Source organism: Lucilia sericata, unplaced genomic scaffold, assembly GCF_015586225.1.
Source record: "Lucilia sericata isolate MDLA Ls3-8-SP2 unplaced genomic scaffold, ASM1558622v1 Contig000930F_arrow, whole genome shotgun sequence".
Lineage (NCBI taxonomy): Eukaryota > Metazoa > Arthropoda > Insecta > Diptera > Calliphoridae > Lucilia > Lucilia sericata.
Window position 1 is genome coordinate 67,043 of NW_023994917.1, and position 72,089 is coordinate 139,131.

The window sequence follows — 72,089 nt, forward strand, 5'->3', positions numbered from 1 at the left end:
CGAAAATTGTATGATGTTAATTGAATTTGTTATAGTGTCGTTTTTGTTTTGCTTTTTGGCCAATTCGATATTGAATTTCCACCTTGAGGACAATAATATTGTTATATAAAAATTTTCAAAAGAAAGCGGATCTAATGTTGTGTATTTATTTTAGACCATCAGATCATAATGAAACAGTTTATATTTCCTTATTTGGCGTTTCAAGAATTTTCTAGATCATTGTAGACTTACAAGATCTTTCGTGGTAAAAGAAGAAGTACTTAGTAGAATATAAAAGATCTCTCCCCTGATCAAAAAAAATTTACGAAATTTATTCTGGACCAAACAACTGCCACGATTGAATTTGAAAATACAGCTGCCGGTTTCCCAATCAATTGATTTTATCACAAGTTTAACTTATCTTTAAAATCATGTCTCTTGATAGTTCAAATCCTAGTTCATATCCAGTTTCCGTATACAAATATCTTTTCCGCCTGCTCATTCCTCTAGCTCAAGATTTTCTCTCGTACATAAGTTTTAATATGAGAATCTTGATTTCTCTATTCCCTTTGAGAAGATCTCAACATCTTGAGTTTTCTCAACAGCTTAAGTTTTCTATATAAAGATCTCTTAAACAACTTTAAGTTTTCCTCCCATTTACTATCAAACATTTTCCTATAAGAAGATCTTTATCTATCCCGAGTTTCTTATAGAAATATTTCGATCTCTAGCTCAATTTCCAAAGCACAAGATCACTCACAAATTTATGCTTTCTAATAGAAATGATGATACAATTTCCCTATGAAAAGATCTCTAAAACAACATCAGGTTTTTCTATAAGGCGATCTTAATCTAACCGGAGTTTCTTATTGATATATTTCGATCTCAAGAAAAAGATCCTAAGGTCAAGATCTCTAAAACAACATCAAGTTTTCCTCCCATCAAGCTTTCCCATAGAAAAACCTTAAACTAGCCTTAGTTTCTTATTGAAATATTTCGATATCTAGCTCAAGTTTCCAAAGGACAAGATCACTTACAAGTTTAGCCCTAGTTTCTTATTGAAATATTTCGATCTCTAGCTCAAGTTTCCAAAGGACAAGATCACTTAAACCTAGTGTCCTATTAAAATATTTCGATCTCTAGTTCAAGTTTCCAAAGGACAAGATCACTTACAAGTTTAGCCCTAGTTTCATATTGAAATATTTCGATCTCTAGCTCAAATTTTCAAAGGACAAGATCACTTACAAGTTTAGCCCTAGTTTCATATTGAAATATTTCGATCTCTAGCTCAAGTTTTCAAAGGACAAGATCAGTCACAAATTTTGTTAACGCATGTCTTCATATGGAAATTTCTCCTTTTATAGAAAGCTTTCTTTCTCTAACTTAGTTGTCATATGACAAGATCGCTTATATGTTTAAGTTGTGTCATAGAAGTGTGTCTTTCACTTACATAAGCCTTAAAAAAAATGATCATTCCATAGTTCAAATAATATCACTATATCTCTCTCTTCTTTAGCTCAGGTAATTACTATGAAATGCTATCTCTCTCACGCAGCCTGGAGTTTATTTATCAAAAGCTCTATCCTTTAAAGAAAATATCCCTTTCCATAGGAAAAAAACTAAGACAGAACTTTTAAAGAAAATTCTTAAACATTCGCTCCTTCTAAGATCTCTCCTATATAAATATATATTTTACCTTTCAAGTTTTCTTTTAGAAAGCTCAATCTCTTTTGATTATCTATAGAAAGCTCTTTATTTGAAAATCACTTCTATGTTAAGAGCTTTCCAGTTAGTTCTTTATCTAATAAAGATGATTAATAATTGACAAAGCAACTTTCATTGCTGAATATTTGCTCACAATCTGCTGCTATTTTCCACTGGGTCTCAAATTAAGCTCTTTTGTTACAAATTTCCAACTGGGTTATTAATATTTTTATTGCTATGTTAAACTAAAAAAAAAATATTAATAAATAAAATTACCTATCCCGCTGTTTTGTTCTACATTGTAAATTTATTAACACCGAATGCTACACAATGATCATTTTCCACTATTCAAGTCATGGAATAGCATTTAAAAATGTATGTTTTATGCTTCGCTCCCCCCTAAACGCCCCAACATGTTCAGCTTGAAAGAAATATTAAAAGCAAATATTAATATTTATATAACGGAAAAATTGGCATGCCAATGTAAATTAGCCATGTTTAGAAGACGGACAGACGGACGGACCAACCAAGAGACCAGATCAAACAACACCATGTATATAGACTATTAATTGTTAATTTACATGTTAAAACATTGGCAACATGAAATAGGCATATTTTATAAATGAAACTGGTTGATAAAGTTTTCTTCTTTGGAATGGAAAGAAGTTGGAGGAAAAATAAATAAATCTAGAGAAACTCTTAAGAAGAGCAAGAAGACAGAGAGAGAGAGATAAGGGGACTTTAGTAAATAGTTTTCAACAAGTACTTTCCAGCACATAAGTAATACGATTCATAAACTAGTCATTTGTTAAAATTATAACTTTTCAAGGGTCTATTTCACACATTTTTCCATATGACCACTTGCACTTCAAAAGTCAAAAATGAGTGGAGTGCCTTATCTTTAAAAACACACATTCTTTATGTTTCTAGAAATAGAAGAGTATGTATGTAATGCAACTAAAAATGTATGTAAATCATCACTTTACAATTACATGTTTTAGTCACAGCTGTAATCGGATACTACTAAGTAAATATCTTTTTTATTTTCCATAAAATTTAAAATTGTCAAATACTGAGAGAATATTTAAAAGTGTTTCTTTTTGTTTTATCACATAAAGGAATAAATACTTTTGTATAGAGTTCTACATGTTTACAAGTATTCTTTGGTAGAAGAATAGAACATAAACAAAGTGTTTTTTGAAAAGGAAACAACGTCATCATTATCATTTTACATTTTCTATGAGATTATATGAGTATGAATGAAAGATGAGTAAAACAAAAAAATTCAGTAACTAAAAATTATTCTAATATTAAATTACTATCTGTAGTTAATAACTGACAACACCATTTCCAAGAGCTACTTTTACCAGATTATGTTTTATTAACAAAGGATTCACAATGAGCTGAGAGAAAGTTTTTTCATCTCTTTCTCTCACTCATATTTTAAGTTCCCCTTTAAACTACTCTTATTGCTCAAGCTTCCGTATAGAAAGATCTCTTGCCAAAATGCTCAAGTTGCGCTATAGCAAGATCAGGTTCAGTTCCTCAAATTTTTATCGAAAAGGATTTATCTGTTTGTTCTAGGTTGGCTGTAGAAAGATCTCTCTATAGCTCAAGTTTTCCCGTAGAAAACTTACTTTCTAACTCTGACTTTCCTTTGGAAAAATATCTCACAATAACAAAAATTTGCTTCATCATATCTCTCATCTCATCAGATTTTGCTCTTTGAAAAGATATACATATATGTCTCTTAGTTTATGTTATTCTCCTTATAAAAATGTCTATTCAAATAGAACTTTCTACAAGGAGGAGCTCTCTAGAAGGCTGCTCTCTTTGAATACTTCAAGTTTTTTTATGGAAAGATCTCTCATAGGTTAAGTTTTCCTGTGAAAAGCTTCCTTTCCTTAAACAAAATATCTCTCAATGGCAAAAATGTCCTTCTTCACCAACAGCTTTTGCTCTTTGAAAAGATAACTCTCTTCTAGTTTATATTACTATCCTTATAGAGAGTTCTATTCAAACTTTCTTCAGAAAAAACATCATTCACATGTGTTAAAATTTTCATAGTGATCGGTCTCAAAAAAATCAGGTAAATTTTTCCTCAATAAGCTTTCTCTCTTTGTTGAATTCAGTTCCTTTTCAATTTCTCTTGCAGAAAGCTTTATTTCACTACCTTTGGCAGATCTCTCTCAATAGATCAAGTTTCTATAAGGAAAGATCAGTCATATTTTTTTCCCATGGAATGGTCGATATCTTTTTGTACTTTAAGTTTTCTAAAAAAAAGTTTCTCAGGAACTCATGTTTCCCTGTGAAAAGCTCTCTCTCCAACTCTTTTTTTCTATTAAAGAAATATCTCCCAATTGCTTAAGTTTGCCCAAAAAACAGCTCAATTATTTCTATAAAAAGCGTTTACTTTCTGTTGAATTAGGTTCCCTTCTCTCTCTCTCTCTCATTCTCACCCTCTCTCTTGCAGAAAGCTCTGGTTCATAAGCTTAAGATTCCATGTATTTGGAAAAGTCTTTTGATTTCTCGAGTTTTCTTAGAAAATATTTTCTAATTGAAAATTTCTTCCAGTTTTCCTATGGAGAGATCTTTCCCAAAAACTTAAGTTTTCTAAGAAAAATGTCTTTCCATATTTTTCTATATTCGCTTCTCATGACTTCTTACTCTCATTAGCTCAAGTTTGCTGCGGAAAGATCTCTCTCCATCTAGCCGAAGTTGTTATAAGTTCTGCCGCTTTCTTATAGAAATCTAGCTTCTTTAGAGAAATGTTTCCCCAACTTAAATTTCATTATTAACATGAACAGATCTCTCTTGCGAGAGACATCTAGCTTTACTTTAGAACGGCCTCTCGCTTGTTCATTTTTCGTTGTATAAAGCTCTAGCGAACTTTTATTTACCTAGAATAGATCTCTCATGCTAGCTCATAGAAAGATCTACTCTCTAAAGAAAGAGCTACCTCTAGTTCTAGGTGTCTTATAGGTAAATCTGTCATATTAGCAAATGTTTCCTTATTATACGAACTCTCTATGATGTGAACACTTTTGATAGCTTAAGTTTATCCATGGAAAGCTCTTTTCCGCTAACTCTTAATCTATACTCTTATCTATACATCTCGCTCTTGTTAAATCTAGCTTAACTTTAAAATGGTCTCTCTAGTTAGAAAGCTCTCCCATATTTTCTTATAAAAATATATCTCTCCCGGTAGCTTTTCTATGGAAATATCTAGGTCAAGCTTAAGTTTAACTCATGTTTCCTTAAACAAAGTTCTCCCTATGAACACTTTTGATTGTTTGGAAAGCTCTCTCCCGCTATTCTAAACTTTTTACCCGGAAATAGTGTAATTGCCATCTTACTAGATTTTATCTTTCAAAAAGTAAACATTAATAGAAAATTGTTAAACATTTCTTTGCTCTAAATACACAATTAATAATAATTTACTATACACACTTAAACAAACTAAATGGACATACAGACAACAACTTTGTAACATGAGCCTATATACTCAAACATTTTTGCACAAATACACACAAAGAAATCTTTGTTTTATAAATTTATACTGTTATTGTGATGAAATAAACGCTTTTTAAACACCACCTGAGCAACACTTGCCACAATAACAACTTGCTTCAACAACATAAAACATAAAAAAAGCATAGATGGCATGATGCCTCGTTTTTGAATTTGGTTATTAGAAACATTACAACATCTACTATATAATAACTCTTAAGAGTTCTAAACATGAGTGTAGCACAACATCTAATAACTCGTCAATCAAGTTAAAAACTTCTAACAACTAAAACAAAACAGATGATTCAACCAGGGCCCACCAGCATACCATCCATCTAACAAACTATGTATAAGTCCAACCATCCATTCAATCTTTTAGCTATTCATTCATTCAGTCAGTCAGCCATCTGACCATACCAACAACTAACAAACCATTTGAAACAACAACCAGTCGTCTAAAACTAGACATGCATCACTACATCATGGCTACAATTAAGATGGTCAATAATGGGCGATCTTCCTTGTTTATCAAAGAGATAGAGAGTAGTAGAAGGAAAAAACTATATGCACACATTTATTATTGGTAATTTTGATTTTTTTTTTATCTTTTATACAACATGTTGGTCCATTTTTTTTTGTCTTCTATTTTGTATAATCTGGAAAAAATGTGTGTCCATAGAGTTTTCTTAATAACTTCCATGTTTAACTATGTCCTCCATAGAAACAGATAAACAAAAATGTTACGAGTTATTTTAATCCATTGGAGAGCGTTGGGGATTTAAGGAACTATAAGTATTCTTATGGGTATAAGAAACAGCGACAATGGTCGCTGATATTAAATTGGAATCATAAGATAGCATCACGGTAATCATCTCCAACTACTCTCATCTCCGGATGTTTAATAGAATATTAGAGAGGACCAATACTTATGAGATTTCAGGGACAATTTTGTTCTCTGGAGAAGGAATACCATAATTTCTTTCTCATTCCGACAACTTTAACTTAAGGCTAACACACCGAAACCCCAACAATCATCCAATATGCACCAATATCTCAAGATCGTTAGAAATTAAGATCGTTTATTGCAAGCTAAAGTTTAACTATAGGAAGATCTCTATTTGTCTATGAAATTATCACTTCTATATTAATCTTTTTTACATAAAACTTGGTCGGGGTTTCCTATGTTCAGATCGAAATTCCCAAAAGAATATCTTCACCAAAGTTAACTGCTTCTCTCTATAGATTACAGATGAAGTCAAATGATTTAAAACTAAAAACCTTTCACCACTTCCAAGACCCTTTTATATCTGTTAAATTCAAATGATCGTCAACATCAACAGCATTGCAAAGATTAACTGCGAAACTCTTTCAAAATCAAGTTTCAAGGCGTCATTCCATTCTGCGAATATTGTACACGAATCTATCGACATCATTCCACACTAATTGAGTGCGATGGTTGTGCACATTGGGAGTCGATTACTCTTGATAACCGAGAGAGAGGGAAGTACATTTTGAAGCCGCAGATTTCCACGAATTAAACTCCACCCCGCAATCATATATTACTGAGGTAGTCCATCAACATTATTGTAATGCAAAAATAAACGATGGAATTCCTTTAAAACCAAGTTCCAAGTGGTCTATGAAATCACGATTTCAATGACTTTATAACTGCATATATTGCCCAAATATCTGTCTATATTAAGCCACAGTAATTGAGAGAGAACGAAGTGTATTTTGGAGTTAAACTGTTCATATTTCCAGGAATAAAACTGCTCTCATGAAATAAAGAGGTAGTCCACACGATTTAAAGCTGAAAACCTTTCGCCATTTCCAAAATCCTTTAATATCTGTGGAATTTAACCTCTAAACTCCTTCAAAACCCAGTTTGAATTGATTTTTGATAACGTCATTCCATTGTTTACGTATCTATGCATATTACGCGAGGATCTGTTGATATCAGTCCACAGTAATTGGGATAGAAGAAAGTGCATTTTGGAGACCTGCCCAAGGAACATTGCCAGCATTGAAGCCATGTATTCTCCACCGAATTTCGCTGCTTAAAGGCTCGATTGCAGTTGGTATTCCTAACTCGATGTTTATACAACCGTCAACATTAGTAGGTGGTCTTTGAAATCGTTATTTCATTAGAAGAAGGAAGTTTATAGGATACTTTCCCCACCGTATTTTCCGGCTTACAAGTTTCAATTGCAGTTCTTATTCCTAAGATAACATAGGCTGACAAAATTTGAAAAAAGTCGAAACCCGGAGGATTTCTAATGGATTGAGCAGCGTTGAATACGAATCTGATATATCGTGTATTGAAATTTGAAAAACGCCATTTTTGGTCAGCGCCAAGACAACTTTATTTATAAAATGTTGTATGTTAGGTGAAGAATCTCGAAGAAGAAGGAAGATATGTCAGATATCAAGCCTATAATTTACAACATAGTGGACTTTCAGATGACATACAACAGTTTATAAAAAAAGTTTTCTTGGCGCTGTTGTTATGTATCAAAAAGGTCCAAAAATATCGTTTTTAAACTTCAGGACACGATATAACGAATACCAGATGTGATAGTTAAATTCCGAGATTGAGATTCAGCTAGTTAGCTTTGTACATTCCTTGTAAAGAAATGGACCTGGATGGACAGTTTCACTATTTCAATAGGCATAACTGATGCAACAACTATCTCTATTCAAGTTTGTTGGTTTCCGAAATATAGAGTTTTTAACCGATCGAATACATTCTCGGATCTGTGAAGCTTTTCAAGAACTATCAGGTGATAGCAGAGGCATACAGAGATATTTGATCAAGATCATGTTATTCTTTAATATTTAGCTACTTTATGTCCCGAGTTAACGTCTTCAGACATTAGCAGCTAACAGATGAGCCAGTCATGGAGCTGCTCTTTAACTACTTCGCTTTCCAGTAGAATTGTAATCGAATTCATTCTCGGATCTATGAAGCTTTTCGAGAACTATCAGGTGATTGCAGAGATATTTGATCAAGATAATGTTATTCTTTAATATTTAGCTACTTTATGTCCCGAGTTAACGTCTTCAGACATTAGCAGTTAACAGATTAGCCACTCATGGAGCTGCTCTCCAACTACTTCGCTTTTCAGTAGAATTGTAATCGAATTCATTCTCGGATCTGTGAAGCTTTTCAAGAACTATCAGGTGTTTGCAGAGGCGTACAGAGATATTTGATCAAGATCATGTTATTCTTTAATATTTAGCTACTTTATGTCCCGAGTTAAAGTCTTGAGACATTAGCAGTTAACAGTTGAGCCAGTCATGGAGCTGCTCTCTAACTACTTCGCTTTCCAGTAGAATTGTAATCGAATTCATTCTCGGATCTGTGAAGCTTTTCAAGAACTATCAGGTGATTGCAGAGGCGTACAGAGATATTTGATCGAGATCATGTCATTCTTTAATATTTAGCTACTTTATGTCCCGAGTTAAAGTCTTCAGACATTAACAGCTAACAGATTAGCCAGTCATGGAGCTGCTCTCCAACTACTTCTCTTTCCAGTTGATTTGTAATAATAATAATAAGTTCTATAAGGCTTAGCAAACAGCCTACACAGAAGTCCTAGAATAACATATTAAATAAAATTTGTTGCAACATTTTTCAATTTCGCCAATTGCGTACGGAAATGGATTAACACAAACTCACGATTTCACTTAAAACGTATGAGCAATTAATTTCCCAAGAAAATTGATCCAATAATTAAGAAAAAAAAATATCAATTTGGTAAAAGTGTAACAAATATTAAAGAATTATAGTTAGAATACGCAAAATAGGCATAAATCGATTAAATGAAAAACGAAAAAACATGAAACGTAACAAAACTTGTTACCAAATACAAGTAAAGGCTATAATTTTAAAGATGCAAGTTAATATCCATGATCTTAAACATAAATTTCTTATGGGGATTTTGTGCTAAAACAAGCAACAACACACAAAAATTATGCTTTTATATGACAAAAACCTCATAAATTTATGAACAAGTAATAGGCCAAGTCAGGCGGACGGACGGACAGACAGACAGACGTGCGGAGAGATATACAGGCGGACAGACAGACAGACTTTAGGGAGGTGTGGCCTGTGTAACCAAATGGTGTAATTTATGTATCACATGCAACAAATAACATGCGTGCAGGTGCGTTTATTTTTTAACTGCCGCATTACTCCCATTAAAAAAATTTGTGTTTTTATGATGTTTTTCTTGTGTTTTTTTTTTTTGCTGGAGAGAGAGTGAGTTGAGGCGAGGAAGTTTTTTTTGTTTCTACTTTTTTCAATTTTCCATCAATTTTGGTGTCGTCTGTCCCCTAAAGGCCTTTAAAAGCTTGATTTTAAATACAAGTGTTTCCATGTTAAAACTGATTTTTGTTTGTGTGTGAAAATATTTGGCTTTTAGTTATTGTTGTTGTTTTTATTATGGATTTTTGAAAATTAGGTCAGTAAACTCATTCATATAAAAAAAAATTAAAAAAAAAAAAAATATTATTTAAAGTTGAAAATCAAAGCAAATATGTTGGGTTATTAAGAGAAGGAAGGAGTTGTACAACATATACATTTACGGCTAACAGAAACGAACAAGCCAAAAACTAAACCACACCATACAACTACTCCACTCCAACCACGCCATAATCTCCAGATTAAGACACTATTCATCTTTGCCAATTTCAATTGCAGCAACAACAACAAAAACACACACACAAATAAAAAAAACCCGATTAGTGGCATTTTTCTTAAGTGATTTTTATATATTTTTTAATTTTTTCCACAAAACTTTCGCACTTTAAAAAGTTTTTTTTTGGTATAAATTGCTTTTGTTTATTTTATTTTGCTGTGAGTATAGGAATTTCCATTTAATTACACCATTTAATCTTGGATTCAAGAAATACTTATGGAAATCGTTGACTATATTTCAAAAACTAAATAAAAATGAGAGGAAACATAGTTTTTTTTTCGTAATTAAGATTCACATATTTGTACGTTTATGAAGTAATTAAAAGTGGTCAAAGAAATACGAGTAAAAACTTTTCCATTTATGAAATATGAAGCGATGATCAGAGAGCATCATAGTGTTGTACTATTTTTGGTTTTGAATAATGTTCGTCAAGTGGGTCAAATCTAAGAGCTTAACGTGTGATATGAGTATTTTATGATTTACACTTGGTGGTATTTTAAACATAAGGCGAGAAATAGTAGTGACAGTGACAGTATGAAATTGAAGACAAAGAAATTGTAGTGTTTTTATTTTTAAAAATGGAAGTAGAACGTTTTGTTTTCGAAAATATGATGTGTTTAAAAGTATTAATTTTTTTAACTAGATCACTGTCTACGGACTGAATTAGTGTCTAGGCTATAGACAGGATCGCTCTCCTGTTTATAGACTTGATCAAACTCTAGTCTACAGACATGATCACTATCTAGTATATAAACAAGATCACTATCTAATCTATAGAAATTATCACTATCTATCACTATCTAGTCTATAGACTTGATCACTATCTATTATATAGACAGGGTCACTATCTAACCTTTAGACTTGATCACTACGTATTCTATAGACTTGATCACTATCTAGTCTATAGACTTGATCACTACTAACTAGCCTATAGACTTGATCACTATCAGGTCTATAGACTTGATCACTATCTGGTCTATAGACTTGATCACTATCTAGTCTACAGACTTGATCACTATCTAGTCTACAGACTAGATCACTATCTGGCCTATATACTGGATCACTGTCTAATCTCTAGACTAAGACTATTGTCTATAATTTAGACAAGATCAGTCTTGTCATTTTACTAGTACAGATCGCTGTCTAGTCTACATCACAGTAAAGTCCAGATGTTTCTTTAGCCTAGATCACTGTTTGATGTATGAAATAAACTAAGCAAATAGACTTAAGATTTGAACATTCTAGACTTTAAACTAGATTACTGTAGTCTTTAGATTAGAACTATCTAGTCTTTAGATTCTATTCTTTAGATTAGAGCAGTCCTATCTTTAGACTAGATCATTCTAGTCATTAGAGCAGTCCTATCTTTAGACTAGATCATTCTAGTCATTGGACTAGATCAGTTTAGGCTTTAGACTAGATCAGTTTAGTCTATAGAGTAGATCATTCTAGTCTTTATACTAGATCAATCTAGTCTTTATACTAGATCAATCTAATCTTTAGACTAGATCAATCAAGTCTCTAGACTAAATCAGTCTAGTCATTGAACTAGATCAGTATAATCTTTAGACTGGATCAGTCTAGTCTATAGAGTAGATCATTCTAGCCCTTTGACTAGATCAGCCTAGTCTTTAGACCAGATTAGTCTAATCTTAAACAAGATCTGTCTAGTATTTGGGCATGATCGGTCTAATCTTTAGACTAGATCAGTCTAGTCTTTAGCCTTGATCAGTATAGTCTTTAGACTAAATCTGTCTAGTATTTAGACAAGATCAGTCTAGTCTTTAGACAAGATCGGTCTAGTCTTTTGACTAGATCAGTCTAGTCTTTAGACTATATCATTCTAGTCTTTAGATAACATCATTCTAGTCATTAGAGTAGATCATTCTACTTTTTAGACTAGGTCAGTCTAATCTATAGATTGGATCAAGCTAGTATATACACTAAATCCCTGCCTTTGGACTAGATCACTGTAGACTACATTGCTATCTAAATCACAGAAATTTTCTCTTACTTACATGTTATAACAATTTCTTTCTAAAACCATATGTTGAAACTTATCACTTCCATTAATATATGATCAACACGATCACTTAATTAACTTAATAAACTCTGCTGATATATTTACGAGTATATTTACATTATTCCCAGCATCTTACCTAAAAATAAACAAAGAGAAAAAAATCAATATTAGTCATTTTCTCAAAAAAAAAAAAAAATCAAAATATTTTTAAATATTTACTTTACAAACAACAACTTCGCCCCGTCAAACTTTAGGAAACAGTTTACAATATAGCAAAGTAACATCTGTTTGCAGTTTAATTAAAAAAATATATATATTTATCATTCATTGCGTAGCAAAAACATTTTGTAGTAAAAAAAATTTATTATCTCTTGAAATTTGTTTATTTAAAGATTAAATAAAGATCGTTTAGTCTACGCAAGCAACAAACCACTTGCGAAATTTTCTTTGACGATATATTTACACTAAATTTGGTATAAACAGTAAATGGATTTTGGGGGAAAACTGAGATATAGAAGAAGACTAGAGCTTTTTTTGTTCGGTTTGTTCAACAAAAAAAAGCAGTAACATAAATAAACAAATTGTGTTAAGTACCTAAAGGGGAAGAAATTTAAAAGAGTAAATTCCTGGATAGATAGTATAAAGGCTAGACTGATCTATTTTAAAGACAATATTGATTTAGTCTAAAGTCTAGACTGACCTCTTCTAAATACTAGACTGATCTAGTCTAAAGACTGGACTGATCTAGTCTAAAGTCTATACTGGTCTAGTCTAAAGACTAGACTGATCCAGTCTAAATACTGGACTAATATAGTCTAAAGACTAGGCTGATCTAGTCTGAAGTCTAGACTGGTCTGGTCTAAAGACTAGACTGATCGAGTCTAAATACTGGACTAATATAGTCTAAAGACTAGGCTGATCTAGTCTAAAGACGAGACTGATCTATTCTAAAGACTAGACTGATCTAATCAAAAGTCTAGACTGATCTAGTCCAAAGACTAGACTGATAGAGTCTTAATACTGGACTAATCTAGTCTAAAGTCTAGACTGATCTAGTCCAAAGACTAGACTGATAGAATCTAAATACTGGACTAATCTAGTCTAAAATCTAGACAGATCTAGTATAAAGTCTAGATTGATCTAGTCTAAAGACTTATCTATTTTAAAGACTGGACTCTTGTCTAAATACTAGACTGATCGAGTCTAAATACTAGGCTGATCTAGTCTAAATACTAGACTGATCTAGTCTAAAGACTAGACTGATTTAATCTAAAGACTAGACTGATTTAGTCTAAATACTAGACTGGTCTAGTCTAAAGACTAGACTGATCCAGTCTTAATACTGGACTAATATAGTCTAAAGACTAGGCTGATCTAGTCTAAAGACGAGACTGATCTAATCTAAAGTCTAGACTGATCTAGTCCAAAGACTAGACTGATAGAATCTAAATACTGGACTAATCTAGTCTAAAGTCTAGATTGATCTAGTCTAAAGACTAGACTGATCTAGTCTGAAGTCTAGACTGATGTAGTCTAACGACTAGACTTATCCAGTCTAAATACTGGAATGATCTAGTCTGAAGTCTAGACTGATGTAGTCTAACGACTAGACTGATCCAGTCTAAATACTGGAATGATCTAGTCTATAGTCTAGAGTGATTTAGTCTTAAGTCTTGACCGATCTAGTGTAAAGACTAGACTGATCTAGTCTCTAAAGACAAGTCTGATTTAGTCTAAAGTCTAGACTGATCTAGTCTAAGGACTAGACTGATCTAGTCTACAGACTAGACTGATCTAGTCTACAGACTAGACTGATCTAGTCTACAGACTAGACTGATCTAGTCTACAGACTAGACTGATCTTGGCTACAGACTAGACTGATCTAGTCTAAAGTCTAGACATATCTGGTCTAAAGTCTAGACAGATCTAGTTTATAAAGTATTTACAATAGATCAATCTAATCTACAGTCCTTAGACTAGATCAGTCAGTCTAAGGACTGTAGATTAGATTGATCTATTTTAAATACTTTATAAAGAATACATGCCTTTAAATTACTGTCCACTAATTTTCTAAACTAAATTAAATATTTACCTAATTTCTATTTTCCATTTTTATTTACACTTACACATAAAATAAGGAAAAATATTTCCTTTCTAGATTAAAGAACATAAAAAATGTAAAATTTAAAAGTGTTGAAATAATTTTACGAGATTTTACCCAAATCTTCTGATCGCTTCAAAAATTAAATAAAAAAATTAAAAGTACACATGGTTTTCAAACAAAATAATTACTCTGTTTGGAAAAAAGTGAAAGAACACATGTTTTATATTAAAACAACCTAAAATCTAAATTAAATTGGCAGATAAAACATCTTTTTCAAATTATGGTTTTCGTAAAAAAAAAAAAAAAACATAATGGAAAAAGTAGCAATAAAAAAGAGAAAACCCTTAATTTAAAAATTTTTAAAAGTACATGGATGATTTTCAGTTACAAATAAAATATAAAAATTAAGTTTAATCAATCTGTGCAGCAGATAACCTGGTCACCTCTTTAACAATATTGCGTTATTTATTGTTAAAAATAAAGTACACCACCATGAGATCTCTTAATATTGTTGTTGCAGTTGGTGCAATGGATCTATACTTGATCGGTGGAATACAGCAAGTGTGGTACCACCACCTTGTTGTTGTACTTTAAGAAAAAAAAAAAACGAACAGAAATAAACCTGAAAACGAGAACAACCAAAGATCTGTGTTGGCAAGCGGCCTGGCTGACTGCTTGGAATGAAAAAAAAAATAAATAAAATCACAACCATTAATAAAAAATTGTTCATTTCAACTGAATAAAATAAGGAATGTGGTCGTGGCTACATTTAAGCTTTAGATATAAAAAAAATACATTTATGCAGCAATAACAACAACATTTACGAAAAAACTGGGAGAAATAAAGGTATAAACAAACTTTACTTTTAATATTAATGCTGCTGCTAAAGGGCAACATTTAGGGAAAAAGGGGGCCTGAATATATTGTTAAAAAGAAAGAGAGCAATGATAAAATATTAAGAGAAAAGAAGTTCAGGAACTAAAGGCAATAAGGAAAGGATTACTCAAGGATATTATAACACGAGTCATACTTATGTGATCTTCTGTGTTTGAACTAGTCTATAGTCTAGTCTATAGTCTAGTCTATAGTCTAGTCTATAGTCTAGTCTATAGTCTAGTCTATAGTCTAGACTAGACTATAGTCTAGTCTATAGTTTAGTCTATAGTTTAGTCTATAGTCTAGTCTATAGTCTAGTCTATAGTCTAGTCTATAGTCTAGTCTATAGTCTAGTCTATAGTCTAGTCTATAGTCTAGTCTATAGTCTAGTCTATAGTCTAGTCTATAGTCTAGTCTATAGTCTAGTCTATAGTCTAGTCTATAGTCTAGTCTATAGTCTAGTCTATAGTCTATTCTATAGTCTATTCTATAGTCTAGTCTATAGTCTAGTCTATAGTCTAGTATATAGTCTAGTCTATAGTCTAGTCTATAGTCTAGTCTATAGTCTAGTCTATAGTCTAGTCTATAGTATAGTCTATAGTATAGTCTATAGTCTAGTCTATAGTCTAGTCTATAGTCTAGTCTATAGTCTAGTCTATAGTCTAGTCTATAGTCTAGTCTATAGTCTAGTCTATAGTCTAGTCTATAGTCTAGTCTATAGTCTAGTCTATAGTCTAGTCTATAGTCTAGTCTATAGTCTAGTCTATAGTCTAGTCTATAGTCTAGTCTATAGTCTAGTCTATAGTCTAGTCTATAGTCTAGTCTATAGTCTAGTCTATAGTCTAGTCTATAGTCTAGTCTATAGTCTAGTCTATAGTCTAGTCTATAGTCTAGTCTATAGTCTAGTCTATAGTCTAGTCTATAGTCTAGTCTATAGTCTAGTCTATAGTCTAGTCTATAGTCTAGTCTATAGTCTAGTCTATAGTCTAGTCTATAGTCTAGTCTATAGTCTAGTCTATAGTCTAGTCTATAGTCTAGTCTATAGTCTAGTCTATAGTCTAGTCTATAGTCTAGTCTATAGTCTAGTCTATAGTCTAGTCTATAGTCTAGTCTATAGTCTAGTCTATAGTCTAGTCTATAGTCTAGTCTATAGTCTAGTCTATAGTCTAGTCTATAGTCTAGTCTATAGTCTAGTCTATAGTCTAGTCTATAGTCTAGTCTATAGTCTAGTCTATAGTCTAGTCTATAGTCTAGTCTATAGTCTAGTCTATAGTCTAGTCTATAGTCTAGTCTATAGTCTAGTCTATAGTCTAGTCTATAGTCTAGTCTATAGTCTAGTCTATAGTCTAGTCTATAGTCTAGTCTAGTCTATAGTCTAGTCTATAGTCTAGTCTATAGTCTAGTCTATAGTCTAGTCTATAGTCTAGTCTATAGTCTAGTCTATAGTCTAGTCTATAGTCTAGTCTATAGTCTAGTCTATAGTCTAGTCTATAGTCTAGTCTATAGTCTAGTCTATAGTCTAGTCTATAGTCTAGTCTATAGTCTAGTCTATAGTCTAGTCTATAGTCTAGTCTATAGTCTAGTCTATAGTCTAGTCTATAGTCTAGTCTATAGTCTAGTCTATAGTCTAGTCTATAGTCTAGTCTATAGTCTAGTCTATAGTCTAGTCTATAGTCTAGTCTATAGTCTAGTATAGTCTAGTCTCCTAGTCTTTAAGTCTATAGTCTAGTCTATATTCTGTCTATAGTCTAGTCTATAGTCTAGTTCTATTAGTCTAAGTTCTATAGTCTAGTCTATAGTCTAGTCTATTTAGTCTAGTCTATAGTCTAGTCTTAGTCTAGCTCTAGTCTAGTCTATAGTCTAGTCTATAGTTCTTAGTCTATCGTCTTAGTCTATAGTCTAGGTCTATAGTCTAGTCTATAGTCTAGTCTATAGTCTAGGTCTATAGTCTAGTCTAGTAGCTAGTCTATCTTCTAGTCTCTAGGTCTAGTCTATAGTCTAGTCTATAGTTCTAGTCTATCAGTCTAGTCTATTAGTATCTAGTCTAGTAGTCTAGTCTATAGTTCTAGTCTATAGTCTCGTCTATAGTCTAGTCTAGTTAGTCTAGTCTAGTTATAGTCTAGTCTATAGTCTAGCTATAGTCTATAGTAGTCTAGTTGCTATAGTCTAGTCTATAAGTCTCGTCTATAGTCTAGTCTATAGTCTGTCTATAGTCTAGTCTATAGTCTAGTCTATAGTCTAGTCTATAGTCTAGTCTATAGTCTAGTCTAGTCTAGTCATAGTCTAGTCTATAGTCTAGTCTATAGTCTAGTCTATAGTCTAGTCTATAGTCTAGTCTATAGTCTAGTCTATAGTCTAGTCTATAGTCTAGTCTATAGTCTAGTCTATAGTCTAGTCTATAGTCTAGTCTATAGTCTAGTCTATAGTCTAGTCTATAGTCTAGTCTATATTCTAGTCTATAGTCTAGTCTATAGTCTAGTCTATAGTGCTAGTCTATAGTCTAGTCTATAGTCTAGTCTATAGTCTAGTCTATAGTCTAGTCTATAGTCTAGTCTATAGTCTAGTCTATAGTCTAGTCTATAGTCTAGTCTATAGTCTAGTCTATAGTCTAGTCTATAGTCTAGTCTATAGTCTAGTCTATAGTCTAGTCTATAGTCTAGTCTATAGTCTAGTCTATAGTCTAGTCTATAGTCTAGTCTATAGTCTAGTCTATAGTCTAGTCTATAGTCTAGTCTATAGTCTAGTCTATAGTCTAGTCTAGTCTAGTCTATATTCTAGTTTATAGTCTGCTGAGGGCCACCTTTGGACTATACCCGACATATCATGTAGAGCAAAAAAAAAAAAACAGAAAAAAATCATTTTTAAAAACTACAAGGAACAAAAACGACACTTGCATTTTTGTTGTTGTTGCTACTCTCCCAACTTTTATTTTTAGCAAAAAAGGGGAAAAAACCAAAAACATGAATATTTGTACATATTTTTTCAAATAAACAAAAAATCGCTTAAACGTACAAAAATTTTGTATTTAGCACACACATGTTGTGGTGCAGCAGCAGCATACAGCAAACAAAAATGTTGCAGTTGTTGTCGTTGATGTCTTACAACAATGTTTTCTGTTTATTTGGTATGTTTGTTGTTATTGGTGGTCAGTGTTAACAATTCTTAAGTAATTTTTCATAAAAAAAAATATCAGACAATTCTTTAATTTCACAAAATCATGTGTGTTTTACCTCAGCAGCAGGTTAATTATTCAGGACCATCAACCTTTATAGAACAATAAGTTGGGGGAAATTATGATAAAAACTCACTTTATCGCTTTATTGTTATAAATACTTTTTACTGTGAATTTAATTAAAATTTATTTCTAGTTTCAGTGTGTAAAATTGTTTATTTCAGAGAAATAAATCTTATTAGAAGAAATAGTTTTCCTTTGTGTAAGTTTTATTGCATTTACAATAGATGAGTGTAAATGAATCATTTCCTTTCTTTAGTCTTAACTATATATAAAATGCATTTCAAATTTAATTAATTAATTTACATATATACGTATAATAATGCCATCTGTCATTATTCGAGCTTGCTTTTGATTGAAAACGGAAATAGTCTTTGGAACTATGAAACACCACTAGATATTTAAAATAATTTATTTTAAATTACATTTTAATAAGTGAAAATATGTTGAGACAGTAGGAAATTTATTAAAATTGAATGGGAAATTAATGGCAATCGAACTTTAGTCGAACTATTTGTTCATGGTCTTGTTAAGTCAAGGTTCTCGGCAGAAAGAATTTATATGAAAATCTCAAATTGTACTGCAATTATTTTTACTAGATAGCTTGAACGTTCCATTACCATGATCTCACTAAGGAAAATTCTGATCAAGATCTTTTTGTATTTTCTGAGTTCTCAGCAGATTTAAAGAACTAAACCAAGTCTAGAGAACTTTTTTCTCAAGATGTTCTTAAGACGTGTTTCATTGCTGATCTTTTCAATCGAATTGATCTTTATGAATCACCCAAAATAAACTTAATTTAAAATATAAAACCGTTAAAAGTCACTAAACAAAAAACACAAACAAACCATTTAATTGGTGTCATAAATATTCTACGATCATAAAATTAGTTTCTTTTAAATTTATAGACAAATTAAATATAATATTATTAATTTTTATAAACGTTGGCGCTTGGTTCTTTTTTGAATTTATGAAAATGTTGAAATTGACAACTTGAAAACCACATTAATTTAAAAATTTGTATGAGATTGTTCTTTATGATTTTGTTTTTTTTTTTTTGGTTTCTATATCTTGTATTCTGTTGTCATAAAGTCAATGCACTTGATTGTTTTCTGTGAGAATAAATTTTATTTTTTATTTATAGTACAAAAAATTACTAAGTGTGTGTATAGAACAATTGTATTGAAAATTCGTAAGGGCGTTCACTAAAGGCGCAAATTTACTATTTGGGCAAGACTAGGACTATAGACTAGACTATAGACTAGACTATAGACTAGACTATAGACTAGACTATAGACTAGACTATAGACTAGACTATAGACTAGACTATAGACTAGACTATAGACTAGACTATAGACTAGACTATAGACTAGACTATAGACTAGACTATAGACTAGACTATAGACTAGACTATAGACTAGACTATAGACTAGACTATAGACTAGACTATAGACTAGACTATAGACTAGGACTATAGACTAGACTATAGACTAGACTATAGACTAGACTATAGACTAGACTATAGACTAGACTATAGACTAGACTATAGACTAGACTATAGACTAGACTATAGACTAGACTATAGACTAGACTATAGACTAGACTATAGACTAGACTATAGACTAGACTATAGACTAGACTATAGACTAGACTATAGACTAGACTATAGACTAGACTATAGACTAGACTATAGACTAGACTATAGACTAGACTATAGACTAGACTATAGACTAGACTATAGACTAGACTATAGACTAGACTATAGACTAGACTATAGACTAGACTATAGACTAGACTATAGACTAGACTATAGACTAGACTATAGACTAGACTATAGACTAGACTATAGACTACTATAGACTAGACTATAGACTAGACTATAGACTAGACTATAGACTAGACTATAGACTAGACTATAGACTAGACTATAGACTAGACTATAGACTAGACTATAGACTAGACTATAGACTAGACTATAGACTAGACTTTAGACTAGACTATAGACTAGACTATAGACTAGACTATAGACTAGACTATAGACTAGACTATAGACTAGACTATAGACTAGATTATAGACTAGATTATAGACAAGACTATAGAAAAGACTATAGACAAGACTATAGACTAGGCTATAGACTAGGCTGTAGACTAGGCTATAGACTAGGCTATAGACTAGGCTATAGACTAGGCTATAGACTAGGCTATAGACTAGGCTATAGACTAGACTATAGACTAGACTATAGACTAGACTATAGACTAGACTATAGACTAGACTATAGACTAGACTATAGACTAGACTATAGACTAGACTATAGACTAGACTATAGACTAGACTATAGACTAGACTATAGACTAGACTATAGACTAGACTATAGACTAGACTATAGACTAGACTATAGACTAGACTATAGACTAGACTATAGACTAGACTATAGACTAGACTATAGACTAGACTATAGACTAGACTATAGACTAGACTATAGACTAGACTATAGACTAGACTATAGACTAGACTATAGACTAGACTATAGACTAGACTATAGACTAGACTATAGACTAGACTATAGACTAGACTATAGACTAGACTATAGACTAGACTATAGACTAGACTATAGACTAGATTATAGACTAGATTATAGACAAGACTATAGAAAAGACTATAGACAAGACTATAGACAAGACTATAGACTAGGCTATAGACTAGGCTGTAGACTAGGCTATAGACTAGGCTATAGACTAGGCTATAGACTAGGCTATAGACTAGGCTATAGACTAGACTATAGACTAGACTATAGACTAGACTATAGACTAGACTATAGACTAGACTATAGACTAGACTATAGACTAGGCTATAGACTATATAGAATAGAACAAGACTAGACTGTAGACTAGCATGTATAGACTAGACTACATGCTAGACTATAGAATATACTATAGACTAGACTATACTATAGACTAGACTATAGGCTAGACTACATGCTAGACTATAGAATATAATATAGACTAGACTATACTATAGACTAGACTATAGACAAGGCTACAGAGTATAGAATAGAACTAGAATGCAGGCTAGACTATAGGCTGGACTACATGCTAGACTATATACTAGACTATTCACTAGGCTATAGACTATACTATAAACTAAACTATTTGCAAAGTTAGAACATAAAAATTGCAGATTCACTTGAACTCCCCCATTTTATATTCATTGTTGATTTGTTTAACTTTTTGTTCAAGAACTTAAAAACTAAAAAAAAAATCGTAAATATCGATCGTTTGCTTTAATCCAACGACCACCTACTTTTCAAGAGTTTGAAATTTTGTAATTTAAAAATGTCGCCAATTTACTGGCGTACTGCTGCTGCTTCTAACTGGCTATAGTTTTGATGTTGATTTTTGCTACTGACTGCCACTAAAAACTAATAAACAAACTACTACACTATATGCTGCGGTTTACCTCAAATCAATTTGAACATTGTACATTGTACATGTTTGTTCCAGAAACACAAATTTACAACAACAAAAAAAATACAAATAAATATAAACATATTGTTTTATAGTTTTTCTCTGTTCTTCAATAGAACATTAGAAAAATATATATATAAAAAATTATAAATGAAAACTTAAATAAATAACAATATGCAATTAATTTTGAAATTTATCTTCAAATATTGACAAAACAACAACGACAACTAACTTTTTTTGTTTGCTATAAATGGCAAACGACAACAGCTAGAAGAAATAAATACAAGCCACCACCATATTGATAAGTAAATTGAAGTTTATTTTTTTTCTGTATTATTTTTATTAATTATAATGATAGTCATTTGTTTTTATTGTGGTGCGCTTGAGAGGTAAAAAGATATGTTTTTAGAATTGTCATACAATGTGTCAGCAAAGCAAGCAAATACTGTGCAAGACATATGTAAGTTCCAAGGTTATCGGTTATGTTCCAAAATTTTCGCAATCTTTAATCTCTTAAGAACTAGTAAAATAGAATTTTAATCACGTAGAAGTTAGCAGACTATAAACCTGACTATGTCCTAAACTATATATAGACTAGACTATAGACTAGACCATAGACTAGACTATACACAGAAAAAAATGGAATTCAAAATCAAACAAAAAATTCATAAAGCCAAGTATTTTTTTTACTAAAATAGGACCTATCACGAAATTCGTAAAATCAAGTACTCAAATTCGTAAATTCTTTATTGAAAAAATTTCAGGATTTTTCTTATTAAAATAATATACTATTTACGAAAAACATTAATAAATAATCGCAACATTTCCAAACAATTATTTTACTGAAACAATAACACAAGTTATTAGTATTTGTACTGAAATTCAAGCAAATATGTTATCTGAAACATTTAAATTATTTATTGTATTTTGGCAATAATAATAAGAAAATTTTTCATTGAATCTATAAAAATTTTGTTAAAAAATATATACTAATTTTTAACAAAAATTTTACAAAAAATATTTAAAACTAAAAGTAGTAAAAAAATTACATATATATTTACAACATTTTTAAGAAAACGTTTCTAATTCTAGAAACTATTATTTTGTACTGTGAAAACTGAAACACTTATACATTAAATGTTATAAACCAAATAAGAATTATATCAATTCGTTTAGTACATTCCAAAACTGGTTTTATTGTTGTATTCCATATGCTGACATAAAATAAAACTCAAACAAAAACATTTATTGAATCAGTAAAAATATTTACTGAAAGTTAAATTTATTTCAATAAAGTGTTGTTAGAAAATATTTTCCTTCTGTGTGAACATCAAACAAATTCGTTATAAACCCAAATAAAAATATTAATAAAAATAGAAATTAAATGTAAGCAACCGATTGTTAAGAAAAAAATTGTGCATTTTTTTTTTCTGTGTAGACTAGAATATAGACTAGACTATAGACTAGACTATAGACTAGACTTAGACTAGACTATACTGAGACTAGATTATTAGACTAGACATTAGACCTAGACTATAGCTAGACTATAGACTAGACTATAGACTAGACTATAGACTAGACTATAGACTAGACTATAGACTAGACTATAGACTAGACTATAGACTAGACTATAGACTAGACTATAGACTAGACTATAGACTAGACTAGACTAGACTATAGACTAGACTATAGACTAGACTATAGACTAGACTATAGACTAGACTATAGACTAGACTATAGACTAGACTATAGACTAGACTATAGACTAGACTATAGACTAGACTATAGACTAGACTATAGACTAGACTATAGACTAGACTTTAGACTAGACTATAGACTAGACTATAGACTAGACTATAGACTAGACTATAGACTAGACTATAGACTAGACTATAGACTAGACTATAGACTAGACTATAGACTAGACTATAGAGACTATAGACTAGACTACTATAGACTAGACTATAGACTAGACTATAGACTAGACTATAGACTAGACTATAGACTAGACTATAGACTAGACTATAGACTAGACTATAGACTAGACTATAGACTATAGACTAGACTATAGACTAGACTATAGACTAGACTATAGACTAGACTATAGACTAGACTATAGACTAGACTATAGACTAGACTATAGACTAGACTATAGACTAGACTATAGACTAGACTATAGACTAGACTTAGACTAGACTATAGACTAGACTAAGACTAGACTATAGACTAGACTATAGACTAGACTATAGACTAGACTATACTATAGACTAGACTATAGACTAGACTATAGACTAGACATAGACTATGACGATAGACGAGACTATAGACTAGACTATAGACTAGACTATAGACTAGACTATAGACTAGACTATAGACTAGACTATAGACTAGACTATAGACTAGACTATAGACTAGACTATAGACTAGACTATAGACTAGACTATGACTAGACTATAGACTAGACCTATAGACTAGACTATAGACTAGACTATAGACTAGACTATAGACTATAGACTAACTATGACTAGACTATAGACTAGACTATAGACTAGACTATAGACTAGACTATAGACTAGACTATAGACTAGACTATAGACTAGACTATAGACTAGACTATAGACTAGACTATAGACTATACTATAGACCTAGACTATAGACTAGACTATAGACTAGACTATAGACTAGACTATAGACTAGACTATAGACTAGACTATAGACTAGACTATAGACTAGACTATAGACTAGACTATAGACTAGACTATAGACTAGACTATAGACTAGACTATAGACTAGACTATAGACTAGACTATAGACTAGACTATAGACTAGACTATAGACTAGACTATAGACTAGACTATAGACTAGACTATAGACTAGACTATAGACTAGACTATAGACTAGACTATAGACTAGACTATAGACTAGACTATAGACTAGACTATAGACTAGACTATAGACTAGACTATAGACTAGACTATAGACTAGACATAGACTAGACTATAGACTAGACTATAGACTAGACTATAGACTAGGACTATAGACTAGACTATAGACTAGACTATAGACTAGACTATAGACTAGACTATAGACTAGACTATAGACTAGACTATAGACTAGACTATAGACTAGACTATAGACTAGACTATAGACTAGACTATAGACTAGACTATAGACTAGACCTATAGACTATAGACTAGACTATAGACTAGACTATAGACTAGACTATAGACTAGACTATAGACTAGACTATAGACTAGACTATAGACTAGACTATAGACTAGACTATAGACTAGACTAGACTAGACTAGACTATAGACTAGACTATAGACTAGACTATAGACTAGACTATAGACTAGACTATAGACTAGACTATAGACTAGACTATAGACTAGACTATAGACTAGACTAGACTAGACTATAGACTAGACTATAGACTAGACTATAGACTAGACTATAGACTAGACTATAGACTAGACTATAGACTAGACTATAGACTAGACTATAGACTAGACTATAGACTAGACTATAGACTAGACTATAGACTAGACTATAGACTAGACTATAGACTAGACTATAGACTAGACTATAGACTAGACTATAGACTAGACTATAGACTAGACTATAGACTAGACTATAGACTAGACTATAGACTGTAACTTATTTAGTATAAAATAATTTAAATGAAAACGTGATTAATGTGCAACTGAAAACTAAATTTGTTTAAAATTCCAAAACAAAAGAGACAAATAAGAGAAAAACTCGAATTTATATGTCGCGTCCATTTTTTATATTTAAACCAAATAAATGACTTATTTGACACATGTTTTTGTTTTATTATTATTGCTGTTGTTGCCATCAATGTTTATATGTCAAAAGCGTTTGTTTGGTTTTTTCGAAAATTTATTTCGTAAAAATTTGTTTGTACAGAAAAAATCGTGAGTTTTTTTGTTTTTCATACGAAAATGTAATAAAAATAAAACTTTAAAAATTGACATTTTAATTGACATTCAAATAATGATTTAGATTTAGTTCTTGCTTTTCTAAATCTTAAAGATTTGATTTATTTACGTTGTTTTTATAAGACATTTGTTCATAGTTTTTTACAAAAATATTTTTGATTGAAGTTAAGTTTTTATTTATAATTAGATTTATTTGCTTTTTGTTTTCTTTTAAAGAAATTTTGAAATATTGTTGAGGTTGTAAAGTTCAGTAACAAGTGCCAGTATTTCTTTTTAAGATTTTTATCAATTTCCGTTTACTCACAAGAAATTGTGTTTTGTTAGCAATAAGTTCCTCAAAAATTTTGGTACTTCTTTAAAATTGGGTTAGTTAAGATAAATAGGAAATTTTTGATAACAAAATGTTATGGATTGCAAGCAGACCTAATCAAAACAGAGGAACAGTGAGAAGAGAATAGTGAAAAAAACAAAGATGAAAGTTGAGAATGAAACACTTTGGAAAATTTTATTTTAATATTTTGTTTTTTCTATTTACACACGAAGGACCATTTCGTAGATGTAGAAATTCATTATTGCAATAGAATTCTAGACCTATTTCAGATAAATGTTAAAAGTGATTCAGTATGGTAAGGTCTAGAGTCTAGTCTAGTCTAGTCTATAGTTTAATCTATAGTCTAGTCTATAGTCTAGTCTATAGTCTAGTCTATAGTCTAGTCTATAGTCTATAGTCTAGTCTATAGTCTAGTCTATAGTCTAGTCTATAGTCTAGTCTATAGTCTAGTCCAGTGCTGCCCATACACATACTGTTACACATCAATTTGTATTGGTAAAGCAGCAGAGAACAAAATGTAACCCAAAATAAAACTGTACTAATAAAATGACTGCAAACTAAAAAGTATATTCTAACTGTCAAATTGATATTATGGATTTTGACAGACAGCGTACATTAAAGTTCATATATAAAAAACTATCAGCTGTGCTCTCTCATTCATCTACATAAATTCGGCTTTCTCAAAATTTTGTTGTTGTATTTCTGTGTGGATTTTAAAAAAGTTGCGTACAGATCTTACTTCGACAAATGCTGATCAGCAACTGAGTTGATTTTGTTTTGCAAGTTGAGAGATAATCAACTAACACATGCTCAAATAAGAAAATACACAAGTAAGCTTATAGTGTAGGTGAGTCAACGCAACGTCAGCAGAAGTTTCTTGCCTTATCACGCGTGATAGGTAATCGCGATTTTGGGCAACTATAGTCTAGTCTATAGTCTAGTCTATAGTCTAGTCTATAGTCTAGTCTATAGTCTAGTCTATAGTCTAGTCTATTAGTCTAGTCTAGTCTATAGTCTAGTCTATAGTCTAGTCTATAGTCTAGTCTATAGTCTAGTCTATAGTCTAGTCTATAGTCTAGTCTATAGTCTAGTCTATAGTCTAGTCTATAGTCTAGTCTATAGTCTAGTCATAGTCTAGTCTATAGTCTAGTCTATAGTCTAGTCTATAGTCTAGTCTATAGTCTAGTCTATAGTCTAGTCTATAGTCTAGTCTATAGTCTAGTCTATAGTCTAGTCTATAGTCTAGTCTATAGTCTAGTCTATAGTCTAGTCTATAGTTCTAGTCTATAGTCTAGTCTATAGTCTAGTCTATAGTCTAGTCTATAGTCTAGTCTATAGTCTAGTCTATAGTCTAGTCTATAGTCTAGTCATAGTCTAGTTATAGTCTAGTCTATAGTCTAGTCTATAGTCTAGTCTATAGTCTAGTCTATAGTCTAGTCTATAGTCTAGTCTATAGTCTAGTCTAGTCTATGTAGTCTATAGTCTAGTCTATATCTAGAGTCCAGCTTATCTATGTATAGTCTATATAGTCTAGTATATAGTCTAGTCTATAGTCTAGTCTATAGTCTAGTCTATTAGTCTATAGCTTCTATAGTCTAGTCTATAGTCTATAGTCTAGTCTATAGTCTAGCTATAGATCTAGTCTATAGTCTAGTGCTTATCTCTATAGTCTATCTAAGTCTCTATAGTCTAGTCTTATCAGTCTATTCTATCTATAGTCATATAGTCTAGTCTATGTCAGTCTATCTAGTCTATAGCTAGTCTATAGTCTCTAGTCTAGCCTATAGTCTAGTCTATAGTCTAGTCTATAGTCTAGCCATAGATCTAGTCTATAGTCTAGTCTAATCTAGTCTATAGTCTAGTCTAAGTCTAGTCTATAGTCCTATAGTTCTATAGTCTAGTCTATATCGTCTATAGCCTATAGTCTAGTCTATCTAGTCTATAGTCTAAGTCTAGTCTATGTCTATCTATGTCTAGTCTATAGTCTAGTCTATAGTCTAGTCTATAGTCTAGTCTATAGTCTAGTCTATAGTCTAGTCTATAGTCTAGTCTATAGTCTAGGTCTATAGTCTCTAGTCCTATAGTCTAGTCTATAGTCTAGTCTATAGTCTAGTCTATAGTCTAGTCTATAGTCTAGTCTATAGTCTAGTCTATAGTCTAGTCTATAGTCTAGTCTATAGTCTAGTCTATAGTCTAGTCTATAGTCTAGTCTATAGTCTAGTCTATAGTCTAGTCTATAGTCTCGTCTATAGTCTAGTCTATAGTCTAGTCCTATAGTCTAGTCTATAGTCTAGTCTAGTCTAGTCTAGTCTAGTCTATAGTCTAGTCTATAGTCTATTCTATAGTCTAGTCTATAGTCTAGTCTATAGTCTAGTCTATAGCCTAGTCTATAGGCTAGTCTATAGTCTAGTCTATAGTCTAGTCTATAGTCTAGTCTATAGTCTTGTCTATAGTCTAGTCTACAGTCTAGTCTATAGTCTAGTCTATAGTCTAGCCTATAGTCTAGCCTATAGTCTAGTCTATAGTCTAGTCTATAGTCTAGTCTATAGTCTAGCCTATAGTCTAGCCTATAGTCTAGTCTATAGTCTAGTCTATAGTCTAGTCTATAGTCTAGTCTATAGTCTAGTCTATAGTCTAGTCTATAGTCTAGTCTATAGTCTAGTCTATAGTCTAGTCTATAGTCTAGTCTATAGTCTAGTCTATAGTCTAGTCTATAGTCTAGTCTATAGTCTAGTCTATAGTCTAGTCTATAGTCTAGTCTATAGTCTAGTCTATAGTCTAGTCTATAGTCTAGTCTATAGTCTAGTCTATAGTCTAGTCTATAGTCTAGTCTATAGTCTAGTCTATAGTCTAGTCTATAGTCTAGTCTATAGTCTAGTCTATAGTTCTTGCTTTACATAATTAGGATCCATTTGGAAACTTAAGAGGCGTGTCTGGGATGCCACGTTATATAAAATCGTTAGTCTACCCATCTCTGCATTCTAGTGAGAAATATGTTTCTGACTCATACGACTTTCAAACATCTCAATTGCAATATTAAACGTCTTCATTTGTCTTAATTTAATCGAAATGTTAATAAAATCACGTACGTTTTTTTTTTTTTTTTCAAAAAACATTAATATTACTTCCACAATTAATTGGGTGTCTCTTCAAGAAATAATTAATTATGACTTCAATAATCAATATAATACGAAAAAATAACAAATATGAATTAAAAATTAAGTTTTGAATGAAGCAGTGAAAGGATTTTAATGTGACCAAATGTAAAACGGAAAATTACGAAGCAAACTGTGGGGAGAAATCTAGGGGATATTGTTTCTAATCTTAATCAAAATTGAAAATTTTTAACTTAGTCAATTATGACAATATAAACGGTTCACTCCGTCCTAGTTTGCTTCCAAAAGCTCGACGTACCTTCAGATCCATATGTCGGATCAAGTGCGTTTTGTCTTTAATTTTTTTTTTCTATTTTGGCATCTTTAAGATTGTTCATCTCTGCTATATAAAGTATTTAAATAAATATTTTTTTCCATTTTCCATTTAATTTTTTATATTTTGAAATTTCCTGCCTTTTTTTCTTAAGCAACAAAACGCAAAAACAATTTTTAATTGTCTGTCGACTTAATTTAAACATAAACGATATATTAGCATATTTGTAAAAATATTTCCTTGTTACCATTAGCTGCTTGTCAGTCAGTCAGTCGAACAAATGAAACCAATATAGGACAAAAATATTAAAAGAAAAATAAATTTCAAAATTTGTCTAAAAAAAGTGGGTGTGTATGAGTTTTAACAAAAAATAAAAGAAAATGATTTATGTAAATTAATTTAAACAAATTTGTTGTAATGATTTGCAGTTAACACACATTTTTGGAAAAAAATATATCTTGATGAAAAAAATTCTTTCATAATCTTGTGTTGTTTTTCCAAAAAGTAAATTTTAGCTTCCGTAGAAGAAGAATTTTTTGGTTTTAGAATAACAGCAAAACGTGTTGTTATTCTTTTGATCAGTTTGTTTGTTCAGTCTGTAAATGTTATAGAATGTTTTTTCTTGATTGTTTTAGTAATAAATAATATTTTTATTTGTTTTTGTTAAATAGTATGTTTGTGCTACTCCTCTTTAATTTTTTGATTGTTAAACAGAGTAGTTAAAGAATAAATTCATTTATAGTTCTTTCAACTTTTTGCTATTACTGTTTCTTAGAAAGTTCGAAGGACCAAAGTGGCAAAGCTCGTAAGACCATAAGTAAGTTCGTTTGATGACCTTGAAATGGCTAAATGATATTGTAAAGTAGTTCAGTATTTCAGTTGATTTGAAGGACCAACAACTTTAATGGAAAAATTTATCACTTCAATAGCTCGAAGGACCAAAGTTACTAACTCGTTGAACCATATGTAAGGTACATTGTTTGACATTGAAATGTAAAAAGTTAACGGTAAAATAGTTGTGTACCACGAAATTATGAAAAGTTGTTGTTCAGACTGTAAGTAAAGAAATAGGTCGTAGGACCATAAACTATTCTTTAGCTGTTGCTTCGTACGGTTCGTAGGACCATTAACTTAAGAAGATAATCTCTTTGTTCTCAGATAATGTTAAAAATATGAAATAAATGAACGCGATAATTCTGTAATCTTTAGAGAACTACAGAGCTAATTCAAAATGGATTTTGGATGGAAGTTTCGATGGACCTGAATATGTACAATCATCAGATGTTAAAATTTTTTGTTAATGTCCAATCAGTAGCTAAAGATGATCTCAACCTTATGTATATTTCCAATTTGGGGTCAAATTCTCTTAAGAGAATAATGTTTTGAACGATTCGAAGAACCATTAATTGAACAAGAATTCAATTAATTCTGTAGAGAACTACAGAGGTAATTCAAAATGGATATTGGATGGAAGTTTCGATGGACCTGAATATGTACAATAATCAGATGTTAAAATTTTTTGTTAATGTGAAATCTGTAAAATACGAGCTCGGCGTTATATATATTTCCTGTTTAGGGTTAAATTCTCTTAAGAGAACAATGTTTTGAACGATTCGAAGGACCATTAATTGATCTAGAAATTCTGTCATCTTTAGAGAACTACAGAGCTAATTCAAAATGGATTTTGGATGGAAAGTCCGAAGGACCTAAATATGTATAATGAGTAGAAGATGTTAACATTTTTAGTTAATGTCAAATCTGTAGCTAAAGATGAGCGCGGCGTTATACATATATATATATATTTGCTGTTTAAATCTGTTTCTAAAGATGAACTCGGTGTTATATATATTTCTAGTTAATGGTTAAATTCTCTTAAGAGAACAATGTTTTGTACGATTCGAAGGACCATTAATTGAACTAGAAATTCTGTCATCTTTAGAGAACTACCGAGCTAATTCAAAATGAATTTTTGATGGAAGCTTCGAAGGACCTGAATCTGTACAATTATCAGATGTTAACATTTTTTGTTAATGTCAAATCTGTAGCTAAAGATGAGACCGGCGTTATACATATATATTCCATGTTTAGGGTTAAATTCTCTTAAGAGAACAATGTTTTGAACGATTCGAAGGACCATTATTTGAACTGGAAATTCTCTTTAGAGGGCGTTTTCAGCTTAGATTTTAAAGATTTAAAATGACCTCTTTTTGAAATAAATGCATTCAGAGCTGAAAAGATTATCTTCTGAATAAATCTATTCTTCCATCCGATTTCAATTTTCTTAATTAAACAATTAGGAGTGATTCGAAGGACCATTAAATTAACTAGAAAAATGTGTTTAATATAAAGCTTTATCTGATTCTAACAATTCGAAAATAAAGTGTCTGATCTTAAGAAAATAAGCAAATACCTTTAACGTTCGTAGGACCATAAATTAAGAACCTTCTTGAACATAATATGACCCTTGGACCTGATTTTGATGGTTAAAAAATAAGTAATCATAAGTATTTTTTTGAAGTTTCACTATAAATCCATTCCTTTTCCCTTCTGATCTCAAGTACTTTTCGCTTTAAAATTTCATATATATGTATTTGGCTTTTACGGCGGCGGCGCAACATAAATTAAACTTAAAGCAACACAATTTTTCTTTTATCTCGATTTTATAATCTTTATGCGCCATATATAATGAAACAGAAATGCATGAATAAATGAGTGAATGAATGACTGACTGACTGAATGTGTAAGTGAGTAAATGAACGAATGAATGGATAAGCTAGCCACCAGTCAACATACATACATAGATGAAGAAGCCTATACAATTCAGTAGAAAAAAATGTGTGATCATGGCATTAGTGGTGCTGGTCTGATGTTTGATAGTGGTTGTTGGTTGGTGGTGGTTAAAAAACAGTTGGGAGTTGTATGTTTAAAAGGCATGTGGTCATAGTTTAGTCGTGTTATTTAGTAGTGTTGTTTATTTAATAAATTTTAGTGATAGTAATATGAGTACATGTTATTTTGGGAAAACAGGGTGTTTAAAAAGGAGGTGTAATAATTCAAGCTGTACTTTTTATGATGTTTTTTTATTCCAGGTCAGAATGATGACTGATCTCTATACATTTTCATAACTCTTAAAGGTGTTTTCTAGAGTAATATATTGAAATCCTAGAATAACACCTCTTTTCTTTCCACCCTTTCCTCTAATCTTTGAGCATATTATTTATATGTTTACTCTATTTTAGTTAATGTTTTTATTTCTGTTTAGTTAAAAGTTTATGAGAAAAATATTGCGTGCATTTCAGGCCACAAATCCTGTCCGTCTGTCTGTTTGTCAGTGCCATTTACTTTAAGTTTTTACCTGTATAAAAAAAACGTAAAATTTTATGTTACTTTTATCTACAACAGCATAGTAGTTCGTATAGTATTGCAACTTAAGTAAAAGTGTTTATTTAATTCGTAACGAACTAATTGTGACAAGTTTAGACATTTCTATTATAATTCAAATTCTTTGAATTCAAATGACAAACATGTTGTTGTGTTATTAATGAAATTAAGCGAAAATATGTCAACAACTAGATATACCAACGAAAATTAACCCCTTAATTACTTGTTTAACTAAATTAATAGATTTATTAACAAATTTAATGCATATGTTGAACACCTGCTGGTAAATTAATTGGGGGCAAATTTTTTTGAAAACTAACAAGTAAAAAGTTTGGTAATGAAAAGCCACTGCAGATTTTATAACTGCTTACTATGTCCATTACTTAGAAGTAGTTTAGTAATTGCTGATTATAATCTGATACATCGTGTCCAACTAAAATTCCGTATAACTCTCTTTTAATTAGGAATATTTTTAGTTTCGCTGTCCTCAAAAGTATAAGCAATATAATCTGCTTAAGCGGGTCACTCAGAATCGAGAAATCGTTACTTAAATCTAACTAGATATAGAATTATGAGAACAGTTTTACTAGTATCAAATACAAAATAATGAAATCAAGTATAGTCAAGTACGAAAGTCTTGATTTAAGCCTTTTTGGAATCAAATTGATCTCAGCACGTACTTGTTTTAAGAATTTTTGTTCTTGATTTAATATGTGTTTTTAGAGTTTATATAGTAAAGTCATACGATCCGGACTTCTAATGCAATACCGTTGTGTCGAATCTTAATTAGTGCTGAGAGACTTCACAATGGATATGCGGTATTAGCAGGAAAATGGAATTCACGGCATTGGAGTCGTCCTGGTGGATGTGTTTTGATCTTACGAACTTCATGGTAACTTAAACAATTTAACTTTGAAAACTTTTTGATTAGATTCCGATTTTCGATATTTGAATAAGGAAATTCCGGATAAAGACTTTGTGTTTATTCTCCATGCAGTTCGACAAACAGTCAATGCATCCGAAGAAGACAGTGATTTCCACTAATGTCTAACCATCTGGATGGCTCTCGTCAAGGTTGTACTTTTTGTAAACGATGGTGAAGATAATCGTCACTTTAGTATCCCCTTTGTAAGCGAGAATGGGGACACTTAAAAAACTATCTTAAGCTCTTTGTCTGTCTCTTTGTAATCTATGGGGTGACGATTGACTTCCTCGTAGGGCAAGCACATGTTAAAATAGCTAGTCACCTGGACAGTAGGTGGCTAGGGGTAACCCTGAGTGGTAGGTAAAATAGATAGTTCGGGACTGTCCGACCGAACTGCTGGATTGGTTTTGAAATCTACATATCGACATAGTGTTTCGGTCATCCGAATTTTATACTTCTTTCTAGAATAACAAAACATTCTGCAATAACAGTTTGTTGGGTTCCAAAGATTACTCATTGGTTATGGGCTACTAAAGGACGGATGAAAGATGTTGTTAGGATATTGGTTTAGTAAACTTCGAAGTGGATGTATTTTAAAATTTTACTCAGATTTACTTTTATAAATCTAATTTGAAAAGATAACATTGTTAGATTTAATGCCATTCGTTAATTCAAAAGGTCCACAATGTAGAAGGGTTGGTATCAGATCCAGAGTTACCTATTGGTGTTATTCTTGTATGTAAATGAAGTATTAATAAAAATGCAACTCAGGTTAATATTGGTGAGAAACCAGAGTATACTTATCTAATTCTCTATGGACAGAGGAGTTCGTAGATCGCCAGTAGTGATTTGGTTCAAATATACTAAATTTTCAGGACTGTAGTTAAAAATGCAGTTTTGGGGACCTTTGTCCAATCAACAAAATTTTAAAAAATTCAATATTTAGAGACCAAAGTAAACATTTCTAAAGGATGAGCTGCGCTGAAATCGAATTAACAATCGAGTCCAAAAGTTTTAAAACCTTCAATATTTGAGACGTTAGAAAAGTTCGAAATTAAAAAATTTATATTGCTATTTGTACGGCAAACGGACTATAACTTGTAGAGGGAAGAACACATCCTCTGTTATATCTTCCTTAAAGTCGATAGAATGCACTTTCGGCTGTTATAACTCCATATGGACAATAATTTTTTCAAACTTTCGAACACGATATCTCAAGTATCTGAAATGATTGTGAAATTCGCAGGCCAGATTAGGATTTTTTAGTATAAATTAATCTCTAATTTGAAAATATATTAGCTTATGTAATAGACCACCTTCAAAGTGAAGTTTAACCAGACTACGTCTCATATGTGTTCAGATTTAAAAGAGAGAAACTTGAAAGATTCAACAATTCGTAAAGGCGCCCTAATTGGAAAACCCTTTAACACATATTTGCTTTGATTTCCCACTATTTATGATTAATATTAACTATTTTAGTTAACCATAGAGAGAGTAAATAAGATATGCTATCTTATCGCTTATAATTTCATATTAGTAAAAGTTGATTTTCAGTTGGTAAAGAATAGTTCCCAGATATGGTAAATTATTGAACTAAATAAACTTGAAGATTATTTATTTACTTCAATGAAATTATAGAGATATTTTTGCAAGAGTAGCTAAAATAAGATATTTTATAAGATTACATTCATCAAAAATTTACTATGGTGAATTGTTCATTCACAATAGTTTAATCAACTGTGAATGATTAACAAAACATTTTTCGAATAGGAGAAAGAATAGGAAAAAGGGGCATATAGCAAGAGAAATTTTAGTTAATTGTAACTTTCAATTATTTCTAAAAATTATCAAAATATTATTAAAAAATTTCTCTACATTAAAGTGGGCGCGCCTATGAAAACAATCCAATATCTTCTTTTTCTAAAAAGAAGGTAACAAAACCTTAATAAGTCCCCTCAAAACCAATTAAACCTTTATGACAACTTTATATCAAATGGGTTAATCCCTGCTTTAGTTTGTTGTTTTTCTTATTATCATTCATTGATAAATTTAAAATTATTAAACAATCCAAGAGACTTCAACAAATTGCCACCTTTGTTTATGAATTTAATTAAAATTTTTTAACTAACCATTTAGGTTTTTAAGACCTTTTTTATTTATACTATTTGCTTATTAATATTTTTGTTATTTTATTTCTAAGACTTTAACTATGAGTCCAAAACAGGTTTTTTTTTATTAATTTAATGTGTTTTGAAAAAAAGGCATAATTTTTTGGACAAAAATATTAACATTTGACATTGAAATTCATTCATTGTCTTAAAAAAGATTTCATTTTCATTTTAGCACATTTGAAAAAAAAAAAAAAACAAGAATGAAAGGGAAAAAATTAATAATCAAAACAAAAGATAAGAAAATGAAGAAGGTAAAAAATGAGAGAGGAGTTAGTAAAGTTAAAAAACACCAGCGACAAAATATTTATGATTTTATTAAATAAAAACTAAACCAGTTTTTATATAAAATAATAAAAATAACATTAAAAAACTTTAAAGCACTAATAGTATTTAAGTCTTAAGGACTTTAAGCTATTACCAACACCCTCCAAATTGTCCTGCTGACAATGAGGTTTTTATCCACTCCCATCTAAAATTTAGACTCCAAATTTCTCATGTGTTTTGCAAATATATTAGTAACACATATGAATAAGGTTATATTTAAGCAACTAACAATCTGCTGACTTGTCTTGTTGACATTTCATTATATGTTTGTTAAAGAGTACAAGATTATAATTAGATTTTTATATGAAACTTGTTAAATGTAAACTTTTAATCATATTTGTTTTGTAAAATACAAATAAAATCTCCATCCAACATAGTTGTTTATATAAATTTTGATTGACAATATAAATATTTATAAATTCCAGCAAATACTAACATGATAAATTTAAAAATGTAATCTCCACACCTTTTAATACGTAGGTGAAAATATATATTATGAACATAGACTTTGGATGGACTTTGTACTTCAATTACTTTTTGAAATAGGCATATGCAAATCACCACTAGACTATAAAGCGAAAATTTCCCTACATAGTTTATAATAGACGAATGCTATAGTCTAGTCCATGCAAGTCTATAGTTGATACTATAGTCCATACTTAAGTTCGGATTATATTCCAGTTTGCAGACGAGAATATAGTCCGATATAGAGTGGTGATTACTGTACAGGCAATAGTCCAGATTATAGTTGAGACAGTTGTCCAGTTTATAGTTCAAACTAAAGTCCAGATCATATTCCAGATAATAATACTGTCCATATATATTCGAGACTATAGTCCAGACCGTAAGCTATAGACAATACTATAGTATTGTCCATAATTAAGACCAGCATAAAGCCCTGGTTATAGTTCAGTTTAGAGTCCAAATAATAGAACCGGCAATACTATAGTTCAGTCCATACTCCATTTTGTAGTTGGAGTATGGACTGTAATCACGACTATATGGTCTCGTCTGTAAATCATCAGTACTATAGTCAGCGATAGCCCAGTCTACAGTCGAGAATATATATACCAGATTATAGTCTAAATAATACTCAGTACAACAGTCGAGACTATAGTTTCGATCAAGTCAAGAGTCCAGGCTTAATTCGCAACTACAGTAGAGACTGCAAACTAGATCATTGTCCACAAAAAAGCACAGACTAAAATCTGGTTTATAGTTTAGATTATAGACCATTATAGTGAATAGTGGAGTCTAAAGTTTACAACTAACTTTAGACCAGACCAGTCTATAGTGAGATCTATAGGGCAGATTTTATTCAAAACTTATTTCCTGTAAAATATAGACTATACCATAGTCTAGTCTACAGTGGAGAATATAGTCTAGCTTATAATCCAGAATATAATTAAGTTTATAGTCCAAATAATAGTACTGTCAAGACTATAGTCCAGTCGGCATTCGGGAATATATACTAGATTATAGTACAGACAATAATTCGGAATACAGTCAAGTCTATAGTCCAATTTTTGGGATATAGTTTAGACTGCAATTCATAAACAAGTCTATAGTCGAGTCTATAGTAGAGTCTATAGACGAGTCTATAGTCATGTTTATAGACTAGTCTATAGTCAAGTCTATAGACGAGTCTATAGTCAAGTCTATAGACGAGTCTATAGTCAAGTCTATAGACGAGTCCATAGTGAAGTCTATAGACGAGTCTATAGTCAAGTCTATAGAAGAGTCTACAGTCAAGTCTATAGAAGAGTCTATAGTCAAGTCTATAAACGAGTCTATAGTCAAGTCTATAGTTATGTCTATAGACGAGTCTATAGTCATGTCTATAGTCAACTCTATAGTCATGTCTATAGTCAACTCTATAGTCAAGTCAATAGACGAGTCTATAGTCAAGTCGAGTTTGTAAGCCAGTCCAGATTATAGTCGTTTCTACAATGTTGTCTATAGTCCAACCAAAGCTTCCAAAGTTAAAAGCGTCTTTTTAAATTAATTGTTGAAATGTTTAAATTATTTTTAAATTTAAACAAAAGAAATGATATTTAAATGTAAACACATTTAAATATTTAATTTCTAAGAAACGCCTCTTGTTTTTTTTTAGTATTTTTGGGGTCCAGTCATGTTGATTAGCAAAATTGTATAAATAAGAAGAAAAAAATGTAAGAAAAGGTTGAAAACTAAAAACCACAATTCAGGTGTGCGTACTGAGCTGAGCTGGTTCATTCTTTATGAATGAGGTAATTGGACGCAGTTGATGTTCAAAATTTCATAATTTGTTTTGTTTTAGTTTTCATCAGCATAATAATTTGTTAATTTTGTATATTTATTGCCATAATTCTCACTTTTATTTTCTATTGTTTTGTGTTAACTTTTGTAAAGAAATAATTATTGTTCTGTTTTGCCTAATGTGGTCAAAATGTTACACTTAATTAGTTGTCGTGAATAATTAAAAACTTATGGTTTATTTTGTTGTTAAACTCGCTGTACATTTGCTTGGATATTAAATGATGTTAATGAGGGTTAGATGAAATAGGTAATTTTTTCCTAAATGATGTGTTTTTTTATTTTTATCATCTTTTTGCTAATTTCTAGAATAATATCTTAATACACGAGTATATACATATATTAATAATTTAACAAATTATTTTAATGAAATTTCAAGGTTGGGGCACTAAAAATTAAAGGAAATTTTCAAAAACTGAAGATTCATCAAAGAATGATTAATATCTGGAAGTCTGTTTGGACACTAAAACTTTATTTTAAAAGAAAACTGCTGAAAAAACAATTTTATTAAATACTAAAAATATTTCTTTTTAGAAAACTTTAATAACATTTACGCCATAAAATCAAGCAAATCCCCTCTTAACTATAAAACTATATTTTCTTGCCGAAAAATAGAGGTCAAGTTCTTTGAAAAATCTTTATAATAAACCAAAAAAATAAATTAAAATTTTGTCTAACAAATCCTAAAGTTTTAGGCCATAAAAAATCCAATATTTAAAAAGAAAATTGCAAAAATGCACTATGAGAAGAAAATATTATAAAATGTTAACAAATTTAATATCAACATTTAATTTTACAACGTTAAACAACAACAATAACAACAAACTTACAAAAAAACATCATGTTTTACAAATACCATCATTGAACAACTACAGTAATATCCATTCAATGAATGTAAAATAATACAACAACTGACATACAGCACTACCGGTTGCCTGTTTCTTTCGTTTATTTCTAGCCGTTTTGTGATTTTGGATGGTTGTGTGTTTTGGTGGGTTATGGGGTCAGTTTCATTTCATTTAATACCTTTTTGTCTCTTTCTCTTCTCTATTACCAGCACCAATAGGGGTTTAAACTGTTTAAATTACTCAAAATATGACTTGTAGTGCAGTATGGTGGTCTGGTCTATACTCGTGTCTGGCCAAAAAAAAAAAGAAAAAACAGCCAGGCGGTATTGGTAACCTGTATGTATGTTTGCACGGAAATGATAATTTCAAAAAGAATTTCCTTAGTTTTACCAAAAATAAAACGAAAGTTTGATTTTTTTAAAGCAAATCAATGTAAAAGATTTTTTTCTTGCTCCTTTTGCACAAAATTTACGATTTTTTTACTTAAAACTCTACTAAAAGACTGGTGATTATCACTATATAAGTAAAAAATGTACGGCTGCAACTATCAATAAGAAAGAAAGAAGAGGTTGACTAGTATATAGTCTAGTCTATAGTCTAGTCTATAGTCTAGTCTATAGTCTAGTCTATAGTCTAGTCTATAGTCTATAGTCTAGTCTATAGTCTAGTCTATAGTCTAGTCTATAGTCTAGTCTATAGTCTAGTCTATAGTCTAGTCTATAGTCTAGTCTATAGTCTAGTCTATAGTCTAGTCTATAGTCTAGTCTATAGTCTAGTCTATAGTCTAGTCTATAGTCTAGTCTATAGTCTAGTCTATAGTCTAGTCTATAGTCTAGTCTATAGTCTAGTCTATAGTCTAGTCTATAGTCTAGTCTATAGTCTAGTCTATAGTCTAGTCTATAGTCTAGTCTATAGTCTAGTCTATAGTCTAGTCTATAGTCTAGTCTATAGTCTAGTCTATAGTCTAGTCTATAGTCTAGTCTATAGTCTAGTCTATAGTCTAGTCTATAGTCTAGTCTAGTCTAGTCTATAGTCTAGTCTATAGTCTAGTCTATAGTCTAGTCTATAGTCTAGTCTATAGTCTAGTCTATAGTCTAGTCTATAGTCTAGTCTATAGTCTAGTCTATAGTCTAGTCTATAGTCTAGTCTATAGTCTAGTCTATAGTCTAGTCTATAGTCTAGTCTATAGTCTAGTCTATAGTCTAGTCTATAGTCTAGTCTATAGTCTAGTCTATAGTCTAGTCTATAGTCTAGTCTATAGTCTAGTCTATAGTCTAGTCTATAGTCTAGTCTATAGTCTAGTCTATAGTCTAGTCTATAGTCTAGTCTATAGTCTAGTCTATAGTCTAGTCTATAGTCTAGTCTATAGTCTAGTCTATAGTCTAGTCTATAGTCTAGTCTATAGTCTAGTCTATAGTCTAGTCTATAGTCTAGTCTATAGTCTAGTCTATAGTCTAGTCTATAGTCTAGTCTATAGTCTAGTCTATAGTCTAGTCTATAGTCTAGTCTATAGTCTAGTCTATAGTCTAGTCTATAGTCTAGTCTATAGTCTAGTCTATAGTCTAGTCTATAGTCTAGTCTATAGTCTAGTCTATAGTCTAGTCTATAGTCTAGTCTATAGTCTAGTCTATAGTCTAGTCTATAGTCTAGTCTATAGTCTAGTCTATAGTCTAGTCTATAGTCTAGTCTATAGTCTAGTCTATAGTCTATTCTATATATATATATCTATATATATTCTCCTCGCAACATATTTAAAGTTCCTTTCTGATTTATGGTTAATTTTCATTTTTGCTTAAATATAAACTTATTAATTAAATTCCTTCTGCTTTGGGTAATAAATTAAAAACTCATCAAAAATTTTATTTTTATACAGGAAAAATCCTTTTTTATGGTTGAGCAAAAACCACTTGAATAAATAATTAAAATGACTTGACATCTCGCTGCCAAGACACACCGGAAGAAAATTTTTTATTGAAAAACACTTAAAAAAAGATAAATACAAAAATGTCAATTGCTTTAAAAACCAAAAAAGAAACGTTAATTTTATGGCTTTTCATATAAATTTAAATTTAATAACTCTAGCTGCTCAAAAAAACATTGATGATTGAGAAAAATTATTTTCTTTTAATTTCAGTTTGTTTTTAATTTTCTTCTCTCCTTGTTTTTGTAAATAACCTAAACTTATATAAAAACATAAAAATGGGTGACTCATGTCTAGGAAAAACTAATAACAACAATTACAAAAATCATCCTCTCACAATAGTTAAATATTAGAAGAGTGTGTTAACCAGTGAATTATTAAAAAATTCCTTTAAGAAATATCAAAAACCAGAAACTGTTTTTAGCATTTTACTACAAATGTGATGAGTATGCAATTATTTGTTGTTGCATGTGTTTGTTGTTTGTTTCCACTTGAAATTTATTTGTTTTTCTTTTTTTCTTTGTACTTATACTTTGTTAAACAAGTTGTCAATTGAATTAGGAAGTCACGCTCTTATTGTTTTGCAGCAAATTTTGACAAATTTTACTTCAAATATGAGAAAGAGGGAGAGAAATAAAAGATCAGTAGATTTAAAAAACGAGGAGTGACAAAAATATTTAAGCAAATTTTAGAATTTTGTAACAAAATCTATTTAAAAGTATTAATTTCTAAACTTTCTGAATCTTACAATCTAGATTTTAGTCAAATCCTAAACAAATTAATCTCAAGTGCCCAATAACAGATCATTGATGACTACAGTAGTTCAATTATTTTCAAGTAGTGTTTTTAATTTTGATTTTTCTTAACACATGTTAATAATTTAAAGAAAATTTAAAAACGGAAATTAACTTTAAACTATAAAAACCCTGAAAAACTATTTTTAACTTCTGGCTGGGATCTAAATTACTAACCTGAGCATATTACAAGTGCTGTACTAATTACATACACTTAAAAAAGAAAAAAAAAACACATTATTTATATCTACACTTTAAACTTTAGCCACAAAAAATCTACATTCTCATCATCATGATGATCGCGGTTAAAGGTTAAACATAATATTCCTACAAACAGGTAAACCAAAACAACAACAAAGTGGTTTTCTTAATATCTTTTTTTCCACATCATTACTTTTTTTTTAATAAAAATTTTAATTTTTTTCAAAAGATATAAAGATTTTTTCTAACAAAAAAGAAACAAAAACTTTTCTAATATGTTTAGTAGGCGTTTGTTAGTTTGGCGCTTTTAAGGAAGTGCTAAAATGTTTCATCAACTTGAGACTTTTTGTCTGTCAGTTGGTGAAATGTTTAAGTATTTCGCTACACGCAAACTTATAGTTTTTTTTTTTTTTGTATATTTTGTTAAGAGATTAAAAGTTATTTAATGTTTTAATATTTAATTTTCTTTGTGGTGATAGTAAATAATGAATTTAATAGGAAAAGATTTTTAACGGCTGTTATGTAAAATCTCATTATTTAGTAGGGGCTACATGAGCAGTGGTTTCATTTTTATGAGAATGTTTGGAAAAATGAGTTTGTTATATAATAAGGAAAACTTATTACATATGTATATAAAACTTAATTAAATACAACTTTAACTGTATTATAGATTAGTCTATCTACTGTGCTATAGTCTAGTCTAGTCTATAGTGTTGTCTATAGTCTTGTCTACAGAGTAGTCTGAAGTCTAGTCCTTAGTCTAGTCAATAGTCTAGTCTATAGTGTAATCTATAGACTAGTCTACAGTTTGGTCTATAGTCTAGTCTATAGGCAAGTCTATGGTCTAGTCTATAGACAAGTCTACAGTCTAGTCTATAGTCTAGTCTATAAACAAGTCTATAGTCTAGTCTATAGACAAGTCTATAGTCTAGTCTATAGACAAGTCTATAGACAAGTCTATGGACTAGTCTATAGACAAGTCTATGGGCTAGTCTATAGTTTGGTCTATAGTCTAGTCTATAGACAAGTCTATGGACTAGTCTATAGTTTGGTCTATAATCTAGTCTATAGACAAGTCTATAGTCTAGTCTATAGACAAGTCTATAGTCTGGTCTATAGACAAGTCTATAGTCTAGTCTATAGACAAGTCTGTTTAGTCTATAGACAAGTCTATAGTCTAGTCTATATTCTAGTCTATAAACAAGTCTATAGTCTAGTCTAAAGTCTAATTTACAATCTAGTCTATAGTTTAGTGTATAGTCTAATCTATAGTTTAGTCTATAGTGTAGCTGTAGGCTAGTATATAGTCTAGTAATTAGTCTAGTCTATAGTCCTCCCTATAGTATATTCTATAGTTTATGCTATAGTTTAGTCTATAGATTAGTCTCTGGAAAGACCAGTAGGGTAACAAGCCAAGCTTAAATCACTTTGTACAAATACAAATAGTTTATTTTAACCGCGAAGCAAAACCCGTGGATCAAATTATTGTAGGTACCTGCATCTGATTGTCCTCCCAATAACTTTGTTCTCAAAAGAGCCCCAACATATAAATTATGAAAATTTCTTTAAAAAATCTGTTTCTGTTTACCTAATACCACCAGTTCATAATTAATTCATCAATTTTAATTAAAATTCACAAAAACTTACCTGTTTTAGATGTATTATTTATTTTCCGAACAAACAATCCACAAATTTTATAACAAAAAAAATTCACGTGACATAAAAAAAGGCGGCAGTTTCACAATAATCCACAAAATTTTGTATTCAACTGCAATTTTAGTTTTTACACTCTAAAAAGAAAGAAAATAAATAAATTCCAATTTGAATATTTATTAAATCAATGTAAACATACTAGTTTTGTATGAAAATATCATAAAATGTATATTATTTTCAAATAATATAGCAAAAAATTCAGCTAAAATTTTATTACCACACACTATTTTAAAAACAAACTAAAGTTAAAGGGAAATGCAGAGAAATTGAAACATCAAGAAAAAAATTCTCATAAACATACTCGCACACAAACAAACAATGGTAAACAAACTGAAAAGGAACAATCAAGAAAAGAAACAATTTCAAATAAAATAAACACCAACAACATACACAGAGATATGTTTTTTGCTTTTTTTGTTATTTTTTTCTACACAAACAACAACAACATTAAGAAAGATAACTACAAATAATTTTTTTTGTTGTTAAAGTGTTAATGTTATTGTTGTTTTTTGTAGTTAAATAAGAAAGAATTGTTAAAAGAAAGAAGATGAGAAAATAGTAAGTACAAGTTAAAGAAACAAGTGCAATTAATTGGAAAAAATTTTTTTTATAAAGAAATGTGTTGAAAGAAGAACAACAAAATGAAGTGCAATTGTTGAAGAGAAGAAGAAAAAACGGTGTTTGAAAAAGAACTTTTTGATAGATGTAGTAGGGTTGCCAAGATCAAATTTATTGAGAGGTTATTTAAAGGAAATAACTGATAAATTTCTTATTAGGAAATTGGGTATTGTATTTTCTAAAATTTAACCAAATCTATTTTGAATAAATGAAGACCCGGTGTTACAAAATAAGTTAAATAGGGTACAGGTTTGTAGGGTCGACATGTTCCATTTGAATAAAATTGCTCATAAAAAAACGTTATTAAATTATTCAAATGTTTTACATAAGACTTTATGGGTTTCAATTGAGATCCTATCATTACGAAAATCGGCAGGATCATTTGGACTAATATAAAAAAGGTTTTCCGATATTTGTAGATATACCACATAGACTGTTTATCATAATTATGAGCTCAAAAGCCTTATTCGGGGAGAACGTTTGCATTGTTATTATATTTAATAATTTAGTTTAGACTTTAAGTCAAGAGAGCAATATGTAGAATTATATTGAAAGGTAGTTTGCGTGCAAGTTTTACATGGACACATGGAATGGGTCCTCAGTCCGGCGACGATATCTTTTAATTTATCTAACTTTACAATGGAGAACGTTTTGTATAAAAACAATAGGTGTAATATTAAGTCTAAAAAATCTTTAAATTGCTTGTTTGTAATGAAACAGCAACACTTACACTTAAAAATGACTTAAAAACGATTCAAAAATGAGTCGAAATTGATTAAAAAATGTTCTCAGAAAGACTGTTTTGTTGGCAAAAAAAATTTGATTTGGCCTAAATTAAGTTGATATAATTCTTATTTTGTTTATAAAATTATATGTATAAGTATTTATTCGAATTTGTGTGATATTTATAGAGTCGATTTTCTGTCAAGGAAATTGAAATTATATTATGCTTTAATTATAATAATTTTCTATGTTTGATGATCTTCTACGGAAGATAGTTGGGTGACTAATCACTAAACTAAGTCTAAATAATTCCAATTAAATAAAATAACTATAAAAAGACCATTAATTCGACTTATTAATGACTCAAAAATGAGTCAGTACTGATCAGAATTGGGGCTCATGAAAGACTCGTTTAGAAGAGTCGCGGGTAGGGTACCATTTACTCCCGAAGAAAGTATCATTCATGATCGGAAATTGAGCGCATATATGATCATTTATTTGTGCAGAAGAGTCATAAATGACTCGTATTTGTTAATCGCATTGTTTTGTTTTTGTACGAATGAGAAGAATAACAAAAAAAAACAAGTTTCCGAGTAACAGAAACTCCGTACCCAAAAAAGTTTCCTTGTGAAGACCAGCACTAACTTAAAGCATGGCAACTCTACAAAAAGAACTTTGATATTGTGGCGGAAGGAATAAACGTCATGCAGAATGGACAAAGAAAGAAACTTGATATTTTTTTAAGAAACTTCATATAAATTATTAAAACTTAATTATATTTTAACTATAACTATAGGAAATCTCAAATAAATTAAAAGAAACCATTATTTATAGAGCAATTAGATTTTGTTAAAGATTGGTTATCCGTTATATGGTCTATTCCATCGATAATTGATCTTTTGATGGACTATTGCTCACACTATTTACACAAGGTTGCATTTGCCATAAATGTCCACAATTTTTGTTTAATTTTAGCTTTTATTTTAGCAATTTTATTACCTCTTTTATAAGCAAATATTGTTGGTATTAAAACACTTTATTTGTTGGCTAAATATTTGTTTAATTTAACACAAAACTTTTATGCAAACATTAGTTAACAACAATAAAATTGATTAAATAACTTGCATATTTTCATATTTTCTTCATTGATTGTTATCTTGATTTCTTGTTTAATTTTTCTTTTTTAATTTATTTTTTTGTTCACTTTGTTTCTTGCTATTCCTGCTTTAATGGTGGGTTGTTTTTAAATGATTTCTTTAAAAATTTGTTTTCAATTTGTACTTTCAATAGATTTTTATTGGAATATGCGCAAGTGTAAATGACTTTGAATGAAAATTATTTATTTTCCTTTTTTATTTCAAATGAATTAAACAATTTTGATTAATTAAGCAAATTTACTTAAAAATTTTCACTTCTTTCTTATGGTATACAAAATGGAATTTGTTGTTTTTTTTTAATTTATTTTTCCTTTACTTTATTTTTTGCTTTATTTATATTTGCTTCTCTACTTCTTTTGAGTGAACATACACACTGACTCACGTTAAAACACCAGAAAATAAAACTTCACTTATAAGTTGGCGAAAAAATAACAAGCTGTTTTTTTGTATCAAAATCAGCTTTATTTTTCTTTAAGGTTTTAAATAATACCTTTTTTCGTTTAATTTATTATTTGTATTTGCTAGAGGTTTAGTTTGACAACTTCCTCTTTTTTATTGCTTCTTCTTCGTTAAAATCACTTCTTTTTTCTATCTTCTTTAATGCACTTTTTATGTATTTTGTTTTTATTGTAATTGCATTTGTACAAAAGAGGGAACCCAAAAACTCCGCACGTTTGGGTAGAAAAAAAATCACACACGCGTTGCTCCTTTGCGCAAATATGATCTTTCGTGGAAACGGGCAAAACAACAACTGGTTCAATTCAAGTAGTGAACAAAAGGAATTTAGTTTTTTAATATGGAATTGAAACATTCTATTTCAATTTACCGGCAGCAAATGGCAACTTAATAATGTTTCTTTTCTTGTTTTGTTTACTCAAACAGGGTTGTATTTCTTGGCTGCTAGAGTTTTTATATAATATATATTATTTTTTAGTAGAAATATTAAGAAAAATTCAAATTATTAAAAAATTTAATAATTTAAATCTATAATTAAATAAAAAATAACTAATTAATAAAAAATTATTTAAATATATATTTTTTAATTTTTGTTGAAAAATTTTTCAATAGAAAAACTTCGAATTTTTTTCAATGCATTTATATATAGAAAATATAAATGTTATAATTACAAAATTTATATTTGTTTTCATACAGAAAACTATTAAATAGACTAAATAATTAAATTTTTACAAAATAAAAAAGTTTTAATAAAAGAAAAATTAATAAAATAAAAAAATTGATAAAAGTTTATTAATAAATTAAATAAATAAACTTAGAAAAGAAACTAAATCAAATTGAGAAATTTTGGATTTTTTTCAATAGAAAGATATTAGAAATTGTTTCAATAGAAAAATATTTGAAATTTTTCCAATTGAAATATATTCGAAATTTCGTTCCAAATTTTTTCATTACATAAAAATTTTTATATGAAAATATAAATGTTTTATTTACAGAATTTTATTTCGATAGAAAATAAAAAATATCTTTTCGATAAAAAATAACAAACTTGTCCAAATTAAAAACAAAGAATATAGTTCTGATTTTTTTTAAAATAAAAATATTAAAAGTTTTTTAATAAAAAATTTATTGAACATTTTTCAATAAAAAATTACTAAGGAAAATTTTTAAAGAAAATTTTGAAATTATATTTTTCTAATTCCAATTGAGAAATTTAGGATTTTTTTTATTAAAAAAAAGGTTAGAAATTTTTTCAAATAAAACTAATAAATATATTTTTTATACAAAATATTTAAATAGAATATTTTTTAAAATAAACTTTTTTAAAAGTAAAAATTTTCTTTAATGAATTTTGTAACAAAAAAATTATTCAAAAGTACTTAACAAAAATATTATTGAAAAATTTTCAATAAAAAAATATTAAATAAAATCGATTAATAAATTAAAAAATATTAAATTTTGAAATTTTTTGAAAATTATGAAAATATTTTTTTCTAATTTCAATAGAGAAATTTATATAATATTTCAATATTTTTTAAATAGAAAAATTTTCGAAATTACTTATATAGAAAATATTTATTGGAAATGTTTTTAATTTTATTTTATATTTTCAATGAAAAACTATTAATATTTTTGATAGAAAAATATGGAAATCGAAAATTTTTTCATATACACTAATTTTTAAACTTTTATCAATTAAAAAACAATAATTTTATCCAAATTCTAAAAAATTTTAACATTTTTTTCAATAAAAGAATTTTTCACTTAAACTTTAGGAATTTTTTCAATAAAATTTTTTGGAAATTTTTTCAATAAAAAATTTTGGAAATTTTTTCAATTTGAAATAAATTAATAAAAATTTAAAAGATTTAGTATATTTAAAAAATCCGACAAGATTTAGTAGTTTAACAAGTTTTCATTTGTATATATGTATGCTATATGTTCTGATTCTGATAAACCGATAATAATTATATTCATTTGGTTCAACAGCCATCTATGTAAACTTTTTTTCACGACATATTCCCATGGAATTTATGTTTAGTATGAAAAAAAACATGACTAACTTAAAAAGGAATTAAAAAATATTAGGATGGTATCATATCTTTGAAACAAAAAAAAATGGTAAATACATAATTACAACTAAAATAAATATTATTTGGATTTTTAAATTATTTATAATAAATTTAAATATTTATAGGATTTAAATATCTTAAATTTTATGTTTATATTTTTTCATGCTACCTTATTTATATATAAATTAAGTAGTATGTTGAACGCCCATTTCAAGTAACTGATAGTGCGATAATGATGACTAGTAGTGGAAAAACGTCATTAATGTAAATGCAGCATCCATAAATATGTAAATCATAATTCATATTTTTAAATATTGAACGACTATAGATAAGTATTCTGTTTGCCTATGAAGGGGAACTCAAAAACATCAACACATTATAATTATATAAAAATTATAATTAAATGTATTATGGTTAACAAACAGCATATGCAATTTTTAAGAGAATTTAAAACTATGAATACTCTACAAGAATTATTTCTGAGAATTTTAAGTACAATTTTTTACATACATATTTAAGAAAATCAATGAAGTTCTATTATTTAGTTCATTGCTACATCCTGTAGCCTTCTCGAAAAAATTACATACATTTTTAAAATGTTGCCTTTTTTAAATGACAAATTAAAAAAGTTCTCCTCATTAATTCTAAGTTATTTATAATTAAAATTACTTTTTTTTTTAAAGGCAACATTCCTGGGCGTTTAATGCAACTCGTAGATGATGGATACTTTTATTTAACATTTCTATATTTAGCCAAACATTTTGCTCTTGAAACATTTTCTTTTACATTTTTTTGCTTGTGCAAAGGAAAATGTAAGAAAGTGACATGTTTTTTTTTTGCACTTTTAAGTTATTTTTGGATAAAACATTTTTGCATTGGGGATTCATGGATGAGTTGTAAAGTGCATAAATATGTTTATAGAAAAAATATGCGTGTGTAAATAAATGCTACATAAAGTTGGAAATTTAAAATAGAAAATGTGTGTATCTGATAAAAATGCATTTATGAAGGGGATGAATAGAATTTGAATATTTTGAAAAGGATATGGCGTGAATGAATCATACTTTTTAATTTTCCAAAAAAATTAATATATTTTTTGAAAGAGATATAAAATTTAAGTACTCAATGTGATTTTTTCGTAGTTCTAGACTAAAATTAAGTTATTACTGAAAATTAAATTTTTATTAGTTTTTTGTTATATTTTAAATTGTGATTTAATAAATTATAAATTATATTTTTGCGGAAAATCAAGATTTTCGTGGATAATCTAGAATAATAAAGAATTTGGAGTTTAATCGATTTAATTCGTAATTTTTCGTGATTGATTTATTAAATTTTGAATACATTTTTTAAATTAGTTTTTTAATATATATTCAGAGTTTAAGTGGAAGTAAAATCGTTTTTTTTAAATAATCAATTTAAGTAAAAAATCTATTTAAAAAAAATCAAACTAGCTATTTTTGCAAAAAATAAGAGAGTCGACTTTTTTTATTTCTATATTAATTTTCATTAAAATGTTTTATATTTTTTAAAATTTGTCGACAAAGTTTTCCTTTAAATCTTTCTTTAGAAAAATTTCGGAATATATTTTATGAAAATTAATTAATATATTAGAAACATTTAAGAAATTTATATTTTTTGCAAAAATTTGCGAAAATTTTTTTATATAGTTTTTGAATTGGTGTTAAAAAAATAAATTGAACTTTTTATAACCTACATCATAGTGGGGAGGATATCATCCGTTTGTGCTGATGTTTGTAACACCCACAAATATTGGTGATATACCCATCTTGAAAGTATGTACATATATCAATCAGTTTAGATTTAATATGAATGTCCATGTAAAGATTATTTGAAGATAAATACGTTTCTCTTGGTTCAGGGATGAATTCTATTAAAAATGGTTCAAATCCGTGCATTATTTCACCTAGCCCTCATACCACCGTAATCCCAGAATAGGGTTCTTAAGTTCATTAGTATGTTATATGTTCTAGTATCTCTACAAAAATCGGTATAACTTAGTTTTGTATCAGTCTAAATGTTACTGTTGATTTTCTTAATGATCGGCCTCATTTGACACTAGCACCCATACAAAGTATGCTTCAGAAAATTACTTAAAGGTCAATAATTCACTTATAAACACTAGATTCACCATGAACACCAACATTTATAGGGATAAGCCCATATTTACCTTTGCCTCGGATATAACTTTCTTTCAGAATATCACTATTTTTGTCAACAAATTGTTAAAATATTTCGGAATTAAGACAAAAAAAATTAATTCTTTATTATTTAAAAATGATTAAATACTACTCACTGGTGAAGGATATAATATGGTCGTCCATGACCGACTATACATTCTTACTTGACATGAACATCGATTTATTAGTGGAAAAGCTAACGTTTTCTTTTGAACTGGCAATTATTTCCGCCATTGTATCTCGCAAACACAAACCTAACAAAGTGGCAACACTTTTGCTAGTATTCCTCCTTGAAACATCAAAAACAAATGGAAACAAAACGTTTTTCTTGTTGTTGTCGCTGTGTTTGTGCAAAAAAATCAGCTGCGCGTCGATACGTAACGGAATAAAAACACAAATGGCTTTTTAGTGAAAAAAGAAGAAAAACTAGACAATCCTACCTTAAAAATTGGTTTTATCCTTAAATAAAGGAAGAAAAACGTAAAACAAACTCAAGGCACAATAACTTAATAAAGTTTAATAGAGAAAAAACATGTCCAATTTACAAAGAACCATGTTAAAAGGTCGTTTGCCACCCACCATACCCAGCAGTCGCATAGGCAGAAGGTACATAAATGTAAATAAATATTTAGAAAAGATTAATAATTTTTAAACTATTCTATTATCTTTCTAGCGATTCATTTAAAAAGTCACGAGTTCGTGATTTTAAACCGTCGTTGTGGAGTGAATTCTTTGACGAAAAGGATGACGTAGTGGTGGATGACAAACGCACTTTTCGCATCTATCGCACAAAGCAACCGGAAAAGCCGGGACCAGTTTTGCTGCTACTGCACGGTGGTGGTTATTCGGGCCTAACATGGGCTCATTTTTGTGTGTGTATTATTTATGTGGTTTTGTGTTTTAAAAGTTTGAATATAGAGAACTGCTATTTTGTGTTTTTAGATGGAGATTACCAATATGATACATTGCCAATGTTTATCCATTGATTTACGTGGTCATGGCGATACTCAAACGGATGATGAAGATGATTTGTCGGCCGATACTTTAGCCAAGTAAGTGTGGTTCTAAATTAAGCATTGCATTTTTTAAATTTTCTTTTTATAGTAATTTTTGGAAAATTTTCTTCCTTTAAAGAAAAGGTTTTTTATTATAGAAAATTTTCGGAATTTTGAGACAAATTTCTTCATCGAATTTTTCCCTAAAATTTTCTTATTTTCTTACAGAGACATTGGTGATTTATTGTTAAAAATTTACCCAGCCAATATGCCTCCCATTTACATAGTGGGTCATTCAATGGGTGGTGCTATTGCGGTGCATTTCGCTAGTATGGAATTGATATCAAATATAATTGGTATCACGGTCATCGATGTGGTAGAAGGAACAGCTATGGAGGCCTTAGCTAGCATGCAAAGTTTTCTAAGATCCCGACCACAATACTTTAAAAGTATACCGAATGCCATTGAGTGGTGTATACGCAGTGGACAAATACGTAATTTAGACAGTGCCAAAATATCAATGCCAGGACAAATTATAAAGTAGTAGCAAATATATTATTTGTTATAGGAATTTTTTTAACAAAATTAAATATTTTTCTTTAGTTGCACAACGAAAAAATTGGCCACAAATGAATTACCACTTGCCGAGGATGATGAGGAGACTCAAGCTGCTGGTACCACTAAATATATTCATCCTTTTAGTATCTCTGAAGATGAGGAAGTAACGGGTGAAACTACACCCACTGAGGTTAATAAAAAGGAATTGGATTTTAAGAAACCCACAGCGGCCAATGATGAAAATAATAAAAAGTATTGCTTTTTTGTTTAAGAAAAAATACATAGTTTTTAATTAACTTATATTTACAGATACACCTGGCGCATTGATTTGTCCAAATCGGAAAAATACTGGATTGGTTGGTTTTCGGGTTTGAGTGAGAAATTCCTTAACTTACGTCTACCCAAGCAATTGCTTTTGGCCAGCATTGATGGCCTGGATAAAGCTTTAACTGTAGGCCAAATGCAAGGACGTTTTCAAATGCAAGTTTTGGCCCGCTGCGGTCATGCTGTCCATGAGGATCGTCCTCATGAAGTGGCCGAGGTGTTAAGTGGTTATTTGATTAGAAATCGTTGTGCCGAGGCTGCTGGTGATTTTCGCTGCCATTTGCCAGCTTGTTAAACAAACAAGAAAAGTTGTTAAGTAACATAATTTTCTTTTGTCAAATCAACCCATTTTCCCCTTCGTAGATGCATGCTGGTGTTAGCGGGATGTTGTAAAAGCATGCATTATTTTCTTTCATTATTAATACTTTTTAACACACGCATCATTCGGTATGTACATTGGAACATTTTCAATTGTGTATTTAATTAAAAAACGCATTAACAAATACATTTCTTTAATTTATTGTGCATCCAAAAAATGAAAAAAAAACTAATATTTATATTTCTTAAAAAAAGTAAAAATCTATTTATTAAAAGAGAATCAAAGAAAACTATTATTCAAAATTATAATAACGATTTAATTAATTTTGCGTTAAACATCGTTTTGCTTCAAATTAATAAAGAAATTTCAATAAAAATGCAACAAAAGAAGTGGTTTTTTATTTGAAAAAAGGAATGGATTGTTAAAAAAAATTTCATACTTTTTATAGCCAATGTTCGAATTTTTCTTTATTTAGAAAAAATATTCAAAATCTATTTTATTACAGAAGATTATCTAATTTTTTTGTTAGAAAATTTTCGAAATTTTCTCTTTTCTTCTGAGAAAGTACATAAAATTTCTCTTTTTATAGAACATTTTAAAAAGTTGTCTAAGGTATGGTCTAAAGTCTAGTCTATAGTCTAATCTAATATCTATAGTCTAGTCTAGAGTATAGTTTAATTTATAGTTTAGTCTATTGTCTAGTCTACAGTGTGGCCTAAAGTCAAGTCTAAAGTATAGTCTATAGTTTAGTCTATTCTATAGCCTAGTCTACTGTCAAGTCTATAGTTTAGTCTATCCTATAGTCTAGTATACAGTCTAGTCTATAATCCAGTCTAGTCTATTGTGTAGTCTAAGGTATAGTCTAGTTTATAGTCTTATCTATTGCCTAATCTATAGTCTACTAACTAGTTTAGTCTATAGTCTACTATAAAATCCAGTATATAGTCTAGTACAGTATGGTCAAAAGTCTAGTCTATAGTCTAATCTATCGTTTAGTTTATAATCTAGTCTAATGTCAAGTCTATAGTTTAGTCTATAGCTTATTCTATAGACTAGTCTATAGTTTAGTCTATATTCTAGTCTACAGTCTATTCTAAAGTCTTGCCTATAGTCCGGTCTAAAGTCAAGTCTAAAATGTAGTATGTAGTCTAGTCTATAGTTAATCTATAGTCTAGCCTATAGTCTTGTTTATGGTCTAGTCTATACTTTAGTCTATAGCTTACGCTATACCTTAATCTAGTTTATAGTCTCTTCCATTGTCTAGTCTATATTCTGGGCTATAGTCTATTGACTTTTCTATGTTCTAGTCTATAGTTATGTCTATAATCTGGAGTATAATCTGTCTATAATCTGGAGTATAGACTAGTCTATAGTTTAGTCTATATTCTAGTCTACAGTCTATTCTAAAGTCTTGCCTATAGTCCGGTCTAAAGTCTAGTCTAAAGTCAAGTCTAAAGTGTAGTATGTAGTCTAGTCTATAGTTAATTTATAGTCTAGCCTATAGTCTTGTTTATGGTCTAGTCTATACTTTAGTCTATAGCTTACGCTATACCTTAATCTAGTTTATAGTCTCTTCCATTGTCTAGTCTATATTCTGGGCTATAGTCTATTGACTTTTCTATGTTCTAGTCTATAGTTATGTCTATAATCTGGAGTATAGTCTATATACTTGTCTATAATCAAATCTACAGTCTAGTCCATAGTATAGTGGAATTACAGAAAATCATAAAAATATATTTTTTTTAATATCAGTTGCATTAATTTTATTTTTTTCCATATAGTATTTTCAAGTTGAATTTTTCATATAAAGTCGTGATGTTAAATAAGAAAAATATTAAAATTTGTTATTTAATCAAAATTTATTACCAATTATTGTTTTTAACTCTCTCTCTCTCTCTACTCCACATAACGATATCCTTGTTTTTGTAATTTTCTCTTCGTTTCCAACGACTTAATTTGTCTCAAACGTTCAGCGATCTGTTCGCGAATTTCATCTCGGTAACGTTTGCCCTCGCCCAGTTCTTCCATTTCGGCCAACCATTCGGCACGTTCATTAATTTGTTGCAGCACTAGAAATCAAATTTATAAAATTTTAAACAATAATACTAATTTTCAGTAAAACCTCCTACTTACATTCATCGATAATATCCTCCGTCGTGGTCTTAATTTCACTTTTCATTTTTTCTCTTCTTTTAGGTTTCAATGTTGTTTCGGTTATACGCAAACCCGACATAGCTTCTTGTAGTAATTTTTTCGCCTTTTCCGAGGGTAATTTGTCATCAGGTTTTGGTCTATATACCGGCATATCGTAAGCACCACTAGCTCGTATTTCCGACAATGATTTACGTTTAGCATTGTGTGCCCTTTGTAGAATTTCCATAGCTTCTTTATCGGGATCTCGGCAGATATTTAAACGTGGTGGCTCCGGTTTGGGTAACGGTTGTCCATTACGCAAATGATAATCGATTTGTTTGCGCATTAACATAGTCATTTTTGATTCTTTCATAAGTACTGGAAAATTATGTAAAAGGATAATGAAATATATTTTTAAAAGGAATCTAACGACTTTTATCAATATTTCCCCGCCCTTAAGAAGGTGATGGGAGAAATTGTTTTTTTTTATAATTTTGTAAATATAAATTTCTTACATTTCAATAAATCCGCCGTCTCTTTGCTGTATTCAATTTTCGGCGTATGAAAGAGGCCTCCCTGTGGTATACGTTCGCTGGGCCATAACCGGGCTTCACTTGTGGCACTTGAACTTTTTTGTGGATTTTGCATTTTGGTAGTTTGTTGTTTTTTATGTTTTATTTTTTTTAATATTAAAATTTTTATTTATTTATAAAATTAGTTTTCAGAATTATTTGTAAAATGGAATACATAAGTGGAATAAGGTTACACTCTAACAAATAAATAGAATTTTTAGCACTTGATAGTAACAATCGAAAGTTCTTTGTCAAGGTAAACAATTAAAAATTGACACCAAGGTAACGTTATTAAATCCAAGTTTAGGGTAAATGGGGTGTTTTTATATGTATGTCATTAACTGACATGCATGCATATTTTAGGGAATTATTAATAAATGTTGTTATTTATTATTTAGACTAGACAACATACTAGAATATAGAGTAAACTATAGAGCAGACTATAGACTAGACTATAGATTACACTATAGACTAGAATGTAGACTATAGATTACACTATAGACTAGAATGTAGACTAAGCTATAAACTAGATTATAGACTAGACTATTGACAAGTCTATATAATATACGATAAACTAGACTATAGACAAAACTTAAGGCTAGACTAGATTATATATTGGACTATAGATTAAACAATAGACTGACTATACTGTACCATAGACTACACTATAGACTAGACAATAGACTATACCATAGATTAGATTATAGACTAGACTACAGACCAGACTATAGAATAAACTATAGACTAGACTATGTATAGACTAGAACGTAGACTAGCGTATAGACTAGACTATAGAGCAGACCGTAGACTAGTCTATAGACTGGACTGTAAACTAGATTATAAACTAGATTATAGACTATTGACAAGTCTATATAATAGAATATAAACTAGACTATAGACAAAACTCAAGGCTAGACTAGATTATAGACTAGACTATACCAGACTATAGAATAAACCATAGACTAGACTATAGAATAAACCATAGACTAGACTATAGAATACACTACAGACTAGATTATAGGCTAGACTAGACTATAGACTAGACTAGACTATAGACTAGACTATAGACTAGCCTATAGACTAGACTATAGACTAGACTATAGACTAGACTATAGACTAGACTATAGATTAGACTATTGACTAGACTATAGACTAGACTATAGACTAGAATATAAACTAGACTATAGACTTTAGACTATACTATAGACTAGACTAGACTATAGACTAGACTATAGACTAGACTATAGACTAGACTATAGACTAGACTATAGACTAGACTATAGACTAGACTATAGACTAGACTAGACTATAGACTAGACTATAGACTAGACTATAGACTAGACTATAGACTAGACTATAGACTAGACTATAGACTAGACTATAGACTAGACTATAGACTAGACTATAGACTAGACTAGACTATAGACTAGACTATAGACTAGACTATAGACTAGACTATAGACTAGACTATAGACTAGACTATAGACTAGACTATAGACTAGACTATAGACTAGACTATAGACTAGACTATAGACTAGACTATAGACTAGACTATAGACTAGACTATAGACTAGACTATAGACTAGACTATAGACTAGACTATAGACTAGACTATAGACTAGACTATAGACTAGACTATAGACTAGACTATAGACTAGACTATAGACTAGACTATAGACTAGACTATAGACTAGACTATAGACTAGACTAGACTAGACTATAGACTAGACTATAGACTAGACTATAGACTAGACTATAGACTAGACTATAGACTAGACTATAGACTAGACTATAGACTAGACTATAGACTAGACTATAGACTAGACTAGACTATAGACTAGACTAGACTATAGACTAGACTAGACTAGACTATAGACTAGACTAGACTATAGACTAGACTAGACTAGACTAGACTAGACTAGACTATAGACTATAGACTATAGACTATAGACTATAGACTATAGACTATAGACTAGACTAGACTAGACTATAGACTAGACTAGACTAGAATATAGACTAGACTAGAATATAGACTATAGACTAGACTATAGATTAGACTGTAGACTAGACTATAGACTAGACTATAGACTAGACTATAAACTAGACTATAGACTAGACTATAAACAAGACTATAGACTAGACTATAGACTAGTCTATAGACTAGACTATAGACTAGACTATAGACTAGACTATAGACTAGACTATAGACTAGACTATAGACTAGACTATAGACTAGACTATAGACTAGACTATAGACTAGACTATAGACTAGACTAGACTAGACTATAGACTAGACTATAGACTAGACAATAGACTAGACTATAGACTAGACTATAGACTAGACTATAGACTAGACTATAGACTAGACTATAGACTAGACTATAGACTAGACTATAGACTAGACTATAGACTAGACTATAGACTAGACTATAGACTAGACTATAGACTAGACTATAGACTAGACTATAGACTAGACTATAGACTAGACTATAGACTAGACTATAGACTAGACTATAGACTAGACTATAGACTAGACTATAGACTAGACTTTAGACTAGACTATAGACTAGACTATAGACTAGACTATAGACTAGACTATAGACTAGACTATAGATTAGACTATAGATTAGACTATAGACTAGACTATACTATAGACTAGATTATAGACTAGACTATAGACTAAATTATAGACTAGAATATAGACTAGATTATAGACTAGAATATAAACTAGACTATAGACCATACTATAAACTAGATTATAGACCAGACTATAGGCTAGACTGAAGACCAGATTATAGTCTAGACTATAAATCAGATTTTACTCTAGACTATAGACTGGACTATAAACTAGATTATAGACAAGACTTTTAGCAACATTTTAGTTTTCGTAACTGAATAACTAAATTTTTTTTAAAAGAAACAATTTTTTTTTTTTTAATTTTTAAAATTATGATTTTATATATTTTTGTTGTTTTTATGTTTTCTGTTGTTGTTTTTTATTTAAATTAAATGAAATAGTACTTTTAGTATTATTTGTTTTTTTGTTTTCTTGTTCAATTACATCGTTGGTTGTTATTTTAATGATTAATTTAATAATTTGTTATAATTTTTATTTTTTTTTATAATTTTTTAATATAAAACATTCGTATTTGTTATATAGTTATTTTAATATTTTTTTTTTTTTGTTTTTTCTTCATTATGCAAATTAAAAAACTACAATTTTTTATAATAATATAATATTATTTGGTTGTGTTTTTTTTATTATGTTGTTTTCAGTTAATTTAAAATAAAAAATATTTTAACAAACTAAAACTAAAACTATAATTTATTAAAGATTTTTGTTGTTTATTTATGGTTATTTAAATTTGCTTAAATATTGGCTAAATATTTGTTTAATATTTGTAAAAAAAGAAAATTAAATTGAAGTAAAATGTGTAATTAAAATAATAAATTAAAAAAGAGACGTTTTCTTTATATGGTATTTACAAAAAAGTTTTTAAAAATTTGCTTAAATTAAATAAAAATGTTGTTTTAAATTTTTTATCAATAAAAAAAACAACGTAATTAATATAAAAAAATTAATTTGTTTAAATACATATAAATATATTTTTTGTGTATTTTTTAGTTGTTTTATTTCAAATGGGAATTTACGTACAACATTAAATTCACATATAGAAAGTATATTATTAGAATTATGTATTTAAAAGTGTGTTTATTTTTTATTTTTGTTATTTTTTAAATATTTTTTTATGTATGCAAAAAGTCAAAATCTAAATGACTGTATTTTTAGAGTTTATTAATAATAAGTTAATTTAATTAAGCTAAAAAAATAAATTAAAATTATACAAATTTTTTTTAATAGAAGACATTGTTGCAAATAAAATTAATTTTAAATTGAATATATGAAATTATTTTAGTTTTTAAATTTGACTAAATAAAAATTTATAGAGTTTTTAACTTTATCTACCTAATTATAAAGTTTTTGTTATTATAAAAACTAAATAAAAGGTCTGCTCCAATACTATTTCCGAAATATTGTTCGAAATTACAATCTGAAAGTTTTGACATATTATTTTGTTGTAATTTGTAGTCACTTTTTATTAAAAAGTCATATCGAAAACACGATAACGGAATTTAGTTAAAATGTCATAGATTTCTTGTATAACATCCCAAAATATTACAATGTATTTTACTTAATCACTGGAGTAATGAAGTAAATCGTGTCCCGAGTTTTTAGGTTTTAATTTGTGATATTGATCAGTAATCAAAATTACAAGAAAAATATCGATATTATAAATACGATAACGATTTATTAAATTCACTAACCTGTAAAGTACTGTAACCTTAAAATATTCTACGACGAACATTTGATGGACTCGGAACATTGTTGTTATTATAACTGTTACAATATTGCCAAGATTTCCTTACTGATGAAAAGCCTTCGTTTGATACAGCTGACAATCTTGGAGCGGCCAAAAGATTTATTGTGATTTACATCGATCAGTTAGACGATTCTATCAATCAGAATTGTCGTCCTAGACTTTATCGAATAAAAAATCATAATATTGGATTTTACGTCGATATCAATTCCATAGAATCCTATAATTTTCAAAACTATAGGATTCTATGACAATCCTGAATGATTAATAGCTCCTATATGAATGTGAGAGGTAAAATTTTAGTGTTGTTGTTGTTGTTGTAACAGCTAAATCTATACAATAATCTTATTTGGGATTTCAGCATCAATATTCAGGCCTAAAACTTGTGCTACATCAACTGGGTGTGTTCATTGAACAAAGGGTTAGCTAAGCTGTTGAATATGTGGTGGGTATCATAGAGACATTGACCAAATGCTAGACATTCGTTAGGGATGGCACAGTCTATGTGTAAACAATAGGCATTAAGCCTGTTGCTTCATGCCGATATTAGTAGTGTCAGAATTAAGTAATGGCAGGTGGGCGATCTGTGTATGTTATTCTCGTGTATATGAAGATTCTTCCTGACATGCCTCGACCACGCCAAGGGTTAAATATACTTCCTTCGTCCAGGTTACGTGCAGTAAAGAAATTATTTATTTCATTGAGATAACAATTCTTAAGAACGCATGTCAATTTTGTGGCCCAAAGCCATGATAGTTCAGTCGCCCGCATAAGATATCACCCTTACTCCTATTGGAGTGGACTACGAACGACTATAGAGCACTCAAATTGTATTCAGGTTTTAAAACAGGATTGACTCTACACTTTTTCTAAAACCAAAGTCAGGTACTTAATTCCGCGCTCGCTTGGAATGTGAATATCTGCAAACTTAATTGTGAACCTGTCAGCCTTCTTGGCGGTTTGAAGAGAGATCGAACTGTAGCCATCTATTCTTTTATTGGGTGATGAGAATTCTTTATCTGCAAGCCTGACTGCTTCTGCTGGGAAGAGGGGCTGCATTACGGATATTCGACCATCAGATATAAAGCGAGCAGCTGCTGAAATTACGGTTTCACGGAACTTCTATTCTTCATGTTGGTCGTTGGGGGTAAACATTACATCACTGAACATGCATTCGGTGGATTCTCTGAAGCCGTGCCAGTCGTTTGTTTAATGTATTGACGGCGTTAACAGACGATAAAATCATTAGGTCGATCTAGTCAAACGATTATGGGTAAGTGGTCTGATCCCAGAGAAGCAACTACTCGCAATATTGCGCAGTAGATCTGAGCAGTACTGCTTATAGTGATGTCAAGAGAGCTCACGAGGTTACTCAAAATCCGTCAATGTCATTAAGGTCGAATCGTCAATATATTTCGCCAGTAACGTCTCTCTTTGGTCTGGTGGCAAGAAGCATATCACCGTCTAACAATGTCCTGACGTCTACATGGCATGCTTGCTGGACAGCTGGCTACTGGCGGAATGCATACATTATAAAGCTCTATGAAAGTTTATCTCTCTAGGGCACGAAATATATCACTATCCTGATGTCGAGACGGTAGCCTGCTGAACAGCAGATTATTGGCGAAATGTCAGTTTGTCCCCCATCTAACTACAATACCATGATATTGAAAAATCTCTATAGTGCACGGTGTTATGAATAATGAAGACAATGCCCCACCTACTTCTGGTGGGATCTTTTCAGAGAATGTTCTATCTGTTACAACTTTGCACTGGAATTGTTCATCAGTTTCGCGTTCTGCACCGCTGAGACCACAATGTTGTTGTGCTGTTGTTATCTCGGAAAACGGATATAGATATATAGATATCATACCAGGTGCAATCGAGGTTTTTAGCCGATACGGTTGCGTTTTTTTGCGATTGCAGGGGAGAGGGCGGAAGCCTATGTTATTGGATGTGCGATGTCCGGAGCATTTCCTTAGATGACAGCAGCCCAAACAAGAGTTGCACCGTAATTAAATAGAAATATGTTGGTAGACAGTTCAGGCAAACTGTGCAGAATCATTTACTTCAATCCTGACAAGGAACGGAAAAATGCTGAGCAGCAATGCCAAAATAAAATTGTATTGTTGTTGCTGTACTGGGCAGAACTTGACAGAGTAATTCAGGTCATTCAGGTACGTACAAACGGCAGTCGGTTTGCTGTAAGTCGTTTAATTCAATCCGGACAAGAACCAAAAAGATGCAGAGCAGCATTGCCAGAAGAAAATTGTATTGTTGTTGTTGTACTAGGCAGAACTTGACAGAATAATTCGGGTCATTGAAGTATAGAAAAACGACTGTAGGGTTGGTCAGTTCAAACTTTAAGTCAAGGTATCTCAAAGATATCATACCAGGTGCAATCGAGGTTTTTAGCCGATATGGTTGCGTTTTATTGCGATTGCAGGGGAGAGGGCGGAAGCCTATGTTGTTGGAGGTGCGATGTCCGGAGCATTTCCTTAGATGACAGCAGCCCAAACAAGAGTTGCACCGTAATTAAATAGAAATATGTTGGTAGACAGTTCAGGCAAACTGTGCAGAATCATTTAATTCAATCCGGACAAGGAACGGAAAAATGCTGAGCAGCAATACCAAAATAAAATTGTATTGTTGTTGCTGTAGTAGGCAGAACATGACAGAGTAATTCAGGTCATTCAGGTACGTACAAACGGCATTCGGTTTGCTGTAAGTCGTTTAATTCAATCCGGACAAGAACCAAAAAGATGCGGAGCAGCATTGCCAGAAGAAATTTGTATTGTTGTTGCTGTAGTAGGCAGAACTTGACAGAATAATTCGGGTCATTGAAGTATAGAAAAACGGCTGTAGGGTTGGTCAGTTCAAACTTTAAATCAAGGTATCTCAAAGATATCATACCAGGTGCAATCGAAGTTTTTTAGCCGATATGGTTGCGTTTTATTGCGATTGCAGGGGAGAGGGCGGAAGCCTATGTTGTTGGAGGTGCGATGTCCGGAGCTTTTCCTTAGATGACAGCAGCCCAAACAAGAGTTGCACCGTAATTAAATAGAAATATGTTGGTAGACAGTTCAGGCAAACTGTGCAGAATCATTTAATTCAATCCTGACACGGAACGGAAAAATGCTGAGCAGCAATGCCAAAATAAAATTGTATTGTTGTTGCTGTAGTAGGCTGAACATGACAGAGTCGGTTTGCTGTAAGTATAGGTATCTCAAAGAGATATAACAGTGCAGAATCGTTTAATTCAATCCGGACAAGAACCAAAAAGATGCGGAGCAGCATTGCCAGAAGAAAGTTGTATTGTTGTTGTTGTACTAGGCAGAACTTGACAGAATAATTCGGGTCATTGAAGTATAGACTAAACGACTGTAGGGTTGGTCAGTTCAAACTTTAAGTCAAGGTATCTCGAAGAGATATAAAAGTCGACAGATTAGACTTTCAGATGCCGTAACAGATTTCATAAATAAAGATGTCTTCACTCTGTTATAACGTCTCAAAGATGGCCGTAAACTGGGGTTTATTTTTAAAGGTTATGACACGATATTTCAAAAACTGAATGCAGTGGATAAATCTAGATTTTTTAGAAAAGAATACTTCGGTCGATTTATAACAAATTTTGTTCGCCTGTGTTATTAAAATTTTTCCCTTTAAAGAGAAACTATTTTGAATTTCTTTCTAACAATTCTAAACCTGTCACTTCTGGTCGAATGATAAATAAATTAATAGAAAAAAAATCGCCAAAAATAAACTAGCATATAAACATGAAAATTTATTAGTTTATATAACTATTACCATTTTTATATAAATATAAAATAAAATATTATAAAACAATAAAAAATATCATCATAATATTTAGTTTTCAAAACATGGCCTAATTATTTTATATATATATATAAAAAAAATTGCAATACATTAAAAAATAAATATAAAGTTATATAATTTAAAACGTTAAGACATTATACATAGAATTTTTTTTTTGTTTGCAAATATTAAAATAATATATTGTATTTTATAGGAAAATATAAACAAGGTTTACAAAAAAAAATGAAAATAAATATACAAAATATTACATTATTACAAGACAAACATACATATAGTAGTATATATATAAAGACATTTAATTATTATATTTATATAGTTTAAGCAATTATATAAATATTTTAATGATTATTTAATATTAAAATACAATAAAAATAAAGAAACAGGCTGCCCGTTAAATTATAAAAATAAAACAAAATTAAAATTTTAAATAAATTATAATGTGACAAATAAAATTTTTATAATTAAATTTAATTTGTTTGTGTTTTTTTTTTTTTGTTATACGTATTTAAGTTTTCTTAATTTTCTTTGTTTTTGTCAGTTAAATATTATTTAATTATTATAGTTTTTATATATAATTATGCATTTAATTTTATTTATATAAGTTGTTTTGTTATATAAGAGTTAAGCTGGGTTTAATTAACTCTTATTTAAACTAAGCTTTAAAGCTAACCCAGTAGTTTTAAGGGCTAATGATGGTTAACTTAAAATCCAAGTTTAAATAAACATTAGTTTTATGTTTTTAATAATTTGTTTTTTTTTTCTATAATTTTCTATATAAATTAATATATTTTTGTTAAAAAAAAAGAAATTGTTTTAGCTTAATTTTGTAATCAAAAGTATTGTTAATGTAAAATGTATTGGTTTTTCTTTTAAATATTAATTTAATTAATTCAGCAATTACATTCCGTTAATGAAAAAAGTTTTATGTTTTGGAGAAAAATATGTGTAAAGTATTTTTTTTTTTGTTTTTGTTTTGTTTTAAAGAAAAAAATTGTGTTTTTTTTTTCCTACTTTTAAAGTTTCACTTCAGCAATTATATTCTTATGTTTATTTTATTAAATTAATTAGTTTTTTTTATTATTTTTTTTGATTTGAAATCAATTCTTTGTTTCTCTGGTTTAAACTTTAGTTTTTAATTTTGCCAGTAAATTAAAAAAGTTTTCTTATTTTTTTCTCTCTCTCTTTTGCGTTATAAGATTTCTTTCCCTTTTTTTGTTTGTTAAATAAAGTTGTTAAAGTTTTTTATAGTTTTATTTTTTTCAGCGGAAAGTAATTTAAGTCAGTCTCTTTTTTTTATCAAAATACAAATTGTTGTTTTAACAAAAAATATATATATCCAATTCTTTTAGTTTAATCCATCATCCTTTTCAATTATGCTTCAATTTCTACTATAATATTAAAATTTTAATGAGCAGTGAGTGAGTGAGTGATTTGTTAAAATAATGTAAAATGTTGATCAAATTTAGCCAAATTTTCCTAAATGAAATGAAGAAAGAAGAAAAAAAAAAAAAAGAAGAAAATATGAGATAAATGTTAAAAATGCTGGGGGTGTTGCAAATAGGAACATGTTTAAAACAGAATTATTTTAAATTTAAAATAATAATTAATCAATAACTTTATTTAAAGAAATTATTATTGAAATGTTGCAAAAGAAAACAAAACCTAAACATAACCTCAATAAAGTAAATTTTAGTATATTTAAAAGATTTTTTTTTCAAACAAGAAAGTAAGTTTGTTTAAAAGTTTTCTTTGATTTACTACTCTTGCAAATTTACTACACCAAGTGATTTTTCTTAAATTTCCTTGAAAATGTTTCTTTAAGCCTCTTGTAATATATTAAAAGATTCATCTTTACAATAAATCCAAAAAGTCTTAAAATAACTAAAGCTCAAATAGTAGATACTGTTGCAAATTTACTATGAAATAACTTTTCCACTTAAATCTTTCTTTAAATTACTAGTGACTACCATCAAAACAAGCACTTTTTACTTGTTTTTAGCAAAATAAAATCTTTACTCTCAAAAAGACTTAAATATTCTGTAGCTTAAAAAGTTTAAGACATTTGCTTCCCTTGTAAATTTACTACGCAAAGTGATTTTCTTTAAAATAATTGATAAAGACAAGAATCCTTTGAAATATGTTCAAAAAAATGTTAAAGCTATAAAATATTCTTAAGAAAATCTTAGCAACATTGTAGCTAATGTAGTAGCTAGTCTGGTAAATATACCACGAAATGTGTTATATGCTTAAATACTGTCTAAACTATAAATGATAAGCAAATCAAGCAATTTTACTTGTTAATTTAAAAATAAAACTTTTACTGTCAAATAAAAACTTATACATTTTCCTAACAAAAGCTTTAATCTGTTGCTGATCTTGCAAATTTACTACGAAGAGTGATATCCGTTAATTTAACTGAAATAATCTTTAAAACTTAGAAACAAGTTAAAAAATACGTTTCCAGTTAAAAAAAGACTTAGGTTTACAGTAGCTAAAGTTTTTGCTACCCTTGCAAATTTACTACGAAATGATTTATCCACTTAAATGCTCTCTAAAGTAGCTAGTAGTGGCAATAGATTTAATTAATTTTGTTTATTTTGAAATAAAATATTTACTTTCATAAAATACTTTCATGATTAGAAACAAAAAAGTTTAAAAACATTTGCTACTCTTGTAAATTTACTACAAATATTGAATCCCTTTAAAATTGAAAAAAAGAGCGTAATCCTTTTAAAATAAGTGTGTTAAAAAACTTCTAAACTTTAAAATAAGTTAAAAAACTCTTAAAAAGATTGTAGCAAATATATTAGCTACTATGGTAAATTTACTATGAAATAGTTTTTCTACTTAAATCATTTCTAAATGATGAATGGCAAGCAAATCAAGCCGATTTACTTGTTTATTTTTAAATAAACAAGTAAAGAAAAGAAAAACATTCATGTTTTCTAGCAAAAAGTTACAAACACATTTGCTACACTTGCAAATTTACTACAAATGACGATTTCCATTAACACAATTGAACAAGATTTTAATCCTTGGAAATATGACTAAAAAACTTTATTGCTTTCAAATATGATTAAACAGTTTGAGAATTATTGCAGCAAATAATAATAATGCTATTGCTGCTCTTGCAAATTTACTACAAAAAGTGTGTTCTGCTACAATACGATTGAAAAAAGTAGTTCTTCCCTTTAAAATGGCCGAAAAAATCTTACATGTTTTGTTAGACAAAAAAGTAAAACATCGTTTTTGTACCGGATAGATTTAACACATTTGCCACTCTTGCAAATTTACTACAAAAGAAAATATTTGCTAATATTTTTGATAAAAGACTTGGATGCTTCAAAATATAATTGAAAAAATACTTTTTGCTTTAAAATTCAATTAAAAAAAGTTTTGTAGTAAAAAGTTTAAGAAATTAGTTAATGTTGCAAATTTACTACGATGACAGATTTTCTATAAAATAATGAAAAGAATTTGATTCTTTCAAACGCAATTCAAAAATTCTTTGTAATGTTATAGAAAAAGTCATTCTTGTTTTGTAGCAAATACTATACTATATATTTGTATATACTATACTATTGTAAATATACTACGAAGATAAATTTCCCATAAAGACTTTTATTCTTTAAAAAAGTCATTAAAGACAATCATTCTTTATAATATGATTAACAAAATGTATAAAACATTTGCTACCCTTGTAAATTTACTACGAAAAGTGAATTGCGCAAATTAAAATTTAATTTTTTGAGAATAAATGTTAAATGGTGTGAATTTTCTTTTGCAACTTTCAAAAATTTAACAACTTCCTTTAGAAAATTTCAAATTTGTAATATTTTTTTAAACATTTTAAAAGTTTTATAGGAAATTTGAAATTTTACTTCAAATTTTCTTAAAAATCTTTTGAATTTCTTTAAGAAGTAAAAGAAATTATTGAGATAAGACTTCATAAATCATGGACAAATTTACAAAATTATTTAAATAATAAAACATTGCTAACAAAACAACTAAGTTTCAAAATAAGAAAATACTTTTACTACACAAAACTACACTTGGACAAATTACATAAGAAAAACAAAAATACTAATAGATCAACTACTAATATTTAAACTAATTACATAAACAAATTTCTAAAATAAACCAAAAACTACAACACGTAAATAAAAATTTAGAAAAAATTGAAAAGAACTAGAACTATTAAACACCATCCTAGTAACAGCATAAAACTTGTTGAAGAAAATTTTTAATAAATTGGTAATATGTTTAAGATCCACTTTCATACAATGAAAGTTGTAGGTCAATTTAAAAGTATTACATAAATATAATATTCAAATGAGTAAAGTTAAATACTATTGTGAAAAGAATAGTGTTATAAATTAACAGAACTTAAAATGTATGTAAAGTTTTACTAATAACTTTCATTGAAAAGTTTTTAGGAAATACAATTAACAAATAAAATATTATTGCATTATAATATAAGTATGTGTTTATTAACTAACAATTCAGCAATTAAATCTCTTTCTAATGTAATTTCTCTTTTTCTGTTGTTTTAATTTGAAATGTCTATTTGTATTTTGGAAATTGTTTACTGGTTTTTGGGTAACCTGATTCATTCTATGTTAGTTTATGAAGAGTGTACTGGAACTGAACAAGAACTGAACAAGAACAGAACTAGAACTGAACTAGAACTGAACTAGAACTGAACTAGAACTGAACTAGAACTGAACTAGAACTGAACTAGAACTGAACTAGAACTGAACTAGAACTGAACTAGAACTGAACTAGAACTGAACTAGAACTGACCTAGGACTGAACTAGAACTGAACTAAAACTAGAACTGAACTAGAACTGAACTAGAACTGAACTAGAACTGAACTAGAACTGAACTAGAACTGAACTAGAACTGAACTAGAACTGAACTAGAACTGAACTAGAACTGAACTAGAACTGAACTAGAACTGAACTAGAACTGAAATAGAACTGAACTCGAACTGAACTAGAACTAAACTAGAACTGAACTAGAACTGAACTAGAACTGAACTAGAACTGAACTAGAACTGAACTAGAACTGTACTAGAACTGAACTAGAACTGAACTAGAACTGAACTAGAACTGAACTAGAACTGAACTAGAAACTAGAACTGAACTAGAACTGAACTAGAACTGAACTAGAACTGAACTAGAACTGAACTAGAACTGAACTAGAACTGAACTAGAAATGAACTAGAACTGAACTAGAACTGAACTAGAACTGAACTAGAACTGAACTAGAACTGAACTAGAACTGAACTAGAACTGAACTAGAACTGAACTAGAACTGAACTAGAACTGAACTAGAACTGAACTAGAACTGAACTAGAACTGAACTAGAACTGAACTAGAACTGAACTAGAACTGAACTAGAACTGAACTAGAACTGAACTAGAACTGAACTAGAACTGAACTAGAACTGAACTAGAACTGAACTAGAACTGAACTAGAACTGAACTAGAACTGAACTAGAACTAGAACAGAACTAGAACTGAACTAGAACTGAACTAGAACTGAACTAGAACTGAACTAGAAATGAACTAGAACTGAACTAGAACTGAACTAGAACTGAACTAGAACTGAACTAGAACTGAACTAGAACTGAACTAGAACTGAACTAGAACTGAACTAGAACTGAACTAGAACTGAACTAGAACTGAACTAGAACTGAACTAGAACTGAACTAGAACTGAACTAGAACTGAACTAGAACTGAACTAGAACTGAACTAGAACTGAACTAGAACTGAAATAGAACTGAACTCGAACTGAACTCGAACTGAACTAGAACTGAACTAGAACTGAACTAGAAATGAACTAGAACTGAACTAGAACTGAACTAGAAATGAACTAGAACTGAACTAGAACTGAACTAGAACTGAACTAGAACTGAACTAGAACTGAACTAGAACTGAACTAGAACTGAACTAGAACTGAACTAGAACTGAACTAGAACTGAACTAGAACTGAACTAGAACTGAACTAGAACTGAACTAGAACTGAACTAGAACTGAACTAGAACTGAACTAGAACTGAACTAGAACTGAACTAGAACTGAACTAGAACTGAACTAGAACTGAACTAGAACTGAACTAGAACTGAACTAGAACTGAACTAGAACTGAACTAGAACTGAACTAGAACTGAACTAGAACTGAACTAGAACTGAACTAGAAATGAACTAGAACTGAACTAGAACTGAACTAGAACTGAACTAGAACTGAACTAGAACTGAACTAGAACTGAACTAGAACTGAACTAGAAATGAACTAGAACTGAACTAGAACTGAACTAGAACTGAACTAGAACTGAACTAGAACTGAACTAGAACTGAACTAGAACTGAACTAGAACTGAACTAGAACTGAACTAGAACTGAACTAGAACTGAACTAGAACTGAACTAGAACTGAACTAGAACTGAACTAGAAACTGAACTAGAACTGAACTAGAACTGAACTAGAACTGAACTAGAACTGAACTAGAACTGAACTAGAACTGAACTAGAACTGAACTAGAACTGAACTAGAAACTGAACTAGAACTGAACTAGAACTGAAACTAGAACTGAACTAGAACTGAACTAGGAACTGAACTAGAACTGAACTAGAACTGACTAGAACTGAACTAGAACTGAACTAGAACTGTACTAGAACTGAACTAGAACTGAAATAGAACTGTACTAGAACTGAACTAGTTGCTTAAATAGAACTGAACTAGTAGCGAACTAGATCTTAACTGGAACAGAACTGAACTAGAACTAAACTGTTCACCCTTAATATCTAAAGTTTTCAAACAGGCCCCACTTAATGTTTTTGCTTCACTATCAAGTTCTATCTGAATTAAATAAGTTCGGGCAGTGTATTTTTTCATCAGTTGTTTTTGAAAAGTTTTGCCTTTCCTAGAGTAATGGAGTTCTGATGCTTTGTAATTGATTTTCTAATATTCAACTCACATAAGAACTTAGCTAGTGTAAACAGAGTAAGGAATTTTTCCTAGAAAAGAAATACCATATGACTTCAACAAAATTGAACAAATATTTCAAGCAATAAATGTGAACTCTCAAAAATAACTGCAACATTAATTGCTCTTCACTTTTCCCTACTCTCTCTCTCTCTCTCGAATTCAAATCAAATTTTTTAAATACAAATAGACATTTTGCACTTAAAGCTTAATTAAACCAAAAAAAAGTTATAAAAATGTGATGAATTAAGAATCAGTATGAGTATGTATGTGTGTAGTTTAAATATTATGTATGTACTTGTTACTTTAAATTGAATAATTATTTAAAGAGAGAACAAACTACTTTATAAATATGTATATTGTAAAATCTCCTTAATGTTTTTCTTTTGTTTGTTTTTTTTTTTTTTTTTTTGCTAAAATTAATTTATAGCTTGTTCGGTCATTTGAAGACACAAAGTTTCCAATTGTTCCAAACTTGTTATGTCATTTAAGGGATCTGTATTATGATTTAGAGATGTTTTCAAAACATCTGAAATTGTGGGAGGAGAATGATGGTGATGATGCTGTTGATAATTTTCATTAAGAGGAGGTAATTTTAAATTAATTTGTAATTGATGACTGTTGCAATTGCAGCAGCAATTATTAACAGAATTGTGGTGATGGCTATTGCTACAATTATTATTGTTCGTACTACAAATGTTGTTGCAAACAATATTATTACTACTATTACCACCAGCAATAGCAATGCCAGTTAGATTATTAGAATTAGAATTGTTAGGATTAAGACTACCAACATTAAGACTACAAGAATTGCCAACAGCAGCAGCAGCTGCTGCTAAAAGTTGTAATTGTTGTTGCTGTTGTTGTAGAGCA

At 29.7% G+C, this 72,089-nt stretch overlaps 3 protein-coding genes and 1 long non-coding RNA gene across 4 annotated transcripts in view; 1 reads left to right on the forward strand and 3 right to left on the reverse strand.

Moving 5' to 3' along the window:
- Positions 1-11,592: 11,592 nt before the first annotated feature.
- LOC119609120 lies at positions 11,593-47,130 on the reverse strand. Its single transcript, XR_005231891.1, has 3 exons — positions 46,226-47,130; positions 43,820-43,962; positions 11,593-12,052 (listed from the first exon to the last, which is right to left on the reverse strand). It is a non-coding gene; the product is annotated as an uncharacterized LOC119609120 (long non-coding RNA).
- Positions 47,131-51,439: 4,309 nt separating this feature from the next.
- LOC119609121 (protein phosphatase methylesterase 1) lies at positions 51,440-53,694 on the forward strand. Its single transcript, XM_037963818.1, has 6 exons — positions 51,440-51,718; positions 51,786-51,984; positions 52,055-52,164; positions 52,336-52,647; positions 52,711-52,917; positions 52,975-53,694. The coding sequence occupies exons 1-6, from the start codon at positions 51,645-51,647 to the stop codon at positions 53,282-53,284; spliced, it is 1,212 nt and encodes a 403-aa protein (XP_037819746.1). The 5' UTR covers positions 51,440-51,644; the 3' UTR covers positions 53,285-53,694.
- Positions 53,695-55,131: 1,437 nt separating this feature from the next.
- On the reverse strand, positions 55,132-56,284 carry LOC119609119 (UPF0193 protein EVG1 homolog). The gene is made up of 3 exons (XM_037963817.1): positions 55,957-56,284; positions 55,442-55,819; positions 55,132-55,377 (listed from the first exon to the last, which is right to left on the reverse strand). Exons 1-3 carry the CDS (start codon positions 56,087-56,089, stop codon positions 55,205-55,207), a joined length of 684 nt encoding a protein of 227 aa, XP_037819745.1. The 5' UTR covers positions 56,090-56,284; the 3' UTR covers positions 55,132-55,204.
- Positions 56,285-65,164: 8,880 nt separating this feature from the next.
- LOC119609116 (protein Smaug) overlaps positions 65,165-72,089 on the reverse strand; it is a 21,219-nt gene continuing 14,294 nt past the window's right edge. The window contains 1 exon segment of the mRNA XM_037963813.1: positions 65,165-65,705. Within this exon segment, the coding sequence (XP_037819741.1) occupies positions 65,664-65,705 (42 nt within the window). The 3' untranslated portion in view covers positions 65,165-65,663.

What these genes read in the sequence shown, in the direction of transcription:
- LOC119609119 (XM_037963817.1), bottom strand. Translation starts at nt 56,089, where the DNA reads ATGCAAAATCCACAAAAAAGTTCAAGTGCCACAAGTGAAGCCCGGTTA. An exon ending in GACGGCGGATTTATTGAAAT is followed by an intron (nt 55,820 to 55,956) that starts GTAAGAAATTTA and finishes ATAATTTTCCAG; the next exon opens with TACTTATGAAAGAATCAAAA. An exon ending in GGAGGATATTATCGATGAAT is followed by an intron (nt 55,378 to 55,441) that starts GTAAGTAGGAGG and finishes TTTGATTTCTAG; the next exon opens with TGCTGCAACAAATTAATGAA.
- LOC119609121 (XM_037963818.1), top strand. Translation starts at nt 51,645, where the DNA reads ATGTCCAATTTACAAAGAACCATGTTAAAAGGTCGTTTGCCACCCACC. An exon ending in AGCAGTCGCATAGGCAGAAG is followed by an intron (nt 51,719 to 51,785) that starts GTACATAAATGT and finishes TTATCTTTCTAG; the next exon opens with CGATTCATTTAAAAAGTCAC. An exon ending in ATGCCAGGACAAATTATAAA is followed by an intron (nt 52,648 to 52,710) that starts GTAGTAGCAAAT and finishes ATTTTTCTTTAG; the next exon opens with TTGCACAACGAAAAAATTGG.